The sequence below is a fragment of the Rhopalosiphum padi genome, chromosome 1 (assembly GCF_020882245.1).
Source record: "Rhopalosiphum padi isolate XX-2018 chromosome 1, ASM2088224v1, whole genome shotgun sequence".
Lineage (NCBI taxonomy): Eukaryota > Metazoa > Arthropoda > Insecta > Hemiptera > Aphididae > Rhopalosiphum > Rhopalosiphum padi.
The window spans coordinates 39485451-39545500 of record NC_083597.1 but is presented as its reverse complement, the minus strand read 5'-3'; the positions used below and the strand labels follow the sequence as shown (position 1 = coordinate 39545500).

Genomic DNA, 60050 nt, shown 5'->3' with positions numbered 1-60050 from the left:
AATTATATACCATTAGTTTTTGTTTTGCTTTCTGACAAAATAGACATTTTTTATGATTATATTATTTTGTAAGAGTCAACACTATCTTTTGTAGGAGATTACCTAAATTTGTAGGTGTTTATCATTTCTTGTTTAAATTTACTTTACTGCTTATGTCACGGTTCAATGTATACGTCATATAAGAATTTACCTATTCATCCACATTGTCTGCGATCCGACGCGGTCGGATCGCTTACATGTTAAGTTTAGTTGCGTATATAAATTGATTTTAAAAGTTGATTACTATCCAATTAACACTCAAACACGCGATGAAATACATGTTTAAATTTACTTCCACATAGGTATATTGTTTGTATATTTGCAAATCAATGAAGTTAATTTCAAATATTTTAATAATACTTAACTATCTACTTAATCGTCTCAAGCATCTCGGTGCGTGCGTAGTATACCTACTTAATAGTTAATAGGTACATATACCTACTATTTAATCCGTGCACCCACATTGTCCGCGATCTGACGTAGTCGAATTGCCTATCCGAAAGGTTTAGGTTTATATAGCTGTACATTTTCCGATGATAACTGATTACTTAACACTCAAACACTTCGATTTCGACTTTTTCTCCTACAATACAGCATTTGAATTTCGACGTTAGGATAGGTTGACAATCCGCCTATGAATAAAAAAATTAATTTTGAACATTATTATTAATAAAAATAATATTATTTGTGAATTTTTGCTTCTTAATAAAGTTAATAAAGAAATTTAAAATGAACTTATTTCCAAAAAAAAGTTTTGTTTTCCACTAGGAATACTGAAGGATTCTTTAACCATTTGATTAGTGAACATCTTATTAACAACGATGAAAAATGTTCTTTATTTAATTAATTTATCACCTATATAAGATTCAAATTCAATATTAGAAAAATCTGAGTATTTATAAAATCAGAATCATTGATGACCAAACATTTTAATTTTTAAAATTGGAAATTTTATTTCATCTATTAAATAAAGAAGATGGAGTGAAGGTATAGCAATAAAAATAAGAATAATGGGAGGAGTTATAGTAGATCAGCTAAATTAAATTATTTAATTTTTAGAAATTTTAATTTTTATATTAATAAATTTATTTTTATAATAAATATTATTATATAAGTAATTGTTGTTATAATTATAATAATAATAAAAAAATTGTATGATCATGAAAAATCTATTAGTGATGAATTTCTATTTTGGAATCTTAGTTTTAATCAAGTTATAATTTAAAAAAAAAAGATTATTCTTAATAAATGAATTTTAAGTTCATATTATTAAATATTTAAATGTATCTATAAGTGTAATAAAAAAAAAAAATAATAAAAAATAAAGAAGGCATTTAGCATATGATGTTGTGTAGGTCAATGGTTAAAGTGTTTAAATACTTTTGACAGGTTATTATAGTTATGGGTGAGCAAGTATTTAATATTATCCAACTTTTATTATAGCTACAATAAGCTATAATATTTAGATTTTAGTGAATTTTATTAAATTTAATATAACTATTAACTATAGATAAATAGATATGTAAAAATAATAATGTTTCGTTACATCATGTACCTAATTAAAGTGCCTTGTATAGGTTATGAGTTATGGCATAACATTATATAATTAGGTACCTATTTATGTTATATAAATTATATATATAGGTACCAATTATATCCACAAACAATTTTAATTACATCGACAGCTTTATAAAAATTCAATAAATTGTTAATATAATAAATAGATAGGTATATAATATTTCAGTACTTAATATAATATTACTACCTATTTAATATTCAATAACCTTATAAGTTATTATAAAACTTAAAATGGCAAAAAAATATATTAATTAGGCTAATAATTTTTGGAAATTAATGATTTTAAACTGTGTTGTTAACTTATATAACATAAATATACAATAAATGGAAAATTAAGATAAAAATATACCTATTATTATATTATCTATCTTAATGCAAACAAAACAAAAATATTAAATAATTAAGCATTTTTTAGTAAATGTTCATTAGAATTCAATACAAAATTTGTCAAAAAAAAATATAGCACTTGGCATATTATTCTGCTTGGCGACCTTCAAAATTTAGCACTCTGGCAACTGCCTATCTGCCTAAACGTTAATCCGGCCTTGAGAATATCACTATGATTTTTATGACTGATCCAGCAACACAAAATGATAGAATAGATATAAATGTTTTGATCGAAAAATTAATGTAACTATAGCTATAAATGTATGTTCAAGGTATTAAAGTATTTTGAGGATGCACATCAACGTCTTGAATGTTTAAACTCATATCCTACTATGAAAACATTTTTTCTTTGGTACAATACTCCTGTGTCATCTTCAGTTTTTCTTTTTCGCGACAATAACAAATAGGTAGTATGATATTTATGGTTGCAAATATTTACAGTATGAACTAAAATTATTATTATTATTATTATTCACTTAGTTATGAGCAATTCAAATATAAAGGAATAGAGACAGTATAAAGTTAGATTTAGCTGTAATTTTTAAGATAAATATTTAAAAACGTGTGTGTTAATCAATCAATAGAAATTAAATCAACAATAAATTTAGTATACTATACAGCAGTTTATTATCTATATCTGTGGTCACACATGATTGTGTTCTATATTGTGATATAAGTAAACAATAAACAAAAACGCATTATTTCAATAACTTGCTTGTTTTCAAATGTTCTATTCAAATTTCATTTTAGGTAAGCTTGAGTGGTTGAAAAGGAATACATTTCTTTTTTTTAAGCGAGAACCATTTTTTTCTTTTTTTACTATTAATCATTAAGAGGATGATTCATATGAAGTATATTATAAATGTTTCGATGAACATAAATCGAAATACGGACGAGCGATCAAGTGTGTGGTCACAACAACAATACGAAATTCATTTATAAACTCGTCGAGACGTTGTTCATTATTGCGTCACAGAAAAAATTGGACGCGGTCAATATCATCGCGACAAACTGTAACAATTCCGTCAGTCGTGTACGCCATGCGTGATATTATATTATATTATTATCTGTATTGTGTGTGTGTGATATGTTAATTACGTCGTTTAGTCGGCAGGTAATGGCGAACGTCACGGGAAAATAGTAAAATCGAAATGAATTATTATTACAATATAATTGCTTATTTTTAAAGCGACGTTTTCACGCGCTTATACTCGCACAAACACACGCACACGTTGACACACACGCACATATACAAAATTTGACAACATATTTATACTGACGGCGTACCTCTACAATGGCATAATGATAATATTACAGTTCGATGTCGACACACGTCGTCTTGTAACGACACAGCGTCGTGCGTATATATGTATCATTATAATACAACGAAAATACTTATATTATCTCCACGATGAATATATTTATATATTATATATTATATATAATAACAATATAACCGTCGGTTAGTGCAACAGTGGTGTAGTATAATAGTAGATATATATAACAATATTATGTTATATATTATTATATATTATTGATCGGTCTTATAACCCGCATTGAGAAATCCTACACATAGCCGTTTCCGTTATGCAATCGACTCGGATTTACGCGGACGTGGAAAAAAAACGATCGAAAAAACCAAACGGATTTTACGGACTACTTAGCAAACCAACTGAAATCGGGTGACGCGTTTCACGTGTCGTCCAATGGAAACGAGACGCGTATTGCGAAAGGGCCGTCAGAACGTGAGACGGTGTAAAAAAACAAAAATTAAATTAAAAAGTTTTTCGTATATTTGTTATTCTCTCTACCGATGACCTATTATTTTATGCACACCTGTGTTATTGTATGTCCTATCCAACCACGAAAAATCTCTCTCGGACACTTCACTATATCATAGAGGATAGATGTTTGCTATTTTACAACTTAATGGTTGTGTATAATATATGGGTTAGGTTAGGTTAATTAAAAGATTCCAACACAACGTGCAAGGGTTAGTAGAGGTTGTATCCAGTTAAATTTATCTACTACCTGTAATTTTAGTTTAGACACTTTTTTGGATCAGGTCAGATACATTAAAAACAATTTAAAAGTAAATCAAAATAGTTATCACTATTGATTGATCGCTAAAATCTTAAACAAATATAGGTTTACCTTTAAGAATGTATTTTAGGAAAATAATTTATATATATAATTTGAATAAAATATTAATATAATTTAAAATTTGGATAACATTTAATTTTGACAAAAATATTGTATTGAACAGAATTGAGTTTGGATTATCTGTTCTGAATGAAAAAAAAATGTTCAAAATTGATTGGAAAATACTACAATATTGCCAAAATTATATTTTATATTATATAATAATGTATGAAACATCATATCTTGTAATTTCTACAAAATGATGGTACTACTGTCAATTTTCAACCACATCCGAATATTGACAACTCCGCAAGTTCGGGAGTATGGGATAGGCATACATTTTTTATTGCGAAATTTTTTATCGATTTATCATCGATCGCGTTTTGTTACGAATGGAAGAGAGAGCAATAAAATGCGTGCATGATTCATAGAAAGTACGGGAACTATATATATATATATTATAATATTATACTAAAGATTTGTATTTATTTAAAACATTATGATTTATAATATTCCTTTGAAAAACGTTTCGCGATTTAAAAACACATACTTGTAAATTATAATATTATGAACAGGAGAAACGATTTGGTTAGTATTAATATATTTTGTGTAAAATTTCTAGCGTTTAATATTTTATTATTGCACTATATACGTAAGTATACTTAATATATTATTATAATAAGCATCATAATATTATTATAATGTCAACGTGATTATTTTCCTCCAGAAATGACCGATAATAACGCGGAAAATTTATCGATTCGTATATTTATTATATACCTACTCTTATTTATTATTACTCTGCCGGTGCGAGATTTCTATTCATGGATGAAATCATCATTAATATAATGATAATATAATATTAATATTAACGACAAAAATATAATAATACCTATTGACAACAATAATAAAAATAATAATAATACCGCGATTATTTCGATTGGTGTTTGTCGGATATTTTAAATCATTACAATACGATATATATTATGACACGTTTTAGGCGTCATAAAATTTAACGAGATACCTATACCAGCGCTGAGAAAATTATCTACAATAATATATTAATATTTTGTAAATTTATAAGCGAGTACATAGCAATATCAAACGCAATAGCTTACATTTGTAAAATTAATGGAAATTACTTAATTATTATACACTATCACTTAGCAGCATGTAGTGCTTTTAAGCACGAATGACTTATTCGTGTTACTTTGTTTATTAAATACAGCTAATACGTATATAACGTATATTATTAACTTTTAATGAATACATTTTCAAATTAACCGGATAAAGTTAAGTTGTAATTAATACTTTAAATAGTTTAGTTGTTATTTTAATTAGTAAATTAACTAACTAGTTAAGTTAAAAATTAATCTAGTTATATCTACTATAAGTCATACATGACACATTTACACCATGAGACATACAAATAATCATCTGCTGTGAAACGAGTAACTTAATTAAAGCACTGTAATTTGTAGACAATTTTCTTTAGAGTGCGGTAAATGGTTCATGACCACCAAATATTGAAAAAACTTTATTTTGTTATAACTTGTAAGTTGTAACGTATAATTATTAATTATCATTTAATCATTTTTATAAACAAATTATTTATTTGTATTTATATGCTTACTTATATTTTTAGTGTTAGTACTATTAATTCTAGTTTATAGTTATCAACTATAAATTGGCATTCAATATACTCATGCCGTCATATTATTTATTGTTGAGAGTATGATTTAGCCACTAGACTGCAGATTAAATTAAATCATTACGTATTTAACTGAATTTTCTATAGCCCTGTATTATCACACCTACACAAACTAAAATAGTATATGTAAAACATGATTTAAATATTTTGTGAGTCAACGGGGTTGTGCGAATTGTGCGATACACACTATTATGCATTTATATTCAATTGATACGTCATAAAACATAAATCATAATGATATTATGTAGTTTTCGTAATATCGACACTATATACATGCGTACCTATACATAATGTATGTATGATATATACATATATATTATATATATCGCGCCACGCTCGGCCAATCAACCAGACCGACTGATTGGCCAGCTATATAACTGCATTGCTCGGACTTGGTCGTGTATACATTTTCTATAGTATAATAGATAATAATATAATATGATGTTATATTGCTAAACATCTGACGAAAACAATGGACTTTTGTAATTTATCTAAAATATGAACTAGCAAAAACCACATCTGACACTAGTAATACCAATATGTTTTCATGGGGATCGATAAAGCGAAAATATAGGGTCTAAGCAACATAGTATAATAATATACTATTTTTAATAAAGGACAGTGGGGAATGTGTACCTACCTAGTGGTAAAACGATAAATATGTCATGATTATTCTATAAAGATATATTATACTTAAAATTTAGGATATAATATAATACGATACTTTTTAGATAGTTGGTTATACAAATTATAAGTATAAAAATGGCAATTAAGTTCACTGAAATCAATTTTACTTGATTTTATTAACAATCGTTACCTGAACCTGGACCCTCTTTCAGACATTTCTTAATTTGTACCAGTTTTGTTTCATTTGCATCTCATTCCTTTAATGTTCACACATTTGTTTTAAAAAATGTGTTAAAATATAAATAATATCAATAATATTCCGTGTTATTACATAATGAAGCGTGGTACCTACAATACTTTACATTTGCATGTAAAAACTAAAAACTATTGTCTATAGCAGGAGAAATGTACTATGACTCAAAACCGTTTGGTATCACTAATTCTACTAACTGTATTTGTAAAATAATTAATGGCTTCAAGTGTTGAATTAGATTTTGTAATAAATATTAGTCGTCAAACATTATTATATTAATATTATATATTATTGCTATTGTCATTTTAATTTCTGAGCGTAGTGATGAACGCATGGATTTTACAATGATATGTGTGAATGTATGTTTTTTGTGTACCTACGTGTGGAGTTTTATCTTGATAATCAACATTGAAAATGGTTTCTGATAGAAAATTAGATCTAGTTGATACTTTTGTGAGGTCGACATCGAAATATTTCCTAATTAAAAAAAATATGAAGGTAAACATGTAAATCAGAGTTTTTATTTTTTTACGCAAAATCAGTTTTAAACAAAATCGATTAACTTATTTTGTTGTAAGTAAAATACAAATATCCGTAAAAGCTCAATATTTTAATATTTTTGTGATTATTTATAATTTATATTATCATTTTCTATACATGGTATAATTAAAAAAACATTTTTAACACTTTTTGAGTTTTATGATACTTGAATATTTCTGTAAATCTCGATAAATATTTTTGTAGAAAAGTTTTAAAATATAATACAAACATTGTCATATCTTATTATTAGGGTTAGGATGTTTATGCACTAAAAAATGTATCAATATGTGTGCACTTATGCACTAAAAAATATATAAATATGCATGAAAAATTTGAATTTGCATTAAAAAATAAATAAATAAATAAATGCAATAAATACATGAGACAAATAATTTAATTATTAATAGAATACAAACAAATTGGGTCGGTACTATTTTTATGTGCTCGTTATATTAATTATTGCCTATTACATTTTTGAATTTCCTGATGTATTATCTATATATAAAAAAAATATATTTTAAAAACAGTTGCATTGAATAAAATTATTATTTATTTTAAATGTTCCGTTGTAAATCTTCGTCTATTAGTGCTAATACGTATAAGTAGCCAGTAGGTTCCTTTACTTTGTATAACCATATTAAATTATCAATAATAAATAAGTGTTTATAAGTAAAATACAGATAATCTAACTTAATTCAGATTCGGTTAATAAAATATAAAATTATTATGGTATTTTTCCACATTTTGCATAGAAAATCGTCAAATATGCGCTTAAAAACAAAAACAATACAAATAATGCACTTATAAATAAAAAATTATATGCAAAATAAAATTTTAATATTTTTAATATAGATATAATGAAACACATTTCTATATATAATATAAGAACGGAAGCTATTGGACAAACCAAGGTGTATACCTCGGGACAACCTAAAAAAAATATGCAAAATCATAAACATCCTAACCTTACTTATTATAATAGCTATTTATAAAGATTGATATAGACACAATTACCTTTTTTATAGGAATTTGAAGTTCACACTTTCACAAAATTTATCAACATTACGAAAATTTGTGAATTATTTTATATAGTTAATATTTTATAAAATGTTCGATTTTTCTATCCTAGAATTCACAGTTTAGCACTAGATTCCTCATAAGTAGTTTATAACAAAAATATGAAAGCTCATGTAATAAGTTAGTTTACCACAAAAACATTATTTTAATACGATATCTTTATTGCCTATTATAATATTATTTCTTTTTACTATTAGTGCCTAATTATAAGATTATTTTTCTTTTTTCCCAGTCCCTTTCTCATGATAATAAATGAAAATATATCCACAGCAAATTTTCCCACTCTACCGTCCCCTCTTTTCGCACTGGGGTGTACGTATCGAAATCAGGCGCGAGAAGTACGGGAGGCGCGCACCGTACAGCCACCAGTGTAGGGTCACCGCCGGACCGAATATCACGACCGTCTCGCTGCCATCAATCTGTAGACGATCTTTCAACCAATCAATCGTTCAATCGTTTTTCACTGACTGTACGTTTTATACGTATATATTTAATCATTAATTATCATATTATATACGCGATCAGAAAATTTCCGTTTCCGGTTTTATATATACATCGTTGCATTCGCGGACATTAATTACGTCAACTGCGCGCACAATCGGAATCGTTCGGGGAAAATTCTATAGGCGATTACGTTCCGAGCGGACGGCCACCATCATGGGGCTGCGGTAAGTTGATTAATATTATAAATTGTTACTCTTTATTATAAATTTATCATGGTCAGCCGGTAAGTGCTTAAGATTGTAGCACTAAAAAAAAATTAAACGTTTACTTCAAAAAATATGGTATTATGCTCTTGAAAATTTCAAAATTTGAAGTTAAAAATAGTATTATATAGAATTAAAACGGTAAAAGTATATCAAATATAATATATTGAAGTAAAAATATGTAAAAAAATATATTATAATATGTAATAACATTCTTGAACGCTCACTGGACTTGGAAAGTTAAACCTTAAATGAGATAAAATTTAAGACAATGTTGCTGTATTTTTCAAGTGACTATAACTTATAAGGGTGTTATTAGTTTCTGAATTTTAAATTTACCTATACTATAGTTCTATCTGTAGTTATTGAATACTATTGCGGTAAATTTTAAATACTACTAATAAAGCAGAAAAAACAATAAAGCTTTGTGCTTTGTGGGTAGGTAATAAATAATATATACATTAAAATATTGTATCACTACTAAGTTCAAAAATATAAGTGGTTTGAGAATTTCTTAATTAAAAAAAAAGTGATTAAGTACAAATTTAGAACATAACCTGTTAAAAAAAATGTCTGAAAAGTTTTTTAAAATTATTTGGAAGTAATCATAGGAAATTTGAAATATCACTTTCTAAAAATTTATAATTTTATTAGCGCACTTAATAAATAATTTTCTTAATGAGTTGTTGGAAAAATATGTATTTTTGCTATAATGCTATATATAGATTTCGACACCTCTAGTTTATAAAAAAGAACCTCCTGTTTTAAAATTGTATTTTTAATCTCTAAAAAATAAATTCTATACATTTTCGATCTTATCGGATGAGCGTTCATACTTGAAAAATACGTTTGATTAATTAACCACGAATTATGTATCATTAACAAATTGTATATAATATTATATACCTAAAATAATAAAAATGTAAAAACAACTATGTTAAATTAATAGCAATCATATTCATATTATGTGATTAATTTGTGATCTAACAAGACATTAGTTTAACTAAACTAATGTCTCTATTTTTGATCGGAGCTATGTTCACTTGACAACTCTGCGGAGGTTTTTCGTTCTGTACACAGACGTTTTATGATTTCGTGTGTATGTCACTATTATTAAAATAATAATAATTGTACAAATTAATTGATTAATACAACATAATTTAAATTATAGGTACATCTTAATACTTGAAGTCTTAAGTTTTTAATTTTGTCTCACTTATGTATCTCTTATAAATCAAAAATGACTTGTTCAAATTGTACAATATCTCTTAAAAAAATATTTTACATGTACACAGAAAACAATTCAATCGTAAAATTAATCATATATTGGTATTGTGATTTGTGAAACCATACTGTGAACGTTGAGCTTCATTATTACGAAATTCGAATAATGTCACTTATACGTTATACTCCATGTGTTCTATGAATCTCATTTATTATGAACTATTGTATTTTGTGACATCTTGTTTAATTTTTCAATAAAAATAGGCATCCAATAAGTAATTGGTAAAATTTTAGTAAACATCTGTTTTGGTTTTATTTTTGTAAATAACTCGATATGAATTACGAGTATGCACATTGTTTACAGACGATCAAACGATCGTAAATATAAAATAATAAATAATACATAATACGTATTATGTTACAGTTTCTATATGATACATAATATTATTATGATAAAATTGTACAATAATTCGGCATTGTCAAAATACGAGTATATAATACAGATGATATGGTGTGCATAATACCGTGGGTGTCGGGTGGGTGAATATAAAATAACATTGATTGGAAATCAACTATCGACTATATTTTAATATTTATCCCATACGGTGGTTGGAACGTTTAATTGTTGCGGATCCGTCTATATTGCACGAGTGCGCGCGTCAAGCCGTGTTTATCACGCGAATATTTTATCATCATATTATTATTTATCATAAGAGTAGAAATGCAGTGTGATTTTAGAAAACTTTATATTATATCAAATGTACAATCGTATCACTATACATAGTCGTGGCGGAGAGAGAAATTTGAAACGTATAATATGAAAACAAACACTCGAATAAGTGAACGCTGCGAATTTCCATCGGTTCGTTTTCCACGTGCCAGGAGAAAAAAAACGTATTTTTTTTCACGGCTGAATGACTGGAAGAAATGAATATTTCGCGTGTGCGCGCACTACACACAGGTGCGAGCATATTTGGTCGGTTACGCTTGTGATGCGTGTATGACTGCAGTCTGCAGGTATACCATTATTATAGTATATGTATAAAATATTACGGCAAAAGAAAATTAATATAATATATAACACGCGCGAATTTGTTGCGAACCGATACATAATAATAATATTTGAATGATGATAATGTTTATGTGTGTGTGTGTATGTGTGTGTTCACTACACGTATTCTTTGAACGTTTTGTAAGACTATATGATATAATCGTAGTGGTTAAAATATTTAAATATCATATTTTCAAATGATATGTTATTATTATATAAATAAAAGCGATTTACAAAAATATAATAAAAAAAATTGCAAGACTAATTATTTTCATCTGTAGCTATTTTAACACTATACATTATTATATTTCATCAATTATTATTTGTAGGAAAATCGTCTATTTACAAATTACGTAATAATGATGACAATCGATAACAGCTGATGTTGAATATAGAAATAATACTCAAAATAAAAACAGAGATGAACGGTTCACATATAAAGTTAATCTAATTATATTTTTAAAAGTTTAAATTAAAATAAGAAAACAGCGGTAATATAATATAGATGAATTCTTTTTTTTCTGAATTGTAACACGATGAAGTCATGTAATTGCATTATTATAATGTAAAATATATTTTAAAAGTAAACGTATGAATCCTACCTTTAATTAATTATAACCTTTTATTGCTGTTTACAGAACGTTTGTGCTGTGTTCGTTCGTCTGGTGTTTCGGACACGCCGCACAATACGCGCCGATCGAAGGCGTGGACGGTAACGATTGCGCTGTCGTGCTCGAAGGATCAAAGCATTTCATTTATAACAGTGGAAAAGGTTCACCGTGAGTTTCGATAATTACGTGAAAATAATCTCAATTCTTTAATATTTATTTAACGAAAGTCATTGTATTTATTGAAATCTATACATAAATACATTTAGATAGATGCTATAATAATACAATTTAATCTTCAATTAATCATAGAGTTTTTTACCTCACACTAATAATTGTACGTTAAATACAACGAATGTTTACTCAACAGGCATCGTTCGGCGGCTCACATGTGCATCACGTACGACACGGTCAACAGAGCTTTTCTAGACGTCCAAAACCGTCACAGTGAGTAAAATAGTACTCGTTTCACTATGTTGGGAATTTTTACAATAAACCTTTTAATAAAAATAATTATTATTCACAATGCATATTTTAATATAATAATATGTTATAGCGCTGCTGGAACCCAACGATCAATGGGGCCCGGTGCACTTTGCCAGACTTGGGGAGTTGCTGCTGGATGTGTCGCAAGTGCTCGCAAAAATGTAAAGCCCGGAACGACCAACATGATATTAAATATATACATTTTTATACTATTTAATACAAAAGCGAATTTTCTTGTGCTTATAAGCGTTGTTTAATCGGTGGCAGGTATGACTTGAACGCCGACGACGTGAACAAATTCTTGCCTTCTATTGACACGTCCAAGACGCTCATCAGAAACGTGTGCCCGTCGTGTTTGACGAGGGTGGTGTGCAAACCCGGAAAGTACCGTAGACCCGACGGGCTGTGCAACAATGAAGACAATCCCACGTGGGGCGCTACTATGTCAACGTTCAACAGGTATAGTTACAAATTACTATATTTTCGATTTTATACCCGTTTTAACGGACTGCTGTCTTCGTTTTTTAGGTTGATGTCACCACGGTTTTCCGACAAGTTATCCGCGCCCAAGATGTCGGCTTCCGGTCAACCACTACCCGTGGCCAGGGTCGTGTCCCGAACCATTCACCCTGACGAGGGGTTGCATGAGCACGCCGGAACTGTAATGTTGGTTGCTTGGGGACAGTTTATGGACCACGATTTAACCCTGACGGCTACCCCATTAGGTAAGCATAAAGATTATGAATTTTTTTAATTTTTAGGTTTTACTAACGATTTATATTATTTTTCACGTGTTTATGCAGATCCGGTAAATAGAAATGAACCTGAGGAGTGTTGTGGCCGTCCAGACCACTTGAAGAATAAATACTGCTATGAGATCAAAATACCAGAAGACGACAATTTTTATAGGAATCACAACGTCAGGTGTCAGGATTTCGTGAGAGCGTTTCCAGGCGTTAAGCCCGACTGTAGATTGGGTAGGTGTATTCTTACATTTGAAATATGAACAACCCACCGCAACGGGCTGATTACGTTTTTATATTATATTTTATCTCCGCTCTATTTCCTATTACAGGACCGAGGTCCCCGTTCAATCTACTCACCCCGGTGATTGACGGCAATACTATTTATGGAGTAGATGAAACATTTTCCCGATATCTTAGGTCCGGATACACAGGACAGCTAAGGATGAATCCAGCATTCTCAAATTTGGGACTTAAAGAACTGTTGCCCATGAAGTTAAACATCCCGGACGAAGGTTGTATAAGGTCAAATGCTTCTCAGTACTGTTTTGAATCAGGTTCGTAACGTTAATTGTTTCATATACTTTCATTAAATAATTAAATTTATTAATTGTATGTTCGTATTAGATGTTTACTATAGCATAATAAAATGATATTTACGAGTATACAAATCAGGGGCACGGATAAAAGAAATGTAGGAGTCTGATATTTATAAATATTTAAAAGCGTCTATGCGTCATAAGTGTTTTTCATAAATCTGAACCCTCTACACTTACTCACCCTATTATGCGTGATAGTGTAATACACTCATACAGATACGCATAAACTTAAGTAAAAACAATTAACACTACACAAATAATATTGTATATAGTATATATGCGTATTATAATAAAATATACTCGTGTTTTTAAAGATAAAATATATTGTTAGAAATAAAATTACTAAAGTTTTTATTGTGTAATTAAAAAACACGAAAAATTCATATATTTAATATTCTTATATCTATAAAAAGTTTGGTGATTTGACTATAGCAGGTATTTTTTTTTGTAAGCTATTTTTAACTATTTTTTAGTACATTAACTTTTTTTAATTATGTGGCAACCTGTTTTTAAAGAAAATAAATCTTTCCTCGTCAATTAACTTATGAACAATTGTATTACGTAGGTGAAATTAGAGTGAACGAACAGCTCGTTCTCACGTGCATCCATACATTGATGGCCAGAGAACATAACCGGGTGGCTAAGGAGCTGTCGCAAATAAATCCGCACTGGAATGACGAAATGCTTTATCAGGTAAGCGGTTTGACATGACTTATATGTGGCGGACAGTTGATAACATAACTTTGATTTTAGGAAGCCAAGAGAATTGTTGTAGCTGAAATACAACACATAACATACAACGAATTTCTGCCCATACTTTTAGGGAAAGACATGATGGATAAGCATAGCTTGACGAACAAAAAAAAAGTAATTATTATTTCAATAAAATGTTATTATCAATAAAATACGATATTATAATATAATATGTATATAATATATTCATTATATTAAATTATAATATCATTGTTGATGGTTTACAAAATGTTTCAAATTTTAGGGACATTGGAACGGATACGATTCAAGTGCAAATCCTAATATATTGGCTTCGTTTTCGGCGGCGGCTTTTCGTTTTGGCCATTCCTTGTTGCCGAATGTTATTGAACGGTGGAGCAAAGCGCACGGTTTTATCGGTATATAAACCATAATAATTTAAACTTGTAACATCGTTTTTATGTGATGTGTCTTACACTGTTTCAGCTTCCAAAAAACTTTCGGACTTGATTCGGCGGCCGTTCGATTTGTATAGAGCTGGAGCCATAGACGAGTACCTAATGGGTCTCATGAACCAAGTTGCACAGGCCATGGACGATTCGATTACACAAGAAGTCACTAATAATTTGATCAAAAAGCCGGGCAAAGGGTTTGGTTTCGACCTGGTGTCGTTCAACATACAGAGGGGCAGGGACTTTGGATTGCCCGGTTATATGGAGTACAGACGCCATTGTGGGTTAACCGTGGCCAACCGATTTGAAGACATGGCGGGATTCATGCCTAATTCCACCATACAGCGTTATCAAACGATATACTCGTTAGTTAAAATTTAATTTAATAATTCTCTTTTGTAGTTTCGGTCTACCAAAATATAATAGTTAGATGTTTAGTAGTTAAACAAAATTACAACTCGATTGTGCGTCAATCGAACAATTATAATTTTTAAATTTTTCTTCCTAAATAATATATATTAAATTTTTAAAATTAAAAATTCGTATTTTTCTTTTAAATCGCTAAGCTACTGCAATCTGATTTTAACTTCAACATAGTTAAAAAAAACATTTTGGTAAACCGCATCTTACTAAAGTACCCCCATAACGTTGTAATGCGTGTGCACGTATATTATTATTGTTTTAAATTTAAAATTATACTTTGATATTTAATTATTATACTATTATTATTATAAGATCACCGTTTGACATCGACTTGTGGTCAGGCGGAGTGTCGGAAAAACCAGCGCAAGGTAGTGTCGTCGGACCAACGTTCAGTTGCATAATTGCATCACAATTCAACCTGTTGAAGAGGGGCGATCGGTTTTGGTACGAATTGCCCAACCAACCATCTTCATTCTCATCGGGTAAATATAGCTTAAAAACCTACGTCACACGTGATGTGTATTTTACAGTAATCATAACATCACTGGAATTTAAAATTATAGATCAATTACAAGAGATCAGAAACGTCCGTCTGGCGCGTTTGGTTTGCGATAATACAGACATCATTGACACGGTTCAAATGTATCCAATGGTGTTGTCGGATCACGAACTGTACGTATATTGTAAATAGTGTAACACTATATTATTATAGACCAGTCTAATTATCAAATCGATGACTATAACTGTGTCTTAGGAATCCGAGGGTCCCGTGTAGAAGTGGCGTCATACCTAGGATGGATCTGAGCAAATGGGCCGACACGACACTAGATACGGCCGAACCCAACACCAGACTCGTTAGTATACTAAGAATATTTATGTTATCTTTATTTATATTTATTTTTCTATATCATGCTTTATGATAGACGTCATCAGCTAATTTAATTCGATTCATAATGATATAATAATAATAATAATAATTTCACGAAATAATATTTTGTTTCTTTACAAAACATCCCTTTCTCTTAGTTATATTACTCGAAAGTAGGTACTAATTTTAGAATCACATATATAAACAAATAATTTATTTACGTGAATAAAGATTATTATTATAGTTAATAACCATAAATTAAATTTTTAAGTTTGGCTAAAATTCAAAATAATAATTTTAATTGTTCTAAAATCAATTGACAACTATTTGGCATATTTTGGATTAATTTAACTACAAGTTCTATTCATATACGTAGATTTACATGAAATAGGTAGTTAAAAACTTATTATTTTGCAATTATACAGCTATAAATTGTAATGTGCACAATGGTTTAAACCGGATTCGACATAGGTACGTGATGTGTTGTTTTATCATTATGATACAGATACAAGAAACTAAAAATGGGCGTTCTATAATCTTGAAAGATATTTTTAATTTATTTAAAACATTAGTACATCAAATAATATTTAATTTTTAAATTATTATACCTATCTTGAAAAAAAAACAATTTTTAGCGCTACTGTTTTATTTACTGTTATTTTCTAGAATTTCATAAAGTTTAACAACCTATATTACGTTTAGTCATATACCTAACTATTATACTGTATACTATACTTTGTTTTTTCACATTTTTTTTCCGGTGTTTTACAGTCGAACGTGGAGAAAAATCTCAAATCCGGTATGACGGAAGCTAAGATACAGTACTGTGACAATTGCAATTCGACGGTCGCAGACACCGGGATTGGGTTGGCGGATACAGGAACGCGGGTGATTACGATCATCGAAGCGACAGATGAGCTGGACGGCAACGCGGTGATGAACTCGAACTCCATATTCAGTGGCAACGACAAGAGGATGAAACGGGGTGTCGAAGCCGCTTCGTTGGCCGGCAATGAGACGGTGAACGGGAACGACGACCCGTCGTTGTTGGACGAGATGGTGCTGGCCGGACTGGACGTGCCCAAGGCGACGCCGATCAAGCGGGACACTGTAGACGGACTACCAGACATGACGCAGGCGATCATGGAGCAGCGTGTAGACTACGACGTGGACGAGGAGTTCCAGGCGGCAAACGGGCACGGGTTCGAAGCGCCCAGAACCAGGCCGGTGAACAACTACCGTGGTTACAGTAGCCGCCGTCCTGTCGAACATTTGGACGACGATAGCGACGACTTCGACGACGGCGACCACAATTCGCACTACGAGTACGTGCCCATGGAGTTCGACGATGAGGGCAACCACAGGTACGTGCGGCGACGGCCAAAAAACTATTTGATTACACGGTTGAGATGATATTGATATTGATATCGATCTCGATAACATTTAATAAATATTTTTTCAAACGACATTCGACCTTTACCGGTGCTTATTAGAAATAGGCCCTAACCTTATGCCATACAATTTAATTTTAAATCCCTACGTTCTACAAGTCCTTGAAAAAAAATAGAAACATGCATATTATTTGCATCGGGCAATATTGTTGTTACTATTTTATTAATAAATCAGCTGTTTTAAATACCAACATTCCAGACTAAAAATATAAATTTAAAACGTAACGTATGAAGATACAAACGATAGTATGTTATACATACACATATTATATAATAATAATAACTGTTTCGTTACCTGTATTGACGTTATTTTTCCCTTTACTACAGGCCGCTAACTTTGCCAAACTTCTTGGATTCTAAGAAACCTGTCAAGTCTAGCAAGTACGGTGCGTCCAAGACACCGAAGTATCATCCACCACGGCCGTCTAGCTATAAAAGTTACGGGAGCGGTAGCAGCAGTGGTGCTTCGCCGCTGTTACACGGTCATGACTTTGTACCACTGCGTGGTGGAAGCGGGGGAGGCTTTGGAGGCGCCGGCGGAGGTAGTCCGGCGGCTGGATATTCGTATGGCGTAGGCGGCAGTAAACAGTCTGATGGCGAATTTGACGATTATCGTGACGTATCGTCGCCATACTCCGGTCACTCGTCATCGGTTAGCGGTGGTGGACCCAAGTCGTTCGTGTCAATGACGCGCAGCAATTCCGACGAGACTGATCCCAGAGACATAATCAATATCAATCACGGGCAAGGATCTTATGACGTGGTCGAGGGACCGTCACGTGATTACCGCGGATACGATTACGAGGACGATACTTACCATGGTCACGGAACCGCAAAATCGTTACCGAAATCGCCGTACTTTTACCGGGGTGGTGATTTCGCGTATGAACCGTCATCGACCTCGGTTCAGTCCAGGTTACACGACGCCGACGACAAGTCGCCGAAGTCGAAAGCCTACTGGAGTATGTCGTACGTGCAGGACGTCTAGAAACCGGCACGCGATCATCACCATCATCGCCTACCACCATTAACCTGTACCAGTACTACCACTACCATTTTCGCTCACCGCCACTAGTTGATGCTTAACCCACGATATTCAATGATTTTACGAATATTTGTTTATGAACAACTATATAGTACTGAAAATTAGTTATTTAAATCCCGACGCCAAAACAAAATGTAATGTGCTATCATAATATCATTGAACAAAACATTTTTAATTAGAGGATTGGGCCGAAAACATTTTTACGGGTTAAGTCGTTCATCTAGAACGAACCACGTGCTTCATATTATGTTATATTTTACCGTAAATAATCAATACGACTTTATTTTACTCGTAACGAATGATTTATTTCTCGAATGTTTCAATAACCATAAACCGCATACACGTCATAAACGAATCATATAATATTATACTATCGACTATACATAAATCAATTTATTGTTTAACTACTTTAAATACTCGAATCCCGGGAATCATTCGAGCTTGTTGAGGAACGGTGCCACGGATTCGATGTTCTCGCAGTCCGGTATCATCTTGCCTTTGAACTTGACGCACGCGTCCGCGCACAGCGACCCCTCGAAATAGTCGCCCAACATTTTCTTGCACTGAGCGCAGTTTCTGATGCATATGGCCACGTTCGCCATGTCCGCAGCCGTGTAACCGACGATCGCGATTAAAACTAGTGCGGCGGCCAGGAGGGCGATTTTCTTGGACGAAGTGTTCATCGTTTAAGTTTTAGAGAATTTAAGTTTATTTCCTTTGAAAAAAAATAATAATAATAATGATATACGGTCAACGTAGATAATTAATGTTGCTCCGGTAAAACCCGTCTCCCAACTCACCTTTGAGATAGTAAGAGCTTATGTGCTAGTCGTAGATCCTCGTAAGTCTGAACTTATAACACTGATGAAACCAACACCGGTGCCGGTCATTTTATACTCACAATTTATATAATTTAATCGAATTTTTCGTTTTGAAAATGCCCACTGCCCGCTGCGCACTAGCCCGTGGTTAATTCGATATATTATATCTGTCTGGCGGAGTATCATTAATATATTATATCGTCAAAATAGAGACGACTTAATTATTATGGTGCGTTAGACACATTATTCATTACCGAAAGTTTCGTTTGCAATGGTTTTTATTAAATATAGAACTTATAGAAGTGTTGTATGAGTATAATTCAAATTATAATATAGATAAGTTATATACTTATAGTGATAATACATCGCAACAACATTTTTATTTAGATTCACTGTAGAACACAAATTAATTTTTAACTGGTATTAACACATATCTTTAAATAATCGATAAGCTATATTTATTATTATTATTAAAATGATGCAACATAGGTATTATTATATTTTTATTTTGTTAAAAGCTTTTATATTTTTTATATTATTCTTTATATTATATAAATATATGATGTACATTTTATTTTATATTTGTCAATGAAAATGTGATATTTGTTGATGTTAAATGTAAAAAGAGATAACTCTTTTTAGTTTCCATCAAGATAAATTGAAAATTTCAACTATCGATGTCAATGTAGTACGAAATTTGTATTTTTTTGTCCCGTCTTGGCAATTTATACGTAAATAAATAAATTAAATATATGTTACTGAGATTATTGTAAATTTATTTGACGATTAACTTTTCAAAACAATAACAATCTAATCAAAGGGATTGTTTTTTTTAAATTGTCGATGTAGGTAATTGTGAAATTTACAATACATAATATAAGTATGGCCGTTTATAATACACTTACATGCAGTTCTATAATGCCATAGAATCTATGGCAACGGTAATTCAAATGAATATAATAATTATTACTCATTGTTATAACTTTAAAACCAGTATTAATGTTATTATTAACGTTTTTATTATATTGATATTAATAATATTAATATTATACTTACTAGAAAAATTTAATAAAAACAAAACTTATTAAGCTGAAACATTTTTTTTAAACCAATTGACGATTATCCCAATGATAAAGAATTTCTGTCGCCTTTAACTGTACGCGTAAGCCAATGGTGATAAATTAATGATTATTTAGTAAATGTCGATTTTTATTTTTTAATGTTTATATAACATTCTTAGAGTTTATATATTATATAAAACGTACAATATTATGAACACTTAAAATATATTTTAATAATGAAGTAAATTTTTTGTTTCTAAGCTGGTTAACTATTATAAAAATGGCTTGAATTTAGAACTATTTAAAATTATTTTTAGTACTTGTAATTTACTGAATATTTTTTCTACCAGAGCTCTAACATTTGTAATAACAAAATGAATTCTATACAAGAAGAATATACTTCAAATGTAGACATGTCAAATGTTCATAAAAATGTGCAGGAATTCACAGAAAATCATGAAAATTTAAACGAATATATCAAAAAACCAAAAAGTAAATTTTTGTTAAAATATTAATACAGTGAAACTTCCAATTAACGATCACCAAAGAGACCATAAATAATTACCGCTATTTAGTGGTAACCGTCCTATATAGAGGTGACAGTTACGGAAATTTTACTGTATTAATAAAATCACTCACACACAAATATATATATATTATTTGCTAAATTACTCCATATAGTGTTAGCATATTTTAATAATGGAAAATAATCAGATATTAGTGCTGTTTCGAATAATTTTAAAGACGTTTAAGTAAAAAGACACCAAATTGAACAAATAAAATAAATCGTAAATGTTAAGTTTACTTAATCCGTCTTTATCGTCAGACTAGTGCAGCTAGTAAAATTTCAATAAATAAACCTAAATATAAATTTGGTATGTATAAATTAAGTTAGGCTTATATTATAGGTAAAACTATGAAAGTTTGTATTGTTTGTAATTTACACCGTTGTAGCCGTTGTAGGTAGCGGAAATTAATATTTATAACTAGTACTAAAATTAGTATCTATGACCTATGCAATGGATTATTTTGTCTGCACCCTCGTTGATATGGGCATGGTGAACGAGAATCGACTCGAATGTCATAAGTAATTTTTCGAAATTTCTAACTACCCACCGCCTTATCTAGCAATCATTATAAAGTTTGACATCCGATCTGTCGTAATCGCATTATTACATAGTATTAATGGACAGCAAACAAAACTCGTAAATCCCATCCAGCTATGACATATCAATTTATTATTTTGATCAAATATTTTAGTCTGTAGTTTTTTAATTAATTTGTCGCTGTATGGAAGTTCAAATAATAAAAAGTAATCGAGGATAAAAATACAATAAACATTCTTTTTATTTTGCATATAAAATAAAAAATACAAAAATAATTGGTTGGCATTGTATGCAATAAAAATGTTCTACAAAAGTATTTACTAATGGTAAAAATATGATGATTGTCTTTAATGAAAGTTCATACTTAAATCACGATGAGAAAAACTTTTTACTTTATTAATTAAATCAATAGTGTAAAAAAGATATAGAAATATCAAGAAAAATCAACCAACATTTTAAGAAATAGAAAATAAAATTCAACAGTTTCCGATGTTTGCACGTCAAAAGAATTTTATAATAGATACAACTGGCTTTTGGAATAACTTTTGTTCTAATTAATATTTAAAATTTTTTTTATTTATCATTAAGAGACCCTAATCTACATGTATAATTTAATTTTTTTTATGTTTATTTTTTAGTACTGAAAATAAAAAAAATTAAATTTGATTTAAATCTTTTTGGATAAATTTTAAATAGGCAATTTTTTTGAATCTGATTATAAGAACTATTTTGATTATAAAAATATTTATCTAAGTCAAGTAGTTTATTTTTTAGAAATTTTTTAATATATCAATATTTTTTAATTAATTAATATGATACGTAATAACTTTTTTAAAAATATGATTTTTGAGAATTTGCTTATATGAGTATATACTTATATATTTCTTAAATTATTTACTCATCATATAATATTAATAATTTTTGTCATGTGTTTAAGTAGCATAATTTTTTTTTTTTTTTTTTGGTCAAGTCTAACCTTGTATAATACTAATTACCAAAATATTGTTAACATTTCCAAAATCACTGAAAGAAGTTAATTTAATGCTTTCTTGTTCATGAATTCATAAATATAAAACATATAAAATTTAACCATTTATTTTATCCAATAATGCTAAAATAAAATATAACTGTATTTTCTTGCAAATCAAATATTGATTTCCTATGTAAAAATGGAATAATATATTTTATGAAACATTGGATTATTGTCTGAAATTATTTATACTCAACTTTTTACTATAAATAGATATTTTAATCATCAGATTCCACTTGTATTTGTGCAATTACCTAACTAATAAAACAAAACAAGCGTACACTTATATTTTAAATATTTTGGTTATTGAATGTCAAAATGTTGGTTTTAAATCTAATCTATAACCTATAACCTTGTCTATTTCCTGATGAGATACAAATCTCATATGTTATGTATATTAGTTTTTGATTTCGGTGGCAAATTGTCTACATTCCTTACTACTTATTATATTTTTCCTTTTAGAGGTAAAAAGTAACACAAACTTACATTGCAGGTGTATTATCATCTAATCACGAGAATAAGCCACTACAATTAATTGAAAAGGAGTTCGATGGTTTAATGGTAAGAGTGGTTTACTCGATACGTGTACACGTGATTCGTTAAATTTAGATAGTTATTAATATTTAATAGTTTTAAATTTATACTTTATAATATCTAAATGTAGATAAAACAAGAGATTATCACTGATAAAGTTCAGATGATCGTCGATAGGAATAAGTTAAGCAATGATCAGATAACGACCATAAAAACTGAAATGAACAAGTATGCACAATAATATAGTCACACCTATCAATTTTATATTCATACTAAAAATGAATAATTTTTTTGTTTTTGTGATATTATTTTCTTTATAGGATTCAAAATGAAATGGAAAATATGCACGATGTGAAAATAACTAATGAACTTGAAAGTGCTGGTTATTTTAATGCCATCGTAGACAAAATGATAGAAATCGATAACCATATCGACCAGTTTATAGCGGAAGTAGACGATTTAAAACTCGCGGTTGAAGACGCATATGAAAATAAAAAAACAATTACTGAGATAATGGAAGTGTCAGAGTATTTGAGGGACCAGTATGTTATGCAGGTAACCGAAAATCAAAGACATTTTACTGAACAGATAAATAAACATGTCAGTGAGATCGACCGGTTAAAAGCATACGCTGATATTAAAGTTAAAGAAGTAGATACGCTGAAAAAACGAGCAAACAATCAAAAACTTAGCATAGATTCTTACGAAAAATCGATGGAAATCATCACGCATAAGGTAATAATATTTTGTTCTATATTTTTTGATATCTAAAGAATTCACACATTTTTTGTCTAAATATAATTTGTATGCATCTATGTAGTTAATAAATATAAATATTATGTATAAAGGTATTTTTGTTTTAATAACAAATACATTCCAGCCTTGAGATAAAAAAAAAAAATAATAAATAATTATAATTTATAAGCTTGATGAAATTCGATTTATTATATATATATAATTTTAGACCGACGACACTAATCTATGTTAATAGAAAAATTTTATATTTAATTATTTATTATTTTTTATGAATAAAAAAAAAATTATATATTTTCAAAACACGTATATAACATGACGGGGAAATAATGGTAACTTAAGATTAATTCAGCTAAAAAAACAGTTTTGATGAAAAATTATCATATAAATGGAGGAATACAATTATTTAATCATAGCTATACCTAACAATAATAAAATATGTATTTATACTAAGATTCAAATTAATTTAATAATTCAATATATTATGGTAGTTTGATTAGCATCCCATTATTATCATTAATATTATAATTAATGTTAACATTTGAGTATTGAAAAAGTATGTTAAAATGTAATATCAACTATGTATTCCATTTTAATGTCTAAAATATCTAAAATTTTAAAAATTGCAGTTATCAAATTTCTTCATGTATATAAAGCAGTTGCAAAATGAAAATGATCAATTAGTGGTACCAAGCAAGAACCAAAACAATTTTTTTTTGCTATTAACTGTGAGTAAATCTACATAACTTATAGGGTGATTTGATTCTTTTTATTCAACAAGTATATAATCACCTAAATTTTTTCTTTAATAATGCGTTTATTCAAAATGTTATTCTTGGACTTTTTAGTTTTTAAGTATACTTCAAATCTATATTTTAGAATACTTGAGATTTTTGTAGAATTAAAAGATTTTTCTATATAGCAATATAAACTAATATTTTATATACGAGAATTTCATATTTGTTGATTTGTACATTATGTTATTACACAGACGGTTATAACAAATTGAAAAATATGGTAATACTGGTAATACATTAATATTGTTTGCCAATTATAATTTTTAGATAAATTAAAAACCTAAACATAATACTCTTCCGTTTTAACAAATCTTTTATTTTACTTTTCTTTAAATATTAATCATAGAGTATACTCTATGAAATAAACAACTAAATATTAAATTGAATAATATATTTCATGTTATGTGCATTAGAATATTATTTCTTATTCCTAGAATACGTAATAACTTCGAAACTACTTCAATAAAATTGATTTAGGAAGGTATTAAAAAAAATAGAAGTTTGTATTGTCATAAAGATACTTCTTTTTTTTATTATTATAAAGTTTCCTTGACGAAGTTATTTATTATAGTTTTTTTTTAACGACACTCCTTAAATTACACTAAAAATCTCAAGTATTCGAAATCATGGTCTTTAAGTATATTTAAAAATTCAAAATAACAGGAAACATCCTTGACGAATCGTTCTTTATAGTATTGTTATTATAATGTCCCTACTCCCTACAATACGAGTAGTAATTTGTATAGTGTTATTTTTTAATTATTGGATGTACATCAATTTTTAAATGATATACAGTATTACAATATATACCTAATATACGAGTATACCTACATAGTTTCGTTAAAGAAAAATTAACAAATTTTAGTAATTTATAGAAAAAATTGGAAGAAATGGACGAGATATTGAAAACGACAAAGAAGCAAGATAGGTGCATGAAAGATAACCCATGCAATGAATTTGAAGAACACATTAATAATATTGACGAGGAAAAAGATTCATCTATAGATTGAATATTATTAAACACATTTAAGTACTAATAATGGACGCATTATAAATCATAGTTTTATCATTTTCATTTTACTAGCAATATGTATGATATTGTTAGTTTATACGAGTACGTAGTAATATTTTAAGCCGTAATCGCAGTTACATAGTATATACCGTTTCGCGTGTCTAAAATTTGAGCTCCTACCAATTCTATAGACATTTCTTGGTAGATCATGATTAGTAACTAAATTATGCTATATGATTACAACGGTTAATCAGAATACGATAAAAAGTACACGATACCACGACAGTGAACCTTGTGACTTCAAAACTTTTTTAGTCATAATAAATATTTTAATTCTAGATATGGCAAGTATTTATACATTTTTTCTCACGACGTAATATTTTTCAAATATTTTCGCAGTCGCTCAAAGTTTTATTCGGTTATATGAAATTGTATAACCTAAAACGGAATTACATCGACGATTAGACATAGGTATTCTAAACATTACATTCATAATATATTGGTATATATTTTTTCGTACATTTTGTTTTAATTCAAACATTTTATCATATACTTTTAACCTTTATCGTCTTATATACAGCTATACATTTTATATTGTGCTTAAGTCTTCTCGCATTTGACTGTTTACACACTATTGGATACGTCATGACGTGTTATATCTACAATATACATAGAGCTAAAATGTAATGACAATGTTGAACGGGGCAGTATTGTACCTATTTTGCCTATATAATACGCCGATCAACACTTTTATGGACATGATATATATTATTAATCGATAATAATGTATTATTGTTAATAACTATATTATACATGATATCGCTCATTTTTATCATTAAAATACGACAACTTTTTAGCATAGTTCCACCATAATGTTCATCACCTAGTTAGGTATTGAATAGTTTACAATAGGTATTATCTTTTATTATATTATATTACTTCATTAGTCATAATATTTTAATAATAAATTTCAATAAAAAATGGTTTCATTATACTGCATATAACTGTATTTCTCGATTCAATTTGAACAGTTCATACTTTAACAACATTTTGTTAGAAGATGTATGCGGTTTATTAAATCTATTCGGCAACTCGTAAAAACTGTATTATATAATACATTTGAAATTGTTCTACTTCATAATAAAATATGACTTTTTCTTATATAAACATATTTTTCGCTTCTTAATTTAACTGATAGTTTAAAATTATTTGATAATATGTATTTTATACTTATTTAAGTGTACCTATACTATAGTATAATATGTCAATATATCAATAATCATTTTCTAACAGAACTCTTTGTTTATTGGTCTTAAATCATCACGTCAATAGCCCTCGCCAATTATTTGAGACCAAAAATAATAATCACTTTAAACATTTTTTAATATTAATAAAAATCGTATAATAGTAATATCCGTTTATTATATTAATTGTCGTCGTTGATAACAATGCAGTACAATAGTGTTATGGATTAATATGTTCCATTTTAAACGAATACATAAAATAACTTCACAATAATTCATTATTAACACTACATTTACTAAAAGTCGGAAGTATGGCTGCAGCCCGTATATAGCGTGTATCATCGTGGTGTGTATAAATAGTATAATGATTAATTTTGAAAATACATAATAATATATAATATAATCGGCCTAGTTAGGGTGACGGGTGCGATGCGTAAATCACTCGAGCTTGTTGAGGAACGGTGCCACGGATTCGATGTTCTCGCAGTCCGGTATCATCTTGCCCTTGAACTTGACGCACGCGTCCGCGCACAGCGGTCCTTCGAAGTAGGCGCCCAACATCTTCTTGCACTGCGCGCAGTTCCTGATGCACAACCCGACGTCCGCCATGTCCGCCGCCGTATAACCGACGATCGCGATCAATGTCAGCGCGGCGGCCAGGATGACGATCTTCTTGGTTGAAGCGTTCATCGTTCAAGTTTTCGACACGAAGTTTTTCTCTGTAAATCACGTTAAAGACTTGTATTATCGCCGAAACTAACGATATCTATCTGAGAACACTTACACTGCTTTCTGTACTGTAGACCCTCTGGAAGATCTGACGAACATACACTGACGAAAACAGCAATGGTCCCATCGGTTTTATACCGATGAAAATGCTTAATTGGGTTTTTCGTTTAGCCAGCGACGGCTCATAATGCTCCTCATCACTATAATTAATGTAATACGCGTTATTGGCGCCGATCGCAAATTTCCCGCCGACGCGGGTTCGTGGTCAATTTGATATGATCGTTCAGCAGACGAACAATAAGACGCACAGTGTACATTATACAATTATACAAATCGATTGTGGGTTATATTATCGAAAAACAATGATGTAGGAAAATAAATTTGTATGGATAATTGTATTACATATTGTTATATTCTGCGTTGTATACGACTGTCTGCGTGTGTATTTCGTCGCAGTAATTTAACAATCACATTATTATTCAATCAAAATGAAATAACGAAACAATATGTAAGTGATAGTATACTGCCGACTGCAGCAATGGCGTGTCCAGCACGAAATAATTGGGTAGGTCAGTTTTGTTCTGTATAGTGTGTAAGTATGTTTATATTGTTTATAACTATTCAGGGAAGATTTGTCCTATCACACGGGATATAGGTATGATATTAATATTCAATAATATTAATAGTAACATTTTTATTTTTGATAAAAAAAAAACCAAACAGTCAAATAAAAATTGGGTAGGCTCGGACCTAGTCGGCCTACCCTGTAAACACGCCACTGGACTGCAGCTTTAATTCTAACTACTCGGCGAATGGGTTAAGATACGCATCAGACGATTTTTAGTATAGGTCTTGTGTGACTTAGACTAGATAGGTTTCTTTGAAAAGGTCCGAATTGACGATTATGTCTTACATATCGCGTGGCTTGTGGGTCTCAAACGACGGAGCAGTGGTGTCATTTGAGTTTTTTTTTAAAAGGTCACCAACATTTAAACAAGCAATTTTTTTTTATTAATAGGCCACTCTTTTTTCATCATATAATAAATATATACATATATACATATAAGCAATAAATATATAATATTATCTCCATACATAAATACAATTATATATTGTGCATTTGTACCTATATATATAATGTATCGTGGTTAACGTAGTATATTTTAGTTTTTGTCAGTTTTATGCATAAATAATATGTTCACTATTATAAAACACGTATATCGCGTTTTACGTCTATATTATAATTTATTATTATTATCATCTTTTAGCATTTTAACATCCGGAACCTTTAAGTCAATATCACACAGTATCAAATTTTATAATATTATAATTTATAAGGTATCTAATAAGAATATGTATCGTATATATTTAGGTATATATACCTAGCTATGTTTAAGAAAAATTGAGAATTGAATTCGATGAACCCGGTCGACATTTTATAGTGACCCAAAAAAAATATTAACTAAGAAATTCTTCATTTTCAATTTCATTAAATTTGTAATGACATTTTCACTACCACAACTGATAGTATAGCAACCTGTTTCATGTGAGTAATTTTTGAGGAAATCTAAGTGATACCTCTATTTTTTCCACATTTTGTTAACCTGTTATAAAATGTTCAAACGCGCACGATTGTCTTATTTATCTAAAGATATACAGTATTTTTTCTATGTATTTTTATAAAATAAATATTTATTTATAATTATTTTTAAATAATATATTATATTCGTTGTATCTGCCTATTTCTGTGTTAACCTTGCTGATTAAAATCAATACAATAAATAAACACAATTAAAAAATATAATGCATTAAACTCTAAAACAGTAAAAAGGGAATAAAATACTAAATTAAATTGATTTTCAATAAGATGTACTAAAACTAAAGTAAAATATAAAAAATTAATTATGAAATAGCATGAATTACATATATTTTGCAATATAATTTTTCAAGTAGTATTTTCATATATTTTTTATATACAGGGTGATTTTTTTATCGTGAACCAGTAAATATCTCGGTAAATATTAGGAATTTTAAAATAATTTTTTTTTTAAACTTTCTAGGTTTTACTATTTTACACTGTGTTACAAGTTTGATCATTTTAACTTCTTCCCTTATTTGATAAAAAACTATCAACTTTCGATTTTCAAATGGCAATACATATTTTCGATAACGAAAATTTATAAACATACTGAAAAAAATAATTTTAACGTTTATAGAATTTAATTTCAGTAATCCGTTCGCGACTTATTACCGTTTAAATATTCGTTCAATTTACTGCTACCGGGTAGTTTATCAAACCCAACAGTAAAGACCAGAAGTAAAAACGAAATGATATCTTAATTTAACAATACCCATAACGATCATAATCGATAATAAATCTTAGGTAGCAAGATAGATAAACAATACTGTTAGAAAAAAAAAATGTCCTATCAACACTCCCACCAGAAAACCGTGGTGTCAGTGAGCGACTAGCCTGCCGCATCGAGGTTGAATCAGTTATAAAGTATAAAAATAACATATTACAATTTACTATCGTGGTTACATTGTACATCACTGGTTACTGATTCTTGGTATAGGACTTATCACGTGTTATTTTAACAAAAAAATGATAATAAATGGCGGTTAACTGTTTCTGAAAACATGTGTTTATAGGTTAACTGTTAATGTTAATTTTCCATTATCAAATATCGAATATTAATTATTAATTAATTAATATTCTTTGAACGTTTAACCACAGAATACGTTTTAAGTAAATACTATGTAAATGTGTATTATTTTAAATATAAATTTAAGGTTTAAACCAATTATTTCAATGCATATGTATTTTGTGATAGTGTTTTAATGTTGTATTTTGGTTAAACAATTTGAATTTAATTAAAAGTATACTTCAATCCAATCAGCAATAGTATTATGTGTATGACAATTAGTTTTCATACTTTTCCGACAACTTTTTTTGTATAATTTATTGGTAAGTTCAATCTAAAATTAATAAATTAGAATTTTTTTTTTTATTAAATGATTTATGCATAATATTATTGGCAAATAATAACCATGGTTCAAATATCTTAATTTTATTTCAGTGGCAATTCGTAGAATTGGTGTAATTAATCAAAAATAACAGTGAAATATATGACTAGCTCAATTTGACCAGCAATTAATGCAAATTCATATTGCTTTCTACTGGTACCTATCTGATGACTATAAATTAATAAATAAAATAAAATTGGAATAAAAGAATAAAATATACATATATCTATATTATATTTTAATCTTTTAACAAACTAAACAATCTATTATGTAAGTATGAATTTTTTTATAAAATAAATAATTTGATGTTTATTATAATTTTTGTTCATTTTTTAGGAAATTTATTTTATTTTATTTCAAATTCCAATTGCATTTAATAGTACTAACTTTTAATTCAAATATCTATAACAATATTGGATGAACAAATACAAATTGCTGTTTTGGTTAGCCACAGCATAATACAGTGAAACTTCTTTCTAATTAACGGTCACCAAAGGGACCATAAATAATGACCGCTATTTAGAGGTAGCTGTCCTATAGAGGTGACCATTAATGGAAGTTTTACTGTACATCTCACCTGATAACTTAATAAGTATGTATACAATTTTTTTTGTATAGAATCAATTCTATAAATAATTTAATGTTTTTTTTTTTTTAGTTGCATTCTGATAAAAAAAATAACAGTGCAGCATCAAGACCAACTACTTCTAAATTTGTAAAAATTGTTGATGATCACATTAATAGTTAATTGTATGTTTAAATAATTAGGTTAAGTTATTGGTACATAACATAAGTAGGGCGGCGCTTTCCATTACCGCACAAACATGACCCAATACCGCACAAAGTGTATAACCCAACACCGCACACAAAAATAGTACGATACCGCACAGATTTATAAAAAGGTATAGCCTAATTCCGCATACAACAAATGGTACGATACCACATAAATTTATTAAATATAAAAATTTTACATAGAATTAAATAGTTAAAAATAATTTTTAGTCATAATTTGTAGTAGTATTAGTAATAATAGTAACACAAATGTAATAATTTAAACATAAATGTTATTGTAGATACCTATATTGGTTTAAAATGTAAACCAATTTGTACACTGTGAATACAATCTTTTACAGATAAAGTTTAATAATGTCGTTATAGATAATTGTCGATAAGTGACGATAATCGTCCAAAATATAAATGTGCGGCAATGGGATATCCAGTATTTTAAAATCTGTGTGCAGTTTTGTCCCATGCATATTTATAACGGGCGATGCCCAAGTAGGGCTATGGAGTTTTTATTAACCTAAATTGGCAAATTAAAATTTTTTTTTATATCTGAGTGTCATTTTTATGCAATATATTAAAAGATTTTTATATCATAAAATATTAATTAAAAATTAACATCATTTCAAAAATAAGTGTAAAAATCAATAATTTTTTAAAACATCCATAGCCCTAAAAATATGTTGTACTCTATGTATAAAGTAGATAATGTAAAGTATGTTCAATGTTCATTTAATTTGTATTAATTTATCTAGGGTAATGGACATGTTAAGTGTTAATATTTTTTATTAGGGGTATGACCTTACCCAAATCCTGCAAAAATTTGCACTACGGAAATTTGTTCATGTTCTAGTAAAATTATTAATAACTAATGTGTTTATTGCCTTTGATAATTTAGTATTGAATTAATGTCCATTATTTGGTCTATTCACATACAAGATAGTTTTAATATAAAATGCAAATCATACATTATACGAAAAATATATACTAGTATAACTTATAATTATAAATGGAAAATCGGGTAGGCACGATGTACAACGAGCTCTAGGCCTATAACCTTGTATCAGATTAACAACACAGGACTCATTTTCTCGATGCACAAACCATTGTAATATCAGTCTGATGTAGGTTATTTGTCATGTCACTTAATTTGTGTAATCAAAATAATTTACCCATTCTATTTTGTTTTTAGTATACATAGATTGATTTGTAATTATTTTTATGTTTAATGAAAAGAAAACCTTTAATGGAAGAGGCATTGTAAAAATGTATAATTAAAAAAAAAGAAGAAATGTGTGAATAGACCTTTAACTACTTTAGTCTTAGCTCTATACCCTGAATCCAAGTACATATGGCAACCATATACATTTATATCTGCACATTTATGAATTATTTTTCTAAATACATAGAAATTGTTGATTTACTTTGTTTTAAAATGAAAAAATGTTATGTTTAATATAATCATTTACTATAGTAATTAAGATACACCATATTGTTTTTTAAAAAATATTTATTTTGTAATTTACTAATTATAACTCATCAATCTAATATAGAAATATAAATTATATTAAATAAATACATATGTATTTGTATGTATTTGGAGGACATATCTTTATCAAGACGCAAAACTTTAGTTTGGCAGCAGGACGGTGCTCCAGCTCATAATAAAAATATTGTCATAGAGTATTTAAATTGCACTTTTGGTACAAATTGGATGGGAACGTACAGTCCAAAAATATGTTGGCCACCTCGTAGTCCCGATCTGACTTCGCCATATTATTTTCTTTGGGGTTATCTTCAAAGTGTAGTTTACAAAGAAATGCCTGTTAATGTAAATGATCTTAAACAAAAAATTAAAGATGCTTGTTCTAATATCTCAAATTATGTTTTAGTGAAAACTACTACAAATGAATTACTTAAACGACTGGCAATTTGTTTGGAAGTAGATGGTCATCAGTTTGAACATCTATTAAAATAAATTATTAATAAACTTTAATTGACTACTTACAAGTATTGTGTATGTGTTTGTCTGTTTTAATTAAATTTTGAACTTAACTAATCCTTACTTTCCTTACCAATATTGGAAGCTTTTATAAATTATAAGGTATATTCACTATATTCTAAGATGTATGTATTTCAACCATGGTTACATAGTTCTGTGATAATATTAACTTCATACTTCATAGGTTTAATTTTGAAACATGAACTAAGATATAATATTGTTCCATGGTATATAAATTAATTTAGTTAATATTGTTAGTGGTATCCCTGGTATTGGTACTATAGTACTTTTCTATGCTATAGTAGTACAAAACATTATAATATGTAAGTATGTTACTTATTTTCTTTGTTTCATATAATAAAACAACTTTATAAATGTTCACTCTTTTTAAATTTTTCATTAACTTTTTTACATTTATTAATTAGTATTTAGTTTTTTAGTAGCCACTAACCAGTAGGATTAATATGTTCAAGACGTTGAAATAAGTCATAAATAATTGATAGGTAGTTTTTATTCAAGTTTATTGAACTTATACCAAATAATGGACATTAATTCAATACTAAATTATCAAAGGCAATAAACACATTAGTTATTAATAATTTTACTAGAACATGAACAAATTTCCGTAGTGCAAATTTTTGCAGGATTTGGGTAAGGTCATACCTAATAAAAAATATTAACACAACATGTCCACTACCCTAGATAAATTAATACAAATTAAATGAACATTGAACATACTTTACATTATCTACTCTATACATAGAGTATAACATATTTTTAGGGCTATGAATGTTTTAAAAAATATTGATTTTTACACTTATTTTTGAAATGATGTTAATTTTTAATTAATATTTTAAGATATAAAAATCTTTTAATATATTGCATGAAAATGACACTCAGATGTAAAAAAAAAATTTTAATTTGCCAATTTAGGTTAATAAAAACTCCATAGCCCTACTTATGTTATGTACCAATAACTTGACCTAATTATTTAAATATACAATTAACTATTAATGTGATCATATCATATCAAGTATACTTTTAATTAAATTCAAATTGTTTAACCAAAATACAACATTAAAACACTATCACAAAATACATATGCATTGAAATAATTGGTTTAAACCTTAAATTTATATTTAAAATAATACACATTTACATAGTATTTACTTAAAACGTATTCTGTGGTTAAACGTTCAAAGAATATTAATTAATTAATAATTAATATTCGATATTTGATAATGGAAAATTAACATTAACAGTTAACCGCCATTTATTATCATTTTTTTGTTAAAATAATACGTGATAAGTCCTATACCAAGAATCAGTAACCAGTGATGTACTATGTAACCACGATAGTAAATTGTAATATGTTATTTTTATACTTTATAACTGATTCAACCTCGATGCGGCAGGCTAGTCGCTCACTGACACCACGGTTTTCTGGTGGGAGTGTTGATAGGACATTTTTTTTTTCTAACAGTATTGTTTATCTATCTTGCTACCTAAGATTTATTATCGATTATGATCGTTATGGGTATTGTTAAATTAAGATATCATTTCGTTTTTACTTCTGGTCTTTACTGTTGGGTTTGATAAACTACCCGGTAGCAGTAAATTGAACGAATATTTAAACGGTAATAAGTCGCGAACGGATTACTGAAATTAAATTCTATAAACGTTAAAATTATTTTTTTCAGTATGTTTATAAATTTTCGTTATCGAAAATATGTATTGCCATTTGAAAATCGAAAGTTGATAGTTTTTTATCAAATAAGGGAAGAAGTTAAAATGATCAAACTTGTAACACAGTGTAAAATAGTAAAACCTAGAAAGTTTAAAAAAAAAATTATTTTAAAATTCCTAATATTTACCGAGATATTTACTGGTTCACGATAAAAAAATCACCCTGTATATCAAGTGTAAGTCAATTTTTATGAACAATCCAAACTTGTAATATTTTACAAAGTTATAAATCAATTTAAAATTTTATAATGATAATATTAATAAAAGCATAGGTAATATTCTTACCTTTAACTTTGAAAATAGCTAAATTTAAAATATTAAAGCTAACATCACAAAATGTGTTCTGCTGAACGCAAATTTCCTATGATGTACGTTAGTAAGACAGAGACAACACATGCGAATATAACAACCTCTTAAACGTCTTATTTATTGAAAGAGTTACAGTGTTTAGAAGAAAAATATTCCTTTCTACTTCTACAAAGGTACAGACGTACAGTTATTTCCTTTGAAACCTTTAAATAATAAATGTATTTTATATATATTTTTATATTTGTGATACGTAAATATAATACTAACTAAATAATTTATCACTATACGTCTATACATAGTCTATACATTTGACTATAATATGATTCCTAGTGCTTTTGTTTTATATGTTTAGTTTCGAGTGTTTTAACCAAATAAATTATTGAGTTCATTAAAAAGTCAGACATAACTATTATTATAAGCAATACACCCTATCTCATGTCTATTGACTATTGTTTTGTAAAGTGATAATAAATACTGGAATTTTCATTTGCATTAATCTTTAGTATGTTTTATAGAAAATGTAATAGACGAATAGTGCGCTAGCCAATAGGTGCCCGTAAGAATATGCACTTTATAAAACAAAAAATTAAACCAACTATATACACAATATTATACTAATATTATAGTAGAAGCCGGAAGCATATAACCGGAGTATATTTTGATTTTAATCAAGTACTTTAATTAATTATTATTTAGTGTTTTGCTAAAAAATATAGAAATATTTCTAAAATTAAATTAACTTGAATTTAATACGTATATCTATGAAAAAAAAATTAAAAGAAGGATGGGTGCTTGCAAGCGAATGTATTTTAAAAAGCGAAAAAATAAAATAATAATCAAAATGCATAAATAACTTGACATTAATACACTTAAAATTGGAAGATGTTATTGCCCATGGGTACTCACAGGTAATTATATTTTTAAAATAAAATTATTTTATTAAATATAAAATTGTATGATTATATATTTATGTAGTCAAATATAGGTTTAATTCAGTTTATTTACTATTTATACTATAATATCTTATATTACTCATTTGAGTTTTTTTAGTTTAATTAAGTTATTAGAATTGTTAATATTATTTTCGACGAATGCTATTATTGCAATAGACTATAGTCTATAAAGCAGGCCCTGCTCAGCAGGATTGTCCAATCTTTTGTGAAGACTGGGCCACATCATGACAGTACCAATTTTCGTGGGCCAGTGGGCCACATATATTTTAATATATTATGTACAATTAATTGATGATTTTAAAATTTTTGTAATGAGAACCGTATTAATATCTACCGTGGGTCGGACAGCCATGTAATAGACTATAGAGCATACATAATATGATAAGCAACGTTCACCAATGACAGGTTTCGTGCAATTTTCAACGCGTGTAATATATTTTTATTTAAAAATTATAAGCAAATTATTATTGTTCTACTTGATAAAATTACGAAGTATTTTAAATCACTTTGGAAAATAGCATTATTTGTCATGTAATTTAAAAAATATAAATTGTATAAACATTATGAAACAAATCACAATGTGTATTTCATACACAATGAATTTTTCAAAATATTTAGAGTAATTTTAAACTTTTTATAGGCAATTGATACTTTTTAATTTTACAAAAATTAACCTAAGTAAAACCAATACAAAATAATATATATATAATAATACCCATGTCGTAAAATTTCTTGTATAATAGCTAATAGATTGAACATCATTTTTTTAATAATATTTGTATTTTATAACAGTTATACCTAATATAGGTGTTCCTATGACATTTTATTGCTAAGTTTAAAATCTAAATATAATGTGTTACAAAATATTCAAGGAAATGGTTAGTATAAAAAAATAATTATAAAATTACAGGAAGGAATAAATTTATTTTTAAATTACAAAACATTCATACAAAAATCAAATGTATTTATTATTTTAAATATTAATTAACAATAATATGTTGTAAGGCTAATTTTTACAATGACACTCTATACGAATGAATGAATTATAAAAATTTTAAGTTTGTTCTTATACAAAACAGATATTTTTAATTTTATTTTAACACCACTTAATTATAGATGTTGCTGAAGTTTAATGATTAATTATAAATAATAATATATAGGTATTATAAAAGTTTGTCAGCTTCTGCTGTTGCACAATGACTCTTTATTTTTCTTAAGTATTTACTGCATTTAGTTCATAGTTTTCTACTTTAATTTAGTTCGATTTTTTTGTTTTTTTTTTTCAACTGTCCAAGAGAAATATGATAAAAATAATATTTTGTTCCAAACCAATAAAATAAGTTAACAGTCATTTGAAATATATATATATATTCTGATTTTCGAAAAAAAAACCAATAAAAAGGTAACATTTATCGTACCGCTACCAATTTTACTGCCGGATCTGTACATAGGTACGTTTCGATTGTTAGCTGATAGCTGGATGCAATGATAGTGAAACACCCGATACTACAGTTATACCTCCTGGAACATAATAAGTACTGGAATTGGCACTTGAATGATTACCGGTAGTTCACGAAGGTCTTGTGGAGTAGTGCGAATACTCTCACAAGACTTGCTAGGATTCATGGAAGTTGTTCTGTCAAACTCCCCAAGTCTGCTCAAAACCTACGTTTGACCGACGTGTCGTTATATGACGACATTATAGAATTGATTGGCACTGAAGAATTTTCATCGCGTGGTCGAAAAATATATACGATTATAACGTAATTTTATTTTAAATTTTATAATATTATAATATATTAGACGTAAACCTACGATTTATTTACAAAAAACTTACACATTAAAGGCTTTTGAAAGTTTGTTGGGGGGTGCATATTTTATAATTTGCTTAAAAGTTTTTCGAGTTGTTAATTCTGGAAAAGTCTTCGGGCACCACGTCGGTGTAATCGTTATGATTGCTGTCGTCGTAGTACGCATAATCGTACGACGAGTCCTTGTCTTTGGTGACGGCCTTTTTAGCATTGCTGCTTGGCCCTGCGGTCACGAAAGCCGTGGTTGAACTGGCTGTGACAAACTGCGTCGTCGACGAGGGCTGTTGAGTGGTGAAAGGCCTCGGCTTTTGCGTGGTTGGTGCCGGTACGACGACAGTGGACTTGGCCACTCCACCGTCCAACTTGTTAAAACTAAATCCGACCGACAGTGTTGCGTTTATCGATTTAGGTTTTGGCTGGATAAGGGCATTGAGTTCACTCGGCCTAAGGTTCGTGCTAGGCGCTGTCTTTAGAGTCTCGCCAGCTTCCTCGTTCGTACTCTGGTGGTAGCTGTTGTACGGGTCAAACTTTGCTTTGAAGTCTTTAGAGAAGTGCTCAGTGGTGGATTGGAACTGTGGTTGCTGGGATGACTGTTGTTGTTGCTGTTGGAACGAGTTGCCCGCGTTGTACGGTGTCGACGACTGGAACACGTTTGTGGTCTGTTGATATGCAGTCGGTGACGATGGCTGATATGAGTTGTACTTTTGCGTTGTAGGAGTCACGGTTTGGAAATTATTACCCGGTTGGAAAGTATTGGCTTGCTGGAAATTGTTGGCCGGTTGGAAAGTGTTGGCTTGCTGGAAATTATTGGCTTGCTGGAAGTTATTGGGTTGCTGGAAATTATTGGCTTGCTGGAAGTTATTGGGTTGCTGGAAATTATTGGGTTGCTGGAAGTTATTGGGTTGCTGGAAGTTATTGGGTTGCTGAAAGTTATTGGCTTGCTGGAAGTTATTGGATTGCTGGAAATTATTGGGTTGTTGGAAATTACTTCCTGGCTGGAACGTGTTACTACCCTGTTGTTGGAAAGTGTTAGTTGTTGGGTTTTGGATGTATTTTTGTGTCGTCGTGTAGATCTTGTCGGATTGGAAGTTAGTTGGGTTTAAGTTCTGCGCGGTTGTAGAGTAAGTAGTTTTGTCTGATTGGAAGCCTTGATTGTAGTTGATGACATTTTGTTGGAAATTTTGAGCTTGATCGTTTGCTGGACGGAACGCGTTATTCGTCTGGAAGTTGTTGGTTGGAGGCGTCACGTTGATCCTGGCTGACTGGAAACCGCCGTTGTTGTTGTTATTTGCTGGTGCGATGCGCAGAAAATCGTTATTTTTCGGCCGATTATTTTGTTGTACGGCGTTAGATAACTGTGTGGTTTGATAAGTGTTTTCAACGGCAGCAACAGTCACGGTCGGTTGTCCACGGTACGTATTACCGGTTGATGGAGCAAACGTTGTGGACTGGATGGAGGTTGCGGGCTTAGCCAATTTTTGATTGTCGAACTCGTCCGCTTTGGTTTGTTTATCTAAGTACGTCTTGTAATTCACACGGCCGCGGTCCTTGCTGCGGTACGTGGTTGGCTTGTAATTAGACTGCCTTGCCGTGGTTGTGCTAGTGATAGTGGTTGCGGCGGCGGTGGTTCCGGTGATACCCGAAGTGGTGATCGGGGCACCTGTAGTGGATTCGGCAACCGGTTTCTTGCCTGTTAAAAGTTTTCTGAACGGCGCTTTAGTGTTTTTCTTCGGTACATCTTTAGATGAAACAACTATGCGGCTATCATCGTAGTCGTCTGGGTTCTCGATGCCTCTGTTCTTATTGCTGAAGAAATTGCCTGAGCTGCTGCCTCGCAAGAGGTCATGTTGCAGTCGACTATCTGTAGCATCGCTTCTCTGCAAGTAGTAGTCGTCGTCGTTCTCAGACACAGCGTTGTTTACAGGGGCGGATAGTGAAGGCCTCCTGGGACTGGGTTGTGGTCGGGCCGCTGCGTTCGGTGACGCGCTGGATGGGCCCAACGGTATTGGTGTAGCTTTACCCGATGTGGCTGGAGCTCCGCTGAAACCTGTGCGAAAATCCATAGATTAGTATTCTAATTTAATTTTTTCACTTAGAACTGCTGTTATTTAAGTATTTTAATATTTTATAGTTTTTTAAAAACAATTTCTTAAGTTTTTAAATTACATTATAAACAAACGTAAATAAATAGTGTAATTTATTTTGTTTGGACAAAATTTTAAGTGTAATATTATAACATAATATTATGTTATAGTTGTATTATCAATTTAAAATTAATTTCAATGTATAAAGTATTGTAAAAATATACTAAGTTAATATCGATTTGTATGTACCAATGTCAACTTACCGAGTTTATACAAGTCAAAATTGTCGCTGTAATACAACGTGGCCGCTTCACAGTCGATGTTATACCAATCGTCGCAGATCTGGTTCTCTTGATCAAATGCCGTGTTGTTTGGGCATAAGAACCGGAAATCTTGAACCTATAAATGAGATATTATAGTTTGTCAATTGTTTGTAAGCCACAACAGCGTTAGTGTTGACGAGAGTACATAGAAAATACACTTTGATCTACTCACCCCACTTCCAACGACATTCACGCAGACGTGGAACATTTGACAAGACGTTTCGGGGTCTGCGTAGTATCCACCCACGATTTTGTCTTTGCAGCTGAAACTGGTCGGCGGCATTTCATTTTGCTGGTAATTTGGTGGTTTTCTCTGACCATACACCACACCTATGTATAAAAAACAAATACACCGACGTATTTTAATAAAATAGATTTGATATTACATGACATTAAACGAAAACGTCATAATTGGTATCTATGTCTAATATTATATTATCATAAAAATAATAATAATTACAGGTGAACAGTGTGAGGAACGTCCAGATCTTGATAGCCGTCATCGTATTATCGGACAACATGATGTATATATATTTCTATATTATCAATATATAGTATCTGAAACACGTAAAAATATAACAACAGATTAATTATCAATACACGTAAAAAGGTGAAAGGTAAAGCGCCACCGCTGCGTCCGCGTAACATATTATTATTATACGACACCGCCAACGGGTTGAGGATGTAATTTTTTATTATTATTTAAACGGTTACTCATATTATAACCATAATGTGACTTGCGCTGAACTCTGATAGTGATTTTCAGTGTCGTAATATTATATTACACGGTACACCGTACGATGCACGAGACGAATTGCCGCCATAATTCTTAATTCTCGTTTATGAATATAATTACGTATAAATAAATAAATAATATAATATGTTTCATTTTCAGAGAGGATCGAACAGCCGTCGATTATAATTGCATAACAATAGAACCGGAGTGGCTGCCATTACATAACATACCAGCGCGAGTCTTCTTTGGTATGCGCAGCATCGACGTGTGATTGTCGTGTCGTATGAGCAAGGCGTATAAAAATACTCCTACGTTTTTCGTATTGTTTTTATCTGTTACGATTGCATCATCGATCGTTAATCGTTGTGGTGGTCGTCGTCATAGTCATCGGAGCTTTCACCTTTTGAACAATATTACATCCGTACCGAAAGTTCGCGAGCGTGCGTCAGGCGATGAATCGAAAAATGTAAAAAAAATCAAATAGGTACGATGTCGGAAATATTGCGTTTTAAATGTCACGGCCGTCTGGTGAATACCTTTAAATACATAATACATGTTATATATAGGTACGCATAATAATCATCGTGAAACTGGTTTATGAAGATTATGAATAGACGGAGCATGGAGAAGAAACAAAACGCGAATAAGAAATTAGTAAAAATAACACGCGATCATTGATCGCGTGATCCGAGTCAAGTCATTGTTTCCGGCAGATTTACTTACTATATCCGCTATAGTCTGCATATGGTTAGTTTCTCGTACGATTGATAAAGGCAGAAGAGGTTGATTCGTTTAGATCCTGCGTAAAATGTCCCGAACGAAATCGCGAATGGAATGTATAGTATCGTCGTCGCGATTAATATTATATAATAATGTACGTAGCCTGGAGATCTAGTTATCGATCGGATAGCACCCGTCGTCGCCGTAGACAGAGAGAAGAAAAGATCGTCACGACGAGTGGATCGCGGGCGGGCGCCTTCTATATAGTACCGTGAGAACGTTCGCGTCAGTCACGAACCCGACCCCCCCAGGGTCACCAAGCTCAGGACCCGCCGCGGGAATAAAATCCTTCGCGGTAATATTTTACAATAATAGCTCCCACAATGGTATTTTTATGTTATTTCGTCGTCTCAAGTCCCGGACGATTTGAAATGGGCCAGTGCCGGACTAGTGGATTTCACACCGCTCTGGCTATTTGTCTATAATAATACTATAAAATAGGTAACAATAATATTATTTTCATTATCAGATTTTAACGATTTATAGTCAGATTGAGTATAATTTATTCAGAAAAAATATAAATATGTGACAATCAGATAATTATTTCTCAATAACTGTATATATTAACATAACTGCAATGTATAGGTACATTAATTTTAATACGTATTTGGAAACTACCGACGAATCAGAAAGTGCGCTTTTATGTAGGCATTTGAAAAATGATTTGAAGGAGATGGAAAGGTTTCCTAGCTACATAATTTCTTATGTTACCTAGCGAAATGAAATTGTATGGATTATAGTTGTAGGAATAAATAGTAATATTGTTATACATTAAACCATTTGAAATTAAACGATTTTGTAGCTCATGTGCCATTTGTTGTTCATTGTTGAACTCTGAGCATATTATTATGTACATTATATTAATATATTGAATTATACATGCAATTTATTTTTTATTTTACTCAAAAATAAGATAAAACGTGAGCAGATCATGATATTAAAATAATAAACACGCATTATTACGATGAGAAATTTTACTGAAAAGGGAAAAAACAGAAAAACATTCCCTCGCATAACCTTCGTGTTTACATTTTATACACGAGATTTAGTCGTTGGTTGTTGAAATAAAATAATATAATAATTGGCCAACTTGAGCATGAGTGTATTATTGTTTATTACAATAACTGCTACAGAGTAAAGAATAAAATATATATTAATATATTATAATGACGTTTCGACAAAAGTCACCTTCTATTATAACGAACTTAAAAGCGTGCTTAAAAAATAATATCAATGAGTTTAAACATTAATATATATGTATATTATATACATAAACATTATAACTATACCAGCTACAATGCTATATATATATATATATATATATATTGATTTGTGATACTGAGTGTCAGTATGACAAGGATGTAATTGATGGTCGTTTTATGTGGGTATATATTATAATAAACGATGAAAGAGACTGTCTGATTTACTCGTGATCGTATAGTTACGGTTGTAAATATACTCTTATTATTACGAGTATTACTTATTTAAATAAATAGGAACGATCTACCGTACGAGAAAATTTATCAACAAAACTCCACTTGACGTGTTATAATTAATGTACATACTTTATAATTTGATATAGAATAATATCTTACTATAATATGTTGTCACTTTAATCAACATAGATATGTATATCTGTATCATGTTCAATCTAATATTATATGTATTTTTAAGACGATGCATCATGATGCATATACTAATAGACGATCGTCTGAGTAGATCGGTGGAAGACGAAAGAATATCTATTTGGAATTTTATCGATCATATATATTATAGACCATAACGGGTACAACGACAATAGCATCGTCGTTTTAGATCACACAGTATTAAATGATTTAAGGAATTACAGGTCAGTCTATGATCGTTGCCACAATCGAGAACTACTAAAAACGATAATTTATTATAGAGGTGTATATCTCCAAGAACCTTTAAATATAGTTCGAACGCGGTTCCTGAATAAATATTCCCCAAATAGCCAAATATTAGGTGTGTACTTATGTATATTATAATTTTATACCATAATTATTATAGTTCAATACTTTAATAGGCATAAGCATAATAATATAGCCAATGTATTGTTATCGATGGTTATACAAAGTTTGTTAATTTATATTGTCGTATGTTCTATCGCACAAGAATTTGATTTTAATTTTTTTTTGCTTTATAGATGATTTTTCACTTACGAGACGCGCGTGTATTATTATTATTTTTTATCATATATGTAATATATATAGTATATAATATACAAGTAAACCTATTGCCGCAATATCTGCAATTTGCCACCGTCACAGATGCACTTTCACCTGCCTTGCGTCGCCGTGTCTAATGATGTTATAATAATATTATAATATACAGTGGTCGCTCGAATAATATATAATTTATTTTTTATTTTTATCAGCACTGTAGGAGTCAATAAATTTTGAGCTATCAGAGCGCCCACGTTTATGAGATTAAAATAAAGAGTATAATAAAATGAAATTATACGACACGGCTATAATAATAATGTGCGGCGGCGGTGTTTGGTAATTATTATTATTCGGTTTTGCGATTAGTTATGGTATAGGACCGCATCGATCCGCAAGCATATATATAGCCGTATATAATAACGTAAATATTAGTATAAATATATAATATTATTATACGAGCTACTATTAGGATTAGGGTTTTTTATTTCGCGATTGGAACGTGCCTAGGCAATGAACATTAAACATAAAATATATACAAATTTACAAATAGTCAGCGGAATAGCCGGAATATAATGGTCCCAATGCATTTTTAATGTTTTATTTATCAAATAAATACACACGGTTTGGAATATTATACCTTATACCTATAACCTATATAGTGCGATGCAGTCATCATCGGCGGGTCAACCGTTTTGTATTTATAATTATGGCGATGACCGATGGTGACTTTAATGCGTGTATCGTTACTTAAGTGTATGTATATATTATGCATTTCGTCACGTAGTTAGAGAAATAAAAACGTGTTGTTAACGTACGTTTTTTTCCGAATAATTGACGAATTTAATTTTATAATTCTATAATAGGTATTCACCGTAACAGTATTATGTATACACAGTTGATTTCATCTGTGTATGGACTATACGATTATATAGCGCGTCTGCAATAGAACGAGTATGATGGCTTATGAAATAAATCGTGAAGTGTTAGGTATATTTGTTTTTTTTAATTTCGTAATTCCACGAATGTGGTTTTATTCGACAATAGTTATCTTATTGAATCACTTTAATAGAATAATTAATGTAAAATAAAAAAAAAAATGCTACAATATGTATGGATATTCGTCAATAAAATAAAATAGGTCCCAACGATTAAAGTTTATGGTTAGTACATAAATATTAACTCAAAGATACAGATAAACATAACTATTATTTTTAAATTGATATAATAATCTTTGTATATATACCAATGTTAATATAATAGTATATTAACATATGCTATACGCTCGTTATCGACGATTTTGTTATAAAATAATTATACTTGAATAAGTTATACAAACTAATAAAAAAAATACATTTCGTATGTTAATATTTAGTTTTATTCACAAATAAATTGGATCGAACCAAACGTGATAAAAACATACAATATATATGCATCGTATTCATGAATTACTGTATACTGTATAGTGTCAACGAAAAAAGATCTAGAAAAAGATTATTATATAATATTATACTATTACTATTAATTTCTATAGACGATATTCTCACTCATATCAGTCATATCAAACGGACAGGCAGACTTAATAAGAAATAACTGACTGTGATTGATAGTTGTCGACCTGCACGTGGCATAGATAATTTTAACCTTTCTCCAAAAAACAACGTCGAGACTTCGAGAGTGTACTTGTGTCTGAGAGCATAGTCCGATTGTTCATTAATTCTATACGTCATATAAGTGTGTTTACACACACTGCACAGAACAAAAAATAATATTGTAGTAATATAGAAATAACAAGTTTTTTATAATGATAAGCAAACATAATGTATTGTCTGACTGAGATACGAGTAAATCATAAAAACTAATCATCTGTATCAATAAGAATAGACAGATTAAAAAAAATCTATAATCAACAAAATCTATATTACCTGAATTTAATAATATTCAATAATTTAGTGTAATAATTTAAGTAATTAAAATAAGAGGTTCAGATACATTATTAAAATTTAACCAATTATTATTAGTAGGTACCTATTATAACATTGTTTATATTATAAATTACACAAATTAAATATTGTAAAATAATATAATATACAAATCAATTTCTAAATTTGTTTTAATTTGCAGATACATTCAAAATCAGCCGATTTTTCGAAAATTTTCAGCGACAAACATTGGGTACTTGATATGATAAAAACTCAAAAAAAATAAAACTAACGACGATCGAGAAAAACTAAAATCGTCGATGATCCACTTTAGAGTAGAGCATCACGGTGGTGTGGGATACTGGGATGGGTTGGTTAAAAGGCCGGAAGTTCTTCCGCTACTTTGGAAGTTCACTCAGAAACGCATTCTGGGATATTATATAGCTATAATGGCATAAAGTTAGGTACGACTTGTTAGCTGTGCAGGATCACCAAGGCACGACGGCCGGTGGCGGAAAAATAGCGCGCTCGAACTAGCACGAAAACTCGTCACTTTCACCGCAACAATAAGCGCTGGGCGCGCGCGTGTGTGAACCGCTCCGCGGAAGATGGAAAACGGATGGCACTTTAAACGAGCGCAAATTGCGAAATCCTCTGGGTCCGATTACCCAACTACGAGTTCCCACATTAAAAACGGAGATGATCCGACCCGCGGCGGTGCAAGGACTCGGCCGTGCTTTAAGTAGGCCGCATACCTGCAGCGATATATATATATATAAGTACAATATAATATATATACCTAATAATATTATTGTAATAATATATACACCGTAGCCTTCGTATACCGCGGGGCCACCGTCGCGGGTTTTCGATATCGTTCTGATAACATTATTTTTTTTTCTTATCACAATTGGAACGTCGTTATAAATGTTATAATACACATTATATTATACTATATTATGTTTCTAAAACAATATATATTTATATATTATACTAATAATAATACAACGTTATTGTTATACAATCGTTCCGCGCGCGCGCACTTTATTTTGTGTACGCGTTTTAACTCTTAACCTTTTCCGCCCGAAATCACGACTAAGACGAACGACGACGACACCGTGTAATTATTACAATAATGTGTAATAGTATTTTATGTAATATATATATTATATGCCCGTGCGCATCTATATCAAGGCCGGTCACGTGCAACGATAACGCGCCCGAAACCAGTGAAACGCATTATCATCGTCATTATTGACGACGAACACAGTACAAATGATCGGTGGTCCATTGTTTCGTCCGTCTCTCCTACTAGCGCATTATTATATCGTCTCGCATTTTTTTCGTGTACACAACATTACTTTAATATTTAGTATTCATCAAATCCGCTGCCTCGGTCGCGTATACATACTAATAGTATACGGTAATGCGATCATTGTTGTATGCATCGAGATGATTCGGGAATACCTTGGTATATATAGGATAGGTATCAGATGGTTAGTGTTGATATAATATTTTTATTTATTTTCGAGATTTTTAAACTTGAATTGGCACGAGAACTTACAAGCACTATGTATTCCTGTATTATATATTGTTTATACTTTATATTATACAGTGCATAATATGTCAATGATTGCAGAAGGTTGTCCCTGTATATTTTGCTCGCGGCCGAGGTCGTCCGCTTCAAAAACTCTGTCATAACGCAGATACCACGAATATGATATATAAACTACACCCAAGTATATATCTCCATTTTATAACACTCACCTAACCTATATATTATTATTACTGTTATTATAATTATTATTATATTCGATAATGATGGTGCCGGTGGGCGGAGGTTCACGAACGCGGCTTTCGGGTCGGCGGCGCGTGTGATGCAGTGCAGATGCGTTCTTAAAATTGAAAAAAAAAAATAATAAACTCGTTTGAATTTTCACAAGGACTTGTGTTTCTTAGATGCTGCGACCTCTGATCTCGGACCGCGGGTGATACGTTTTTCGATCCCGAGCACGCGTTGTAATTATATCACGATATAAACGCCGCATTATAAATACACATACATGGCACATTGACAGGGTTCGTGTTGTATTCTATTATATCTGTTTTTATTCATACAGCGAATGCGCATTTTTTTATCCCTTGTTATTATTGTATAGTTTTTTTGTAATGATTGTTGTGTATTAGTAACTTATTAATAAATTATTATGTATAGCTGAGTAAACAAATGCAATTATTATTCAAATTCCAAACAATTGTGTTACCTATTTTAGAGGCAACCGTTAAATGCATTTGTGTGTCTCAACATTTCTAAGCATTGAAAAAAAAGTTCTAAAGATAAAAGATGTATGTGTGCACGTATATACTTTAAAACCCGATCTACACGTGTGTAGGAAATCATTTCAAAACTAATTTTTTTTCAATATTACGAGTATTGTATTAGTATTTTTGATTCGAATCGTGCGTTGCATCGTCACGCTATCAGTAACCGTCTCAAACCGAACATTTTCCGGCTCTTATTGTTGTGGAATTTGAAAAAAAATGTTGGTGTATATAAATTACCAAGCGACAGTTAACGATAATTTATACTCGATGTCTCGATGTTTAAACTGCAGTCCGATTTCCGTTCGTCACGCGGAATCGCGCCGTAATGACGCTGTTATACATTGTTATCGTTTCCGATCGGAAATGCCAGTCGCGAGTTAAATGGTCAGTGTTTTGCTTTGGTCGCCTTTTACGTGCGGATAGGCGTGTTTGGTGAGAGGGAAAGTCTGTGCGTGGTTGTTTTCATTGTCGTCATACTCTTTTACTGTAGGTATATACATTTAAAAGTATTATGTTAATGTATAGGTACCCATAAAATATAACGTTCAATGGTGGTGTAAAATGCGCGCATTTTCATTGCGATTCATAAAAAACTATGTTTGGTGTTCACAAGAATAGAAATGTTTTATTTAATTAGATACATTTTTTACAATAATACAATTATTTTTACTTGTTCCTGTTTTGTCATATAATTCGTATTTATATTATTCTTATAACTATTTTATGTACATGAAAATTAGACAAGTAATAGGTATTTTACCTATATGTATATATATATATATACAGTGGAACCTCGATAACTCAAATCGGTTAAGGGCGAAAAAAAAATTCGACTCATAGAGGTTCAAGTTATCATAAATTGAAATGTAGGGACCATGGCATTCCTTCGAGTTATCGAAAATTCGACTTATAGAGGTTCGAGTTATCGAGGTTCCACTGTAAATCATAACTGTTGCTAGCGCTAAGAGGTAAAATTAACTTCGAAGTTTGTTGTTGAATGTTGTGGAATACTATATATAGTCACATAAACATACTTCGCTAGTTTAATAATATCGGATTAAAGTGAACCGTTTTATATTTCAGTGAATGGAAGGATCAAGGGAGGGATTAACTGCAAAAGTTCTGTCGCAAGTCATGGCTGGTAGTGGTGGTGATAGTGTCGGTGACTAGGGAGAAAGGAAGGTTAAAAAAATCCCGTCGTCGTTTACGGATACGGCGCAATGATGACACACGACCCGACAGTCACGAAGATGACAATCGGTCTTCCAATTAGCGTTCACTAACGAACCGCCGAAGGTTTGTATGCGCGACGTTAATATGACTGTAGTAAAAAGTTTTGATATGCAGGTATTTTATGTGTAATATTATTATGATTTATGATAAACTGATAATTAAAATTAAAGTATCTGAAAATGTTCATGAATAATTTTAAAACCTAAAAACTTATCTTGTATGACGCGCTTAGGATAACAATAATTGTTATATTATTATCCTGTAACTATTACAAGAATCTAATTCCTTTTTAAATCTAGTTTCCAAGAGACATAAGAATTAATATAGGTTATATAGTATATATAGTACTAAAGACCCGGGAGAGTTTACATATGTTTCTGTCAGGTAGTACAGGAGTAGACTCGGGAGAGTTTTCCATCGGGAGAGTTTACAATCGCCCTATATTATTGTTACAATTTCAAACGTGAGGAGAGATACGCGATTGGACTATCGGGGTGCGCGATAAGTCATCAACGGCACAAGTTAAACATAGTATTTGATCATAGTATGAAACAATAATATCCTAAAAATTATAATAAAATAATATATGCAATGCCTATGCAACCTATTATATGTAATATACGTCAATTTATATTTGATATGTCGTATAGTTGCGTAATACAAAATAACGTTTTATAATAGGCACACTAATTTTGGAAATCTATTCCGAACTCCCGGTGTATTCGTATAGATCGTACAGTATGATATACGTATACTTTGCTGTAGTGAGTGGGATTAGTGATTGTATATTACATTATTTCTGATTACGTACATTTCGAAACGACGATGGTCGGATATATGAAAAATTAAAATGACGACGGATTTGGCACAGTATTTATATACATAATATATAGGTATATTATTATATTCGATTTTTATCTGGACGTGCGCGTCAGCTAGTGGTTGGTTGGTAGGGGGAGAGAATTGTTGATGGCATTATAGCCACTTTAACACGCGGCTGTGGTTTTCTAAGTCACAGAAAGGTTAATGCCGTCGTAAATCCATAATTTTTTATATTTATATTTTCCTTTTCGTTATTAATGATTATTTGATTTGTATTCGATTATAAATTGTATATAAATATATATTTCCTTCTAGCAGCAGCGCATATTACATAAATCACGGTTATTCGTAATTCAAAAGTATACTCACTTCACTAAAGCGAAAGCGACATCGATATTATTCGAGCATTAACAGTGGTGTTAAATAATAATATAGGTATACATACTTGCATTTTGTATTAAAAAAAGGCAAGTTTAAAAGTATATCATTATTCGTTACGCTCAAAATTTAACACTCTGTAATATACATTATCGAGTCTGTTCGAACACTTTTTTAAATTTCTATATTACCATACGATCACAAACATCGTTTATGAAAATTTAACTATACCTAAAAATTGTCTATAACATAATATAGTCTACATATTATACTTAAAGTTTTATTGTGTGATTTTTATTGTTACTATATATAAGTATATTATATTATTATGTTGTAGGCATACAGTTCTCACGGTTGGTCGTGTCGCGTTGTAAAGACAAACTATACATAATATATTGTTTCGTTAACACTCGTTATCGTACATAAAATATAAGTGGGCATTACGTAGACTGGTCATAAAAAACAAAAAATATATATATTATGTGGGTGCTTTGAGATGATCGGTGAAACTATGGTTGTACCGCGTGTCCGCGTATTATATTATACTGATCGCATTAGCGTTGTCGCTGCACAGATTACACGTTACCTAGCTAGTTTATCGTAACGACAGTCGAACGGGACCTGCTACAAGTCTAACTATCTCTATCATACGACGATACTAGAGTCCTGTAGATGTAAGAAGAGCAAAAAACAAACGAAAAACTCATGCCAAAAACACTTGAACGGTTGTCATAATTTAGTATGACGAGCGTGATTATGTCGTGTCCCTTCTATATGTGAAAGAACAACCTTGAAAAATTCTCAGTTTCTTATATCTATTTCGAACTTTTTACATAAAGTAATTCAAAAAATATTAAAACACAGTTTTTTAATATAGGTATATACTATATATTATTTAAAATACCGATACAAAATAGGTACACAAGTCGTGTTGTGATGCTGCTATTATTGCTCTCTAATCGTGAACTTCCAACCACCGACGCTGTTTCCCGACCCACCATGTCGATCGGAATGTTTTGAACCTACTCGTTTACGTAATAATAAAAACGGACGCGAGCGTACACACAGGTATATATTATGCAGTTACAATCATCGTCGTCGTCGTCGTCTTCTTCATTCTCCTTCCGCGCGGTTACGACCTTTGCCCCGGTGACTTTCGATTTCGTCTCTCACTCTGATGCGATTTGGCTCCTCCGGCGAAAACGTGTGATCGACGAGTTACACACCAACAACGCGCATATAAAATAATAATTTTTTCGCTAGTACAGTATATTATAATAATAATAATATGTAACCTATAGGTGACGAACCGCGATATTAATAGCAACCGCGCGTTTGACCCCGAACTGTGACCCTTCCCCCCTGCAAATCAAGCTAACCGACACCGTCAGCCACCCGACAACTAGTGTATACATACGTAATATTATAAACACCTCGAATACGCACTCACGGTTTACATGTATACATGTATATGTAAAAATATAAAGGTTCACAATAATAATATAGGAGACTCGCTTTCTCTTATTTTCCTCTAATGACTGCCGTCCGCGCGCGTCTTTCCGGAAGAAAGTACCTATATGTACAATATTATTATTATTATTATTATTATGCGTATACGGCACACGTGTGTTCCGATGTAACACGAAAAACACGGACGGACTAAAAAAAAAATCAAAAACCGTCGAGTCACCTGCTGCCGCCGCCACCATTAACGCGTAATTAATAATGCTTTCGGACGAGTCATTTTAGAGAATTCCACTACGTTTCACCGAACTGATGATAATATTATTATTATGTACCATATGTGTATGTTCAACGGTGGCTGGTATATTATGGAGCTTTGAAATAAGACGAATGTTTCGCGCGTATTTAGCTTTGAAAATAAAAAATAATTAACTACATATACAATATTGTTTGTACTTCGCGAATCAGATTTGAAAGTCAGACGGAAATGCGTACAAATTCCTAGTACCCAACTAGCTGTACACAATATATACATAAAATATATAATAATAATTTGTTCATTATTACGCGGAAACGCATTTTACTGTTTTTTTTTTTTTTATATAGAGACGTCGCCACGTCGGAATCGTTGCAGCAGTATGTAATACGTAATATAAATGATAACACGGCGTCCTTTTCGGTTGAGTAATAATATTAACTTTTGGCCGTGCGTTGTCTTTTCACACGCTTTCCGTGTGATTTACGAGCTCGAGACTGTTTGTTTAATATTCGTGTATATTAATGGCTTATATTATTTTAATAATTTTATCCGTATGTTTTATAATATATTTTCTGTATAACAGTATATCTAATATACCCCCTGCGCGTTTCTTTCAAGACGATGGCGCATATTAAATATTTATGTATAGTTAAATTAACTAATAACTATGTACTCTTTGAATTTCTCATTTTGTAGCCCAACTGAAGTCTTGTTTGAATTAGGTTAACATAATACTGATTACAAATTTTACATAGACAGTTTAGACTAAATATATGTGATGAAAAATAGCAACATATCGGACGTAAACTTTTTCAGTAATTTTTTAATAAATTAGTTATATCGTTTATATAATATATAGTATAAAATTTAAATACTATTTGGCCTCAATAATAGAAACACTAAATGAAAAAATTCGAAATGAGCAGTTTTTTGACTATATTATCATAAATCCATCATGGACAGAGACGACTAACGTTTAATGCTGACATCTTCTTAAATAAGCATACAATAATTTACGAGTATACCTCACACACGTTTAAGCGTTTTGTATATTATTATAATATTATTTATAACGTTCACGCGTACCCGCCCATCCGTCTATTTGTTGCAAGGACGACACCGCGAACTCTTACCGACTTTTTGACAGCGCTGGTCGTACCTGGCACAACATATTGTGCACTGTGCTGTGTATTCATAATGATAATATATTAATATTATCATATACACATTCGTTATACCCATACCTTAACAGCGATAATGTATTTTGGATTTGCATTCGTTAATTTCGTTATACGTGGGTCAAATGTGTTATATTATTATTAAAGAAGCAATGGGATTCGGCAGCACTCATCGAATTTTTGAGCGCGCGTGGATCTAACGAAGAGAAAGTATAAACGAATAATATTAGTTGTAATCAGACGTCATCGATTATAACAATTTTTGTTATGCGAACAAGAATGTAAATTAATTTAGGCATTCCAGTGTTTTTTTCTTTGAATTTTCTTGTCCAAAGTACAAACACATAATCCGTTTCCTTCTTATAATTTAATAAAATATAGCTTTTTTGCATATTGTATATCGCAACGAGTCATGAGTTGTTTTTATACATATTAAATTTCCAAAAAAACATGATTTTGATGGTGGTTTTTATACAAAATATTCTTTATAAATTTGAATTGATTGTGATTGTATGATTTAGTGTAGACCTTATAAATTTTAAAGTGCGCGTTTATGTGTATATAATGTAGGTAGGTATATTAATTTAATTTTTAATTATTCTTGTATGGCCAATATTATTATTAAAAACGTCTACTTTGATATTTGATTGAATACCTACTGAAACACTGCGAATTCGGCCCTCAAATGGAAGGGGACCTGCACTGCTAAGTCAACACGATTTTGCAGATTATTTTACCACGAATCCACTGGTACAATATTATATTAGTGTTACAAATCGCGTTGATTTGGACAATTATTATAATGTATACAATGAATTCTACTCGATGATGAATTCAGCCGTGATATTACTGATATTATTCATATATTCATAACCAGAAATCAAACGAACGTATTTGCAACATTTGTACTAGGACACTAGGTATTGTTAAAGCTGCAGGGAGATTACAACACGTGAATACTAAAATAATATTTAGGTGAAATTATCTCTACAGACTACAGTCATATATGTATAAAATGTACCTACGAGCCGGTATGTATACACAGGTATATGATGCGTAAAATATAATATGGTTTCTGCCGTTCGACTTCAAACAATATAATATAATATAATATTATTATATTGTATAGAAAAAGACCCAACTTGGTTGCGATTGAAGAAAATAATTTATTATTGTCTTAATTCAGTCTGACGAAATTACTATATGATGCGTTCGCTCATTGTTCGTTTTAAATACACACACAGGTCGCTCACACATTTAAATACGAACGACCGCGACGCCTCGATCGTATTATGTAAACGCGTGATCACCTAGATGTTTGGGTAATCTTCAAACTAGTTCCATTATATTCGAATCCATCGAACAGGAAACGATTGCGCGAACCAATATAACGGCCATTGCTATTGAAATATTACACACAAACATAATAATATTATATTTTACATAATATTTTATCTTGCGCATCAAATATCGATAAAACGACTATTAAAAAAAAAAAAAATTAGCTGAAATCGTAAATAATAATATATACCAGGTACAACCTAGTATAATCTAACCCAGGTACAAGTTTACATAATCTATATAGTATATAGGTATTTAGGTATTTACCGTGGTGACATTTATTTGATAAATATTAAAATTTAAACCTTTTTATAAAAGTTACATAGATATTATTACAATACAATTATTATTAACATTTATAGGATACGAAAAAATTAATTAAAAAATGTTTTAAAAAATATTAAAATTATATTGTAATACTATAAATAAAATTATTATAAAAAGTGTTAATTAATTAATTTAATTTAAGACTGTTAGCTCATAATATACGTTGTAGGTACCTAATGATATAAAATGACACACTATAGTATTATACCATTATCAAAATAACGAATAACACATATTCACTTTAGATAAAGTTCGAATATTACTTCTAATCGCAACTTTAATAATAAAGGTTAACATTTTAAGTTATTATTTGCGTGGGATATTTTGGTTTATAGGGATATTTTGTTGGGTAATTTTGTCGTGGAACCATTTACCGTAGCTCAAACTCTTTAAAGTCTTAACAATATACAAGTAATTCGAAAAAAAGGTTTATACTCATTTAAAGAAAACTAACAGTCGTGTAAAATCGTAGTCTTGAATATCATAAAGATTTTAAAAAAACGTGTATTTGTTGAAAATGTATTTTTATAATATCGAAAATGACTAGTTTTTCTTATAAACGTATCAAAGCGAATATTCTAACTGCATACATATAGATAGGTAAGTATATAGTTATACATAATATAATAATAAATTCACACCGTATGCCGTTCTGCCGGAATAGTGAAATGCGACTGATAAAAAATTAATCAAATACCACGAATTTCACGGTAAAATTAAATAATTAGTGATAATAGTATTATTATAAAAACGCAACGAAACGAAGAATTCTCTATACGTTCTCATGTGACTATGATTTTAAAAAATTCGAGTTTTCAAAAACTAAAAATCGTGTTTTTTTGGTCTTCTTTATACTGTTACAGCCGAGTAGAGTCAACGCCTGGCGTCATATTATAATATTATTATAGTGCACTGTCATCTGGTTCAGATTTATAGTTGACATTTGTACGGAATCGAATTACGTATTCTCATCACGCTGATGAGCCGTCGGACCGGTATACGCATATTAACGTAATTTTTACAATATAATGTTTATCGTACCCATCCATACACCACATGCAATATAAAATAGTAATATATAATACATATTATATTATAGTGTCATCAGAAATATTATTCACGGGGGACACCATCAGTGACTACTGACCAGTATCCTACAGTTTATCATGGTACATATTAATTAAAGTTATTAGTTATATTACGTGATACTCTCGTGATTTTCCTGTATTATATTAAATTATTTTGTGCATACTCGTATATGTATATGTAATATGTATATATATATATATATATATATATTATATTTGAGCTACGCGCCCCGTAATAATAATATACGACTACAACTATTGTGGCCATCGATAACAAATTATGCAACAAGTCTCCTGCTACGTCGCAATAATAACGGTCGCGTACAAGATGCGGCGGATGTTGTGTACAAAAAAAAATATACTAAAACGATGAATTATGTGTACAAAATGATTCTATTATATACATGTTTGTTATATTAAACGAACAGGTTATTTTTTTGCGACAAGTACCTATACCCATACTGATGTACAAACCGATAAGACCCTCGCGCAGACCGAACGAATTTTACCTATATAGTAGGTATGTATTATTATCAGTTATTGTTTGTTAACGTAGAATCAGAATCAGAAAAACGTACAAAAAAAATTAAATGGCGATCACTTGAATAATTTTTACGATGACATTGTATGAATCGTATGCAAAATAATGTATTTGTATCAGGTTCGAAAAAAATATATTATACCATTATTATAATATAATATTATTGGAAAAAATTTTATAAATATAATGTTATGTTATTATATATTTTGTTTAAGTTGTTTATACTTGAAAATATGTTTTTTTAATATTATATAATAAAGTTTAAACGTATTTATTGTTTTTAAAATTTAAAAAGGTTTTATTTAAAAAAATAATATATATATATATATATATTATATATACATAAATCGATAATAATAAAAATAATATTAGTAGTATATAATAATGTGGTCTGAATTCGATTTACCTGTGTGATTCCTTTTAGCGTGTGCAGCAGTGCATTTGTAAACTCACCCGGCAGCGCGCACGTACTGAGGATCGTTCGGGTAAAAGTGATGATGAGTAGCAGCAAAGGGTTCCTTCTGCTTCTTCTTCTTCTTCTTCTTCTTCTTCTCCTCCTCGCCGACGGTCACTATATGGTCCCACCACTCTGAGCGGCGGCGGCAACAGCGGCGACGATGGATGCGGCGGCGGCGGGGTCGAGTCCTCGTGCCGCGACCTATCTCAAAACACGACCGTCGCCGATATCGTAACGATTGTGTTGAACGTTATTAAAATAATTTCGTTTTCGTTTTTTTCCCATATGCCAACAGGCGGGCGCCCGTTACCTAATAACAATAATAGTAATAATAATCGTATAATATTATATGGACGTCGTCTGCAGCCGATGAACTATCCGAAGAATGTGTGAACGCGTCTAATCGCCGTAGATCAATACTGAGGTATATGCTGCACTACTATTGCCTGTTAGGTATGCACCTGTACATAAGCACTGTCAATTTGCGTGCCGATTTTTGTTGTACACGCGTACTTTCGTATGGGAAATCGTAAAAGTTCAATCCGCGATCTCACGCGAATGTCGTCGCCGTCGTCATCATCGCTTCATTGTATATAATAATATCACATCGTGCCGTAGAAATCCGATAATTTATCATTTCGAATCGAATCGGCTATACACAAAGTGTATAATTATGCATGTTATTCTTATTATATATTATATATAGTTTTGTCTGCTAGAATTCGTATTATATATTATATTTAATAATATCTGTATTCGTATTACCGGTGATGAGTTCGCAGTCTTGATCGGACGCGCTTTCCAAACAGCACGATTCGCGTATGTTGTATATATACTACGCTCAACGCTGTGAGCTTTTTTTACACTTTATATTATCATCGTATATACCGTAGTGGAATAAAAACATAATGACTCTCGCACTTTTACACAACAGGCCTATATGGTTTTCGTTCAAAATTCTATTTCTATTTTAAACTTTTAAAATCGATTTATGTGCACATGAGTCACATAACTTAATTGCACATAGAGAATTATGATAACAAAAATGCCTACACGATTTTATGTAGTGTATACTTAATATACATGATCACGATATATTTTTACGCATTAACAGCATACCAGTTGTATTTCGTCGAGACCGAAAATAAGTTCACACACGGAATGTTTGTAGAAGAAGTCTTGTATTAATCTACATGTTGTAATAGACTGCTGTAACAAGCACCGTATTTTCAATTGAAAAAGTGAACGAATAAGAGTTTTCTGGTGCTTTCGATGAGATTTAAAGTTTACGTGTGCTTATTTTCGCCACAGTGTATGATAATTGGTTTTATTACTATTGTTGACTGGACAGTTTTTGGTAATTTATTGAAAATATAGGTTTTTATATAATGTATATATTGTACTTACATTTTTTTTGTTGTGCATATACTATTTCTTTCTGGAAAACTGGTATAAATCATAAATACAAAATATATAACAATACGTATAAAAATAATGATATATATATATATATATATTATATATATAAGTATATAAATATATATGTAGTAGCCAGTAGGTATTATGTATTTTATTAAAACTATATAGAATGTGTTTAACATTTTTTCTTTAAGTTATACATATAGGTAGTACCTATTAGGTACGCATTACAGTAAAGGCCAATCAATCGAGTAGTATATTTACAAAATGTATATACTATATATACACTATACACATTATGAATAAAGTATTAATTTGAATGATATACGAAAGAAACTAGCGTCAAAATAATGCTAATCAAATAACAATACAATTTTTTTATATGTGACGGTCTTTGATTCGAATATATCTCTCATCATTGCCATCATACTATATTATAGTCATTCATATATACTATGCAAACCTACACCCACGTTATGTATTATGTACAGAATAGAAATTTTTTATTATGAATATTCCTAGGCTATTTTATTGTTGTCGCCACTCGCCATGATATTGAAATTAATTTCATATTGAATACTATATCATAGAATCTACAGGCGAGTATGTCGAGATTTCGCATATGTTAAATCAATTAGTCTATAGACTATAATACTAAAACTAGAAAAATATGGGCTTGAGTTATCCAAGTTATTTTTAGTTTTTAACATAATAGTTATTAAAATCTGACTGTTACACAATTTATAGTTT

General features: G+C 30.2%; 4 protein-coding genes, 1 long non-coding RNA gene and 1 pseudogene across 5 annotated transcripts; 3 read left to right on the top strand and 3 right to left on the bottom strand.

Moving 5' to 3' along the window:
• The first annotated feature begins 8723 nt into the window (after positions 1-8723).
• LOC132916913 (peroxidase-like) lies at positions 8724-18922 on the top strand. The gene is made up of 17 exons (XM_060977367.1): positions 8724-9022; positions 11975-12115; positions 12315-12391; positions 12501-12591; positions 12698-12889; positions 12959-13155; positions 13234-13407; positions 13506-13730; positions 14338-14465; positions 14526-14639; positions 14770-14902; positions 14970-15300; positions 15671-15840; positions 15922-16030; positions 16113-16212; positions 16998-17590; positions 18005-18922. Exons 1-17 carry the CDS (start codon positions 9012-9014, stop codon positions 18663-18665), a joined length of 3447 nt encoding a protein of 1148 aa, XP_060833350.1. The 5' UTR covers positions 8724-9011; the 3' UTR covers positions 18666-18922.
• Positions 18923-19001: 79 nt separating this feature from the next.
• On the bottom strand, positions 19002-19652 carry LOC132916915 (eclosion hormone-like). The gene is made up of 2 exons (XM_060977368.1): positions 19523-19652; positions 19002-19437 (listed from the first exon to the last, which is right to left on the bottom strand). Exon 2 carries the CDS (start codon positions 19403-19405, stop codon positions 19154-19156), a length of 252 nt encoding a protein of 83 aa, XP_060833351.1. The 5' UTR covers positions 19406-19437; positions 19523-19652; the 3' UTR covers positions 19002-19153.
• A 1326-nt stretch (positions 19653-20978) lies between these two features.
• Positions 20979-25834, top strand: LOC132925719 (uncharacterized; annotated as a pseudogene).
• A 1404-nt stretch (positions 25835-27238) lies between these two features.
• On the bottom strand, positions 27239-27935 carry LOC132931628 (eclosion hormone-like). Its single transcript, XM_060997518.1, has 2 exons — positions 27865-27935; positions 27239-27799 (listed from the first exon to the last, which is right to left on the bottom strand). The coding sequence occupies exon 2, from the start codon at positions 27768-27770 to the stop codon at positions 27519-27521; it is 252 nt and encodes an 83-aa protein (XP_060853501.1). The 5' UTR covers positions 27771-27799; positions 27865-27935; the 3' UTR covers positions 27239-27518.
• A 2545-nt stretch (positions 27936-30480) lies between these two features.
• On the top strand, positions 30481-33205 carry LOC132917896 (uncharacterized). Its single transcript, XR_009660355.1, has 4 exons — positions 30481-30777; positions 30890-31106; positions 31173-31428; positions 31495-33205. It is a non-coding gene; the product is annotated as an uncharacterized LOC132917896 (long non-coding RNA).
• Positions 33206-37576: 4371 nt separating this feature from the next.
• LOC132923078 (putative uncharacterized protein DDB_G0282499) lies at positions 37577-58125 on the bottom strand. The gene is made up of 5 exons (XM_060986887.1): positions 57831-58125; positions 41308-41405; positions 41020-41177; positions 40788-40923; positions 37577-40487 (listed from the first exon to the last, which is right to left on the bottom strand). Exons 2-5 carry the CDS (start codon positions 41366-41368, stop codon positions 38518-38520), a joined length of 2325 nt encoding a protein of 774 aa, XP_060842870.1. The 5' UTR covers positions 41369-41405; positions 57831-58125; the 3' UTR covers positions 37577-38517.
• Positions 58126-60050: the final 1925 nt, after the last annotated feature.

Excerpts from the sequence above, each read along its gene's own strand:
- LOC132916913 (XM_060977367.1), top strand. Across the intron at positions 12,890-12,958 it reads ACTATGTCAACGTTCAACAG|GTTGATGTCACCACGGTTTT; the intron begins GTATAGTTACAA and ends TTCGTTTTTTAG. Across the intron at positions 16,031-16,112 it reads GTGTTGTCGGATCACGAACT|GAATCCGAGGGTCCCGTGTA; the intron begins GTACGTATATTG and ends ACTGTGTCTTAG.
- LOC132916915 (XM_060977368.1), bottom strand. The coding sequence starts at position 19,405 with ATGAACACTTCGTCCAAGAAAATCGCCCTCCTGGCCGCCGCACTAGTT.
- LOC132923078 (XM_060986887.1), bottom strand. The coding sequence starts at position 41,368 with ATGTTGTCCGATAATACGATGACGGCTATCAAGATCTGGACGTTCCTC. Across the intron at positions 41,178-41,307 it reads GTTCCTCACACTGTTCACCT|GTGTGGTGTATGGTCAGAGA; the intron begins GTAATTATTATT and ends TTTTATACATAG. Across the intron at positions 40,924-41,019 it reads TGAATGTCGTTGGAAGTGGG|GTTCAAGATTTCCGGTTCTT; the intron begins GTGAGTAGATCA and ends TCTCATTTATAG.
- LOC132931628 (XM_060997518.1), bottom strand. The coding sequence starts at position 27,770 with ATGAACGCTTCAACCAAGAAGATCGTCATCCTGGCCGCCGCGCTGACA.